Source organism: Lissotriton helveticus, chromosome 9 (assembly GCF_964261635.1).
Source record: "Lissotriton helveticus chromosome 9, aLisHel1.1, whole genome shotgun sequence".
Classification (NCBI taxonomy): Eukaryota; Metazoa; Chordata; class Amphibia; order Caudata; family Salamandridae; genus Lissotriton; species Lissotriton helveticus.
This window is the reverse complement of record NC_136070.1, coordinates 665382525-665454613: the sequence shown is the minus strand read 5'-3', so window position 1 is coordinate 665454613 and position 72089 is coordinate 665382525. Positions and strand designations below refer to the sequence as shown.

The following is a 72089-nucleotide window of genomic DNA, read 5'->3' as shown; positions in this document are numbered from 1 at the left end:
TATGTATCAAAAAGTCATTTTGCGATTCTCAAATAGCGATTTTTTGCGAATCGCTATTTGAGAATCGCAAAATGGGGAAACATCCTTTACAACCCAACTTTTACCACGCAGTGCCTTTACGACGCAACTTTTACAACGCAAACCATTACAACGCATTGCGCTGGGGGGCGCTCTAGGACAGGGAATAGGTTTAATTTACTATCCAACACCTTCCCTACTATCCACGGGGACTGTAGTTGGAATAGTAAATTAAACTATTCACTATCCAGCGCCCCACAGCACTATGCGTTGTAAAAACAGCGTTGTAAAGGCATGCGTGGTGTAAAAGCATGCGTTGTAATGTCATACATCCCGCAAAATGCTACGTATGTAGGATTTGCAATACATTTTGCGAATCCTACATATTCCTTAATTGTAAATCGCAAATTGTGATTCGCAATTAAGGAATACCTCCCCTAGAGGCCCATAGGAATGACTGGGAAGACATTCTAAATTTGCGATTAGCAATTAGCGAATCACAAATTGAGAATGCAATTTCAAGGGTGCAGGGGTGTCAAAAGGACACCCTGTTCACCCCTGAAATAAGCATGGGTGCACATATGGCGTACATACATGCCCTAAGGGCATGTATGTGCTTCACATTGCACTTTGAAAAATACAAAAAAGTGCATTTTTCAAAGAAATCGCAAATTACCACCAACTTGAAGTTGGTGGTAATGTGCGATTCCTTAAGGCCAAATGTCACTTTTTTTTTTTCTTCTTACATTGCATTTAAGGAATCGCAAAATTTGGAATTCCTTAAATGGAATCGCAAAATAAGGAATCGCAAATTTTGTGATTCCTTATTTTGCCTTAATACATACCATTTGGTAAAATTGCATTCGCAAACGCCGAAATTCTGCGGATTTCGGCGTTTGCGAATGCAATTTTGCTTGATACATATGGCCCTATGTCTTTAAGGATGCGTATTGCTAAAGGAATTTAACTGGTAGCAATAATCTTGTATGTACAGTGCGACATATTCAAAATCCTTGTCCCCAAGCAACATCTCAGTACGTATTTAAAATAATCCCTGTTTATATCCAATGCGCTCTACATAACTCTATCTCGTCCCCACGGGTACTATCGAGGTAGCGTGATAATTATGATCAAATATACCGCACTTAAATCTTATACCCCCAAATCCCGCTTACCTACTCGTTCTTTCAAACGCACTGCCGTGTCGGCCACCCCATGACACCACGATAAGGATGATACAAACGTGCAGTATGTCTGTTGACGGTTTAAATAGTCTTGGTGAACGCGGTCAGTAATGAAGCTCCAATCTCTTACGATAGGTAAATTGAGAGCTATTTCCAAGCTGCCAGTCTATGTAGAAAGTGGACTAGCTCCGGCCGCCATATTAAGTGTGTTAGTAATCATCGTCACTTATATATCTAGCTTCGTCCACCATATTAAACTATTTAACAATGTCCAACGATTTCAATGATATTAGTTTATCTTTGTGTATTGGAACATACACTATATCTTCATGAAATAATCCAGACACGAACCACTTCCAAATTGCTGATCTATATCAACCGCGGATCACCCGGCTACCATCTAGGTGTTTTAACAGTCGCCGTAAATTACCAACTTAACCATAGCCTCACTGCTAAACCATGTCAATCACGGATCACCCTACTACCAAAAAAAGTGTTGGCTGTCGCAGTCACTTGCCAACCTGACTCTGGCCGCACAGGGAAGTGTCCTAATTATCTGTCTTATATCCTACGTATAATGGAAATGTATAAGGTTTGATGATAGGAGATTGAAGAGGTGTCCCTATTTAATAGTCTATACTCTGTTTTAATCACTATTCGGCTATCTTATACTCTACATAGAGTAATACTGTGTACGATATGAGGTTCAGAAGGTCTAGAGGTATCTCATACTAAGTGCTTTGTAATCCCTGTTTATTCACATATCTCATACTAAGGGCTTTATGATCAGCACAGAATGTGCACTTAACAGATTTTAACACTAGTATATATTTCAACAAGTTAGTAGAATCCAGATGGATTCCTATGAACGACATCCTAATTTCATATACCAGTTAGGCTCTATCCAAAAGGGTATTACAACATAGGGGATAGATCCAATCAAGCTTTAGTGACATACCAAGCTATATCATCATTCATACCCTTACGTATACTATCCAAATGGAAAATCCAAAATGTTTTGTGTTTTTTACCCGTCATCTCTGTGGGTTGACCCAACTTCTGCTGTCTCTATTATGCACCATTTAAGATCTAATTCTGTGTGGTGTGCCTCTAGGAACTGTTGTACTATGGGCGCAGTAACCTTCTTTGTCCTAATAGCGGACTTATGTTCACTGAAGCGCATGCAAAACCTCCAGTTCTCCTCTCAATACAAAAAAAATATCATGAATGAAGAGTCTTCATAAAGACACATTCTCGAAGAAAGGAGCCGCTTCATTAAAAATGTTCTTAAGTACCCACTCCCCCATGTAGGTATTAGCCACACACGGCGCACAAGATGCTCCCATACTTGTGCTTTTTGTTTGTTTGTATAGGGACCCATTAAAATCAAAGAAGTTATTAAGAAGAACAACCTCCAGACATTGCAGTATGAAACCATCCGGTCTACTGTTGGGAAATCTTTGTAAGAGGGATGCTACTGAACGTAACGCTTGACATTGAGGAATGTTGGTGTACAATGCCTCAATGTCAAGCGTTACTAATATCTCTACCTCTGGATTAAAGGGCAACCCCTCAACCTTACTGATAATGTTTCCTGTGTCCTGTATGAATGAGGCGTACTTTTGTGTGAGTGGGCACAAGAATGAATCGACATATTTAGAGAGTAGCTCTGTGCTCGACCCTATTGTGGATATGATCGGACGCATGGGTGGGTTGGTCTCGTTTTTATGGGTCTTAGGGAGACCATATGAGGCTGGGGTTATGGGACATGTTTTATTAACAAATTTGTATTCTTCCTCACAGATGTAACCTTCAACTAGAGCCTTTTGTGTCATTTCTTGAATGTATGTATTTAATCTGGTCAGTTCTCTAGGTTGTGCCATTCTATAATGTTCTGTAACTGATAACATATCTAATTTTTTTTCATCATACTGGTCCTTATTAAAGATCGCAATCACCCCACCCTTATCACAGGGTTTTATCATCAGATCTTGGTCATTCTTAATTTTATCCAATGCCGTGTTTAACAGTTTGGATAGATTGTAACGTGGTTTATTCGGACATTTCACAATGCGTACGATGTCTTTCAACACATTTTATTCAAAGATATTGACCTCCGGTCCTACCATATCCAACGTAGGGGTGAATATTGAGGGAGGTTTACAGTGTGACAAATTATTACTTTCCTCTTCAACTGGTCTGTCCATGAAGATTTCTTTAAGTCTTACCTTTCTGAAAAAGGCAAAAAGGTCTTAGTGTAGTTAGAATTTATTTAATTGAGTAACGGGTACAAATGACAAACCATGACTCAACATAGACTTTTCTTCTGTCTTAATGGCCGTTGTTGATAGATTGTAGATAGGCAAAGTATCTTCATTATTTTGCTTAGTCATGGTGGTAGATATGGTGGTAGAACTATCTACCACCAATATTCTTGATTGCGAGTTCTTACATATTGTTGAGGTTGAGGGCTCATCTGATGTTGCCTGCCTCTGTCCTGTTGCCACCGGACATTCCTTCCTCTGTATTGGCCCCTGGGTAAAAAACCTCGACCATGAAAAGGTTGTTGTGTCAATCTCCCTCTATAGGGTCTAGAGTTATACTGGCCCCCTCCCAACTCTTGATGGTTCTCATTTTCAGAATCATATGATCCTGTATCTGAAAAGTTGGTAAATCGTCTGTTATAATTGTTGGTATAATTCGGGGTATAACGACTCTGGCCTCCATCTTGATAGTAATTGGGGTTAAGGTAAGGATAGGCCTTTTCCTTAGTGAACCACCTAATTCCTCCTCAATTTTTCAGATTTTTTGTTTGTCAGATATGTCTCAAAGTCTTTCATGTCAGCCTGAGTCTTCTCTAATCTGATCCTCGCCTCTTCTACTGCATTTGATGATTTTAGTTTATCTTCTAGTGCAAGAATTTCCTGATTGAGAACTGTCATTATCTCTGCTAGAAGGCCACACCATACATGACCCATGGCCAGTTCTCCTCCCACCACTGCCGACAGACCTTCACCACTGCCCCGGCCACCTACACCGCCAATGCCAACAACCTAGACGTCCTAAGATGCATCCTCCTCAATGTGGGCTCCATGCACCAACACGCCACAGAAATCTGGAACCTCCTGGACTCGCTCTCACCCGACATTGCCTTCTTCACAGAAACTTGGACCAATGCCTCCTCGGCCCCCGACATCGCCATCGCCATCCCAGATGGGTACTATATCCAGAGGAAGGACAACCCAAACCATCCGGGAGGAGGCATCGCCATCGCACACAAAAACTCCCTCCGCCTCACCACCTCCAGCGAAAATGTCCCTGCCGCTGAGCTCCTGCACTTCCAAGTCCAGACACTCCGCTGCACCCTCGCCTACAGACCACCTGGCCCCCAAACATGCTTCGCTGACACCGTCACCGACCTCATTGCACCCCACGCCATTGCTGCCACGGACTGCATACTCATCGGAGACCTGAACTTCCACCTCGACAACCTCAGCGACCCCAACTCTGCCACCCTCTGGGACAACCTCGCCAACATCGGAAACAACTCATCACCACACCGACCCACAAGGCAGGACAAACCCTCGACCCCATCTTCACTGGAGTTGGCAGCATTCACTTCAGCCACACCACGCAGCCCCCCTGTACCGACCACCACTGCGTACACTTCCTCATAAGCAAACCCAAGCCACCCGGACCTGCTCCGCTCCCATGTAGGAACTGGACCAGAGTCACAGAGGAACAACTAAACTCCACCCTCAACCGCAACACTCCCTCCGCTTTAACTGACACCAACATGGCGGCCATGAAATTCCACACTTGGATTGCCAACTGCGCAGACAAGCTCGACCCGCTACGCAATCGCGACAAGCAACGCTCCAGGAAAGCAGCCTGGTTCACTACCAATATCCAAGATGTCAGACGAACCTGCAGATGCTTGGAGACAAACTGGAGAAACAGTAAGACACCCGAAGACTACACCACCTACAAGGAAACTAAGATGGAATACCATCAACGCATCACAACCACCAAAAGGACATTCATCCACAACAGAATCCTTGCTATTGCCAGGAACTACAAGGAACTTTTCAGCGTCATCCAGGTATTCACCAAGCCCCGCAGTGAAGCCACAGACATCACCCCCTCCCAGGACCTCTGTGACAAACTCGGATCCTACTTCCAGCTGAAGATAAAGAACCTCTATGACAACTTCAATGACCACACGCCTGACCCCGCAGTCAGCCCACCCTGCGGCAATGCCAGCCAGACCACCATCTCCGCCTGGACACCGATCACGACCGAGGATACCACCGCGACCACGAAAGGCATCCACTATGGAGCCCCACAGATCCCTGCTCACCCCACATATTCCACAGAGCCGCCACCACCATCGCACCCGTGTTGCAATGCACCATCAACACCACCTTCAAGACCGGCTCCTTCCCCGACGACTGAAAACGCGTGGAAATTAGGCCCCTGCTCAAGAATCCCTCTGCAAACCCAATGAACCTCAAGAACTACCGGCCCATCTCGCTCCTCCCTTTTGCAGCAAAAGTCGCTGAGAAGACAGTCAACGCAGACCTGACAAGGTTAATCGAAGACAACGCCATCATCGACCCTTCTCAATCCGGATTCCGAAGCAACCACAGCACCGAGACTGCCCTACTCGCCGCTACCGACGCACCCTCCTCGACCAAAGCCACACTCCAACTCTGATATACTCGACCTGTCAGCAGCCTTCTACACCGTCTCCCACCGCACACTCGCAGCCAGACTACACGAAGCCGGCATACAAGGCACAGCCCTCGACTGGATCAGATCATTCATCACTGGCAGGAGCCAAAGGATCAGACTGCCAGCCTACCTCTCCAAACCCACAGAAATCAACGGCGGAGTCCCGCAGGGATCAACACACAGCCCAGTCCTCTTCAACATCTACATGGTTCCCCTCACCACCATCGTCCAACAGCACGGCCTCAGCATAGTCTCCTAAACTGAAGACACCCAGAACATTCTCTCCCTCATCGAGGACCCTACCACCACCAGACTCAACTTCCATGAAGGAATGCAGGACATCGCAGCCTGGATGAGCAACAGCTGCCTCACACTCACTCAGAGAAGACAGAAGTCCTCGTCCTTGGAACCACCCCTTTGGCATGGAACAACACCTGGTGGCCCACTACCCTCAGCAGCACCCGACCTCCTCAGACCACAACAAGAACCTAAGCATCGTACTCAACTCCTCCCTCTCCATGAATCCACAGGTCAACGCCGTCACCTCCAGCTGCTTCAACACCCTCCGCATCCTCTGTAAGACGTTCAAATGGATGCCCCCGAGGCAAGGAAGACAGTCACCCACGCATTCATTACCAGCAGGCTGGACTACAGAAATGCGATCTATGCCGGCATCAACAAGTCTCTACTCCGCAAGCTCCAGACAATACAGAACACCGCTGCCAGACTCGTCGTCAGGGTCCCTCAACATGAACACATCAGCCAACACCTACGCAAGCTCCACTGGCTCCCCATCAAAAAAAGAGTTGCCTTCAAGATACTCACCTACCCCTACAAATGCCTACACAACACCGGACCCCAATACCTCAATGACAGAATCACCCTCCACGTCGCCAAACCAAACCTCCCCTCCACCAATCTCCTCCTCGCTGAAACCCCGTGCATCTGCAGAGCCAGAGGAGGGGGAAGATCCTTCTCCTACATCACGGCCAAGACCTGGAACAAGCTCCCCACCGACATCAGACGTTCCCCCTCCCTGAACACCTTCAGGAAGACTCTGAAAACCTGGCTCTTTGACTGAAACAAAACTGCTGACCCCCCTTTCAGCGCCTTGAGACCCACGAGTGAGTAGTGTGCTTATAATTCCCCTGATTAATTTATTGGTTGAAGCCTTTCTAGGAAATTCACAGGCACGTCATCTTTATTCTGTTTGCAATTCGAGATCTTAGTCCAATCAGTCTTCATTGGACACACATCTGTCACAGCATTCAATAAAACATATTTCGCAATACGTAGTGCTCCATCATTTCTGGAGTCCACCCTCGACCATGCTTACTTTTCCACCAGTCGATCTCTCATTTCACTTGAGACTACCAACTACAACAATTGATTCAGATGCACCGAGTGGTACTGGTACACTTCAAACTAGTTTTGAAGTTAATCTCAGAACTTGGTAGAATATCTCAGACATTTAGGACTTGCTTCTTAATATTTATTAAAACAGATGGTGTCCAGGGAACACAGACCATAATTATACCCCCGGCCATGGGGTAGTCCCTAAAAGGAAGAAGGGAATTAGGGACGGATGGGGAAGGGCACTTGCTAGATTGGGGAGAGGGAAAGTGCCTCCTAACCAATTGGCCTGCTGTCCATCTCATACTCTCGCTAGTAATTGTGAGGACTGTACTTTGGTGGGTCCCTAGTTCCGCAATTACAGACCATACTTATATGCTAGATTGATCCACAGTACTGGAATCAGCACAATGTCTAGTCACCCGAACCCCACTACCAGGAGCTTTGCTATTGATCGGTTACATCAAAGTGATCTCCTTGTGCTCCAGTCTTTGGCGGTACAGCAGGTGCTGTTCCATTTCTAGGTGCATCTGCCACATCAACCCGGGCCACCTCGATCCACTTGGGGAACATGTCCAACAAGTCCACCTTCCAGGGGCCCTTACTTTCTATTTCCTTTTCTTGTGGTTCAGTAATCTAACCTAATTGATAGGGAGGAGGCACAGCATGTGGAACACAAGACTCCATCCATACTGTGACTGATTGGATACTTCAGCTTTTCCTAGGTATTTTTCATACCAGGGACTTGGGATTTGTGCTTTCGTTTATGTGCTTCCTCATTCGTTCATGGCCACTGTTCTGCAACTGTCTTATTTTCAGGATTGTTCAGTTTCTTTTGCAAATTTCATTTTTTTTCAAAACTAAAGTGCCATGTTTAGGAAAGGACTTCTTATCATGTTCGTTAGTGAGTCCTGCCCACTTTTTTTTATAAATAAATGCACGTTCCTGTAGCAGGGTGGTGATACATAAGGTGGGCATTCTAAATCAGCTAATTGTCTTACACAACAGATCGCGAGACTTGAGGTCAAACAACTGCTCTCTACTGGCTATCCCAAAGATTAGAAGAGGCACAGGTGGAGGACGGTCCTTTGCATACTTGGCATCCAATCTTTAAAACTTCCTCCTCATACATTTGAGAGCAAACCGCAATCCCCTGATCTTAAGAAAGTGATTGAAGACACATCTGTTCAGTTAGTCACTACATCACCTCATCATTACTACATTTTCTAGCAAGGGGAGGCCCATGTTTGGGTAGCCACACGCTCTACAAATCAAGGTAACAAGGAGTCCCTGTGTGCTTACATTTATCGGCCACCAACACTGTTTCCATCATTTAGGCGTACAGGCGTGGTAAAGAAAAGAGTCTGCCTACCTTATGAAGGAGGTGGAAAGGATACAGACATCAGGATTGGAGTGCCCTCAGTAAGATTTCCAACTGATCTCATGGAGTGGAGGAAAGGGCAGAAAATGTTTACTTGCACCCAATGATCCCCTTGTGTTGGAGTTCGACTTTGCCTCCGGCCAGATGTCCGGAGGGACTCGCAAAGGTGTCAGGGTAGCCAGAACAAGCAGCCTCTTTCTTGCACACATTCATCCTTCAAGGGTCTGTATTTTGGCTACTGGGATTCCAGTCTATCTTTCAAGTCTCTCCACTGCTCCTGGAATGCTTGTGCTCTAAAAACCATAGATTTTCATACACACACTTCATCAAAGCACTCCTCCCGATCCTACCTGCCCGACCAGTCAATTCATCTTTCTGGATCTTCCCAGATGAAACTTGTTTGTGCTTTCAAAACAAACTGTTGACATTCCCAAAGCAATATGGGCCTTCAAGCAAGTTAGATGTTACCTAAATGTCGATTAACTTGCTTATACTGTTCAGCCAATTTACCAAGTCCAGTTGTGATCCACCCCAGATTCCTGGAGAAACGTTTACCTTACCTCTGGTGCTTGTGTTAGTCATGTGGAGTCCGGTCCAGTGCTAGTATAGATGGTTTACCAGAATCCCCACAAACATTGATCCACTTGCAAAATAAAACACAAAGGGGCATATTTACAATAAGCTATCGCTGAAATAACAGCACTTTATCGCAGCCAAAGTTGTGATAAATTTACCACTCCATTCACAAGGTGATGCTAATAGCCCACAGCACCAGTTTACCCGCAATAGCAGCTGCCAAAAACATCGCCACAGAGGACCTTCACAACTATCGCTAATGAGATGCAGAGTAGCCATTCCCGTGCAAAAAGCAGCGAAAACACAACACCTCTACATTCACAACGACCAGCCAGATCTGCGATAAGAACACAAAACATGCAATAAGGCACGTTAGCAGCAGGAAATTAACACCTGCTCTGACCTGGTGTAAAGTCGGATGGCAGCTTTGGGAAACACACGGGCCGCTGAAAAAAGGATGAAACCCTATCAGCGAAAAACAACTATTTTGCAAAAAATGGAAGTACCGGGCTCAGTGCTGATTAGCAAAAGGGTAGTGCGCAAACTCTAGACACTTTACCACATAACAAACAATGCATCAACCGATTTACAAAAATATTCCTAATTTTATTGATCTTTTTGTATTTTTTGTTGGTAGAAAAATATATATATAGATACAATTTATACACAAGTTACTTCAACACATAAAGAATACACATTGCTACCTGCATTACACTGATAAATTCAACCGTAAAATCTTTAGGAGTTAACAGTTAAGTAGCACGTTGTTTATCACATTTTATGTTAAACACATAATATGCAGCAAAATTGACATCATATCAACAAAGACACTGGTAGTGATTTGCAGAATGCCACCAACGCGTTTCGGCAAATGCCTTCTTCAGGATTTTTCTTTTACCAGTGAGTACTGTATTTTTCTCTTTGGAGATGTGGTCCAAGCCGGCCCTTCCTTGCTTGAACGGTAATGTACTGAGATAGGTCAATTTATAGTCTTCTGATGGTTCCCTTTATAAGCCCTTGAAAATATGTTTTCACAAATTTTAATACACGAAACTCTGGCACAGCTCTTCTATTATGAGCGAAAGCTCATCAGCAATGCAATATTCCTGCTGTTGTGGCCCAACACAATTTGAGCAGGACTATTTAGTGAGGTTCAAGAGTCCTGTACACTGAATTTAACTCTGTGACCTTATTCTACTTCTTTAGTCGTTCCCTGGTTGAAATTTAGATACTTGATGGACCCTTGATGTTTCCTTGTTTTAACATGACGACCACAATATGTTGACAATCCTTGTCACAGCTCCAACCGTTTTTCTGAAGGCTGGCAACCTGCAACACAAAAGGGAGCACAGCCCAGGGCGTCATCTGAAGAGCAACAGATGTCATGGCGTCACTCATCATGCCGCCCAGACACCCAAGAGGGCCACAACACCCACACTTGATACCCCCCCTCCCCCGGATCACCACAGAGGCAGCGCAGACAAAGACAGCGGCCCCCAGGAAACACACATTCCTCACAGTCCCAACATCTGACAGCAGGTCACTGTCCACTACAGGCTGAAAGGAACACCATTCCTACGCACCCTGGCCATCATCGCCTAACAGGCATACGGCACCAACACAGCAGACAACCAGCATCCCACCCCACACCAAGCTGCTGGCTGTGCTGCACCTGTTGGCCCCTGGCACACACCAACCAACACCCACCAGAATCAGCGGAGTCACCCAGCCAGCCACATCCAAGTCTCCCACACCTGTCCTGGACATCACCATCACCATGGCACCCCAGTCCCCATACGTCCAACACAATGCCAGGAACCGCTGGAGACCAAGCAAGGACCATACGCTATAGCCAGATGCATGTACATGTTGGGGCAATCCACTGCACACATGTCCCAACTGTGCCCCCTTGTGACACCGCACACAATCAGCACAATAGGAAGCACAACCACACATCAATGTGCAGGCAACATCAGAATCCAGTAGGACCTTCACCAATGTCGCCTCCAAATACACCGCCAGTGTGCACGATCCCTTCACCCTCCAACAGTCCATCAGCAACCAGCGTTCCCTGGATGGCACCAAGGGAAATGCACAGCCCCTTGGCAGGGGCCAAATTAACACCCCACTCACCTCAACTCCACAACCATGCAATCCACAACTCTGGCAAGGTCCACGTCACAATATCACAACCAAAATGCACAACAACATGCTCACCCACCAGACACCATAGAACAATTGCAATGGTAACCTGGGCAAGCCGTGAACATGACCAATCAACAGCATGGCACCTCAGCCACACAATAGCCAAATGTGGGGAGAGGTGGCAACCAGGCATTTGTGAAGGATGCAGTAGAACCATGATTGTACACAATGCCAAGACTGGCGGCAATGTGCTGGACAGACCGCAGTATGTAGAACACTTCCGTATCCACGGCGACATACACCTCTGGTGTATGGAGTGTAGTGGACAGTGAATGCAAACATGTCACTCCAGCCAGTGGGGGCCTTTGTGGAAATATTGCCTGTTACACCCCCCGTAAGTGTGAGCAGAGTGGGTTGGCCCGGCGTACGCCAGGCCAACGTAGGGGTGTGAATAAAAAGCACGTAGCCCTGGGTGTGGTCCTCTTCTGGAAAGCCCAACGTCTCTGCCATGAGGCTGACACCGCCGTCGTTAGCGGAGTTACCTGTGATCCTGTGCGCCTACCGTACCCCAGCCCGCTGGACCACGAACCGATCAGGCCCGACCCTGCACAGCCAGGCCACACTGATCAGCAGGCGACACCGGCGTGTGTCAAGGAGGGCCCACCACATGGCTGTGTAAGCTCCAAGCCCCAGGCCCGCAATCCTGCCAGCTCAACATAATATCTACGTGTGTCCCTGTGGTCTTGTATGCATGAGGGTCCTGGGCCCTATGACATTACATTGTGCTGTGTACATCGGTTGCAGACATGTCATCGCAGGCAGCAGTTTGGAGCTTGGACATGTAGCTTTATCGGCACCCGCTCAATTTGTAAGGGGAGTGGCCAGGGCCATTGTGCGCATATCCAACATGGGTGTGTGACTGCTATTTGAGCGCCCCTAGCCATGGTTCTGTACAATGAATGTGCATCTGCATGTGTCTCTATGGCAGTTTGGGTCTCCTGAGAGGGGTGTGGGTGGCCCTGAAGAGTGATAGACACCTACGTATGTGTCCTGGTTCACATTCCATGAGTTCGGCCCCCACCCACACCTGTTGGGCCACCTCCTTTTGGCATGCTGACACATGGCATTGGGGTGCCATATGTGTCGGTGGGTGAAGTGTCGTGAGCCAGCTGTGCTTGCGGGTGCTTCCTGCTCTGTGGTCTGTTGCAGGCTCGATGTTCCCCCTTGAGTAGCTTGGCTGGCCGGGTCCTGGTGGGGGGTTGTGTGAAATATCCATGCGCTGTTGTAGTCATTCGGTGTCGACGGTGTGGTGGTCATCTTCGGCATCACTGATGTGTTGTACTCTGTGCTCTGCTGAAGGTGTTGTGTGCCCCTCTGCAATGTGAAGGGGAGGTGTTGACATGTATGTTGGTGAAATGTGCTGGTTTGCATGCAGACTGTATGGCAATGTACATTGTGACTTTTTGGGGGTGCAGGATTCTTCTGTGGGATAGTGTACATTTGGACTACATGACGTATGTGAGGTCGTACGCGTACATTTTCATTTCACAGTTTCCGCTTCTTCAGATGTAGGAGGCATGTTTCTGTGCATGTGCGGAGCCAGTTGTTTCCTCTGTTTTGCAGTGTCGGTTATGTGCATTGTTCCACGTTGTCATCAAAGTGGGTGTGCTGTTCGTGCTATGTGTGCGTGCTGCAGTGTGCCAAGGGGCTCTGGAACATGATCCTGGGTGCTTGTGGATGTGCAGTGTGCTACACCTTGTTGTGCATGTATGCCATTGTGCCCATCTCCCCCGTCACCCCAGTCCCTGTTTTTTGCACTCCATGTTGAGGTTGTGTCAGGTCCTCTCAAGCTGTGTCCGTACTCCCTACTCCTTGGACCATCTCCACACTGATGAATGTAGCTTGGGTTTGCTCCAGCTTCTCCGGTGGCGCTGGACTGCCACCTCCTGTCGCCGTTGCTGTCTTCCTGTTGGCAGTGGGTTAGTGCCTGATTTAGGTAGTCACGTCCAATCCAGGTGGTCTGCTAGTGGGTCAGTTGTTGGTAGTGTTCTGTCACCTCCGTGACGCTGGTCTTGGTTTCCTGCAGTCTGCACCCCGTCTTCCTCACCCTCTTATCCTTGGCCTTACCCGACCCCGTTGTTCATTGCTGATAGTCTGTGGGGGTTGTGGGGTTCGAGTTGGCCTCTGCGCTGAGTCAGGGTGCATCCATGTTGCTACGTGCTTTGGCTTGTTTCTGGTGTATTTTTTCTGTGGTTCTTATGGTGAAATGTCCCACCAGACGTGTGGGATTTGCAGGCCTGTGGCTGGTTTTCTCTACTTTTTGTACTGCGGTTGGCCTCATTGCATGTTTTTTTGCATTCGCGTATTCCATTTGTGTGGCGTGGAGTTGATTTTCACGCGGCCATGTGCCGCGTTATCTGGTGTCTATCGCATGCTACCGCTGCGTTTTGAATTCCACGTTGACACAGGGTTATTTTCCCGCGATAGGCTGCGATGTTGAAAGTTGCGTTACGCTACTCTTGCAGTAGTTATCACACGTTCTTGTGAATATACCCCAAGGTTTCGGGGGCATAAAAGTCTAACATGCATTTAATGCAAAAATGCCCATCATACACACAAAATCAGTAATCCACAACTACCATTTCAACTGACCAGAGCGTCACCTAAAATCATGTGGGAGCAAGTAATGCTAAAATCTATACACTTCAGTCACATTTTTACACACTTTTTCTCAATGCAAGTGAATAGAAGCAAAGACATTACTGATGCTGTTAATTTAAAGTGAAACTGACTAATGAGCAGATGGTAGGTGCTTCTCACAAGAAAGATTGTGAGAAGTCTTTACAAACAAGATACAACAATTCAAACATGTGCCGACTCCATCAATTTTCTCAAATTGAGGTTCTGCAGTTCCAAATTTAAAATCAAGGCTACGGGCCCTACAAAATACTGAAAATTTGCAAATTCATGACACTAAATACAATTGCTTCTAAGATTCAGAAATGCATAAATAAAACATTGCAGGCATGTTAGGATTAATTTACTCAAGTTAATATAAAAACAAGTTTCAAACTTAAATTTCATCACAACATTTGAAGGCACACTCAAATATTGGTATATTCATAATTAGGGATCTCGCTTTTATGATATTTATTTTTTTGCCATTCCGTCTGTTCTTATCCATATTTATTTTTTGAAAATTTTATCTGTATTTAACCATATTTATTTTGGGGTTTGTGGAATAAGTAAGCTGAAATTAGTATATTTCCACATTTATTTAACCCATAAATATGCACTCATGCTTCAGTGTCTGCCAGGTTTCAGTGCTGTGAACTCCCGCAGTAGATAAATCAGTGCACTTGTAAGAAAATATGCAAATCTCAGTAACAACTTTGTGCATATCTACTCCAGTTAAAGCCTCTTAACTAAAATTCCTTCATGTTTTAACCCCCTTATCTAGCAATCCACACATCTATTGGCTTAGCAGTCATGGCAGACAGCATTTAGATTTACTCAAATGCAACCCAATTTCCGTTTTTATACACAGTTAAAAATAAATACAGACAGGAAAATGAATGTTTTTCATATGTATTGATGTGTAAAAAGGTAAACAGTCAGAATATCGAGTTTTTAATGTCGACTTGCACTAATATCGAGTGCAAAATATTGTGATACAAAAATATCCACTGTCAGAATATCGCGGTCAAGAATATTGAGTCTAAGGTAAGTAATATTGTTTTTAACAATATTGAAGTAATTAATACCGTTTAAAAAAATATTGAAGTAATTAATATCGTATGCAAAATATAGTTATTAAAAATATCGGTTTTTTAGTTAGAGATGTATTTTAGTATGAATTTTAAATGTATGTGTTCTATTTTTTTGTCTAAGTATTGTATTTGTTTTTCAATATGTGTTAATTTTTGGGAAGTTATTAATCTTATTTTAAGTAAATTTTGTGTTTTGATTCAGTAATTAAAATAAATGTATTCATAATTTTTAGAACGTATAATTTTATTTCAATTAAATGTTGCGTTTTAGTTCCGTAGTGGGCTGTGGGTTTGTAGGGGAAAACGGTGGGAAGTAACTTAATTATAATTCATTAATTAATATTTTTATTAATTAATATTTATCTATTTAATATTGGTAATTGTGGTAATTAATTTATTAATAATATATTAATAGGTTGTTAATTATTATTAAATATTTGGTAATTATGTTAATTGTGCCATTTTTTTAGGAGCTGGTTTTGGGTTGAAGTAACTTAATTATAATTAATTAATTCATATGTTTTATTAATTAATACTTCTGTATTTAATACTTTATATTCTTACTTGTGGTAAATAATTTATTATTAATTCTGTATTAATAGGTTGTTAATTATTATTAATTAATTGATAATTATGTTAATTGATTCATTTTTTTAGGAGCTGGTTGTGGGTTCATAGGGGAGTAGGGTGGAAAATAATTTAATTGTAATACATTTTAAAATATTTTTCAGATAATATTTATTTCATGTTACTTTATAGTGTTAATTGTGTGAATCTATTTAATATTAATTATTTTTATTTTGCTTGTTAGTTGGTATTAATTAATTCATTGTTAATTACTTTTATTAATTGTGTCATAATTTACAACATTGGTGGTGTCATTTATAGGGGAATATGGTGGGAGGTAAATTATTTATAATTAATTAATCATTTGTTTATTAATGCAAATTGATGAATTAAATATTATATATGCTAATTGTGGAATCATTTTGATGTGTGAGTTGTGGGGTTTATAGTTGTAAATATTGGGAAGATTTTTTTTACATTAATTAATGATTTGTTGTTAATTATTATTCATTTATTAATGTAAAATTAGTTATGAAAATTGTGTAAATATGTTTAGGTGTGTGTTTAGTTGTTTATTGGGGCAGAGGATTGAAAGTAATTTAGTTTAAATAAATTAATCATTAGTTGATCATTAATATTAATTTATAAATATTTTTGGTAATTGTTTTGTTTTATATTTGTTTAGGGCTTTAGGTTCAATAGCTGTAATCTTTGGTTTCATCCCCTCCGCTATCCAACACTTTCCCTACTGTTGCACTCATTGGAGTGGGAATAGTAATTTATTCCCATCCGCTATCTAACATTTTCCGTACTGTTGCACTCGCTGGAGTGGGAATAGTAATTTTTACGCCTATGGTATCCAACACTTTCTCTAACGTTGCGTTATTTGGAGTGGGAATAGTAATTTTTACCCCTCCGCTCTCCAACACTTTCCCTACTGTTGCACTCCCTGGAGTGGGAATAGTAATTTTTAGTGGAAAAAACAGAGTAGCGCACTCCTTTAGGTTGTCGAGTTACGGTAGCAAGAATGGTAGCACGGTTGGTGGTGCAATCGGGTAAGTCCTTCTGAGTATGAGGATAATGTAAGACGTGTTTGTACTCTCTTGGACTAAGAGAGTGGTTCCCTCTTGCACTCAGTGCAAAGTTCCATAGTTAATCCTGAGGTAAAGATGACTCAATTTGTGGAGTGATTGGTATAATTAATTTTCTTCTTAGTTTGTCAAATAATCGATTATTTTTCTTTGGACTTCATTATGCTTTGAATTATCAAATCATTCAAAGTGCCCAATGCATTTCGGGCATGCGAGCCCTTCATCAGGGGATAATTTACTGTGGATCAAAGGAAACAGGGTGTCAGCATAAGACACGAGTGTAAACATGGCTACATAGTACAACGGTGTAGGGTAAATGCGGTACTAATCCCATGGTGTTGACAAATGAATTCAAGGAATAAAAAATTTTGAAAAATGTCCTGAGTCCAGTGATTTGCGCACTGAAAAGAAGGCGAAGGGGTAAACTGCGCTACGCATTGGCATGCTGGTGCATCGGTGTCTCATGTGTATATTAGTGTACGGTCTGAAACGCAATACAAACCGTGTCGTGCTGATCGGTAATAAAAGAATAATTCAGTACGAATGGGTGATACGGTGAAAACTGTTCCGTGCAAGTTGATAAAAAATGATGTGGTGAAAAATCAAAAGACAATGGTGGGGAGGTAACCAAAGCGCTGCGCATACATGCAAGTGCATCAGTGTCTCATGTGGACATAAATCTACGGTCCAAAACGTAATGCAAACCGTGCAGTGCTGATTGGTGATCGAAGAAACAACAGTTCAGTACAAATGGGTAATGCAGTCAAAACCGTTCCGTGCAAGTTCATAAAAAGAAAAATCACACGCGATTCACAAGAACCAGCAAAGGAAGGTCCATCCACATCTCACACTAATGGCAGTGTTGTGTATTGGTACATTGAGATTCATATAGAATTATTAGATGTCATGTTAGGAATGTTAGAAGTGTCATCTGTGACGTCACCAAGTTCCATGTGAGGATTTTTAGAAGTAAACTTGTTCAGTTGCTGTTGATTCCTGCTTCTGCATGGATGGGATCTATATGGAATAAACTTCAGATGAAACAGCCTTCCTATGTCCAGTTCTTATATAACAGCAATGCTTCACTGGCGTAGTCGGCAGGATGTCCAAGTAAGATCTCAACACTGATGACTGGTGAGAAACTCCAAGTCTTTTTCTAAAAGAGCTTTACTTCATATAAGTTGCTCTAAAAATAAGACATCCCATCTCAATATTCTTCTCAGAGGCTGTGAATATTAAGGGGAATATTAACAAGATTTGCTTGTTAATTATAATTTACTAAGGATTGGGAGCTTCGCCGCATATTTATTAACAACTTGGGTATATAGATTATCGATGCAGGCTCATCCTGATAAAATTGATGTAACTATCTCCTTGTTTACAATGTTTAACTTTAAACGACGTTTACTCAGAGAACCTTTTGTTCAGACGGACATTAAGTAAACTGAGGATCGTTATTTTAACCAGCAGGTACTGAGAATCGGAGTATTGAAACATATTGCACTCTGACAATTATTAATGAACAGAAAGAAGCACTAATAATATTGTTTATGAGCGCTCTGACTATTGTATGTAAAGAAGTTGGGCATCGGTTACAGTGTCACCCGTTTACCGTATCGTTCATGGTATTGCTAGTACAGTGCCTGAAGTTTCTTCTCACATTCGTCATTCATATCAGAAGAGTCGTCTATGTTTTGAAATATTGTGCTACTCTGTGAAACTTGCTTTAAAAGACTGTATACAATTCAAAGTTTGTTATGCTTCAAAAGTAAACATCAACGTTGCTGCTATACTCATTACCTTGCCTCGAGATCTGATAGGGAATTGAAATTTCTTCATGTGTTGTTCTTGGTAGAACATTAAGAGGCTTCCGCGGCGTCATCCCGCAGCGGTGACGCCCACGTTAGACGTCATCCCGCAGCGTGACCCTAAACATGGATGCCATTTTGAAAGCGGCAGCGTTTCAAGTATCCTAGCAACCTGAGATCGCGCATTAGTTGTATAGCAATATGCTTTGCATTTTATTTACGCTGATGTGCACAGCATTGATTATTTTTACGCTGATGCACACAACTTCTGTTTTGCTTTATTCATCGTGCGCTCAGCATTTTGTTCTATACGCTAATGCGCACAGCTTTGTGACTTTAATCTTGTACAGCAATACGCTTTGCATTTTACTTACACTGATGCGCACAGTATTAGTTATTTCTACGCTGATGCGCACAGCATCTGCTTTGCTTTATTCATTGTGCGCTCAGCATTTCTCTCTACACTGATGCGCACAGTTTTGAGACATTAATCTTCGTGTGTAATACATCTTTAATTACGCTGATACACACAGCAGGGTGATTGGTAATCTCTTCGCTGATTCGCACAGCTTTCACGTCGGTCAGTAAAGTTCAATCATTTCCTCGCTGATGCGCACAGCATTCACTACATGTAATAAGGTATACATCGTGACAATCGGAATTTAAGCTTTGAGGTTACATTATACATAAAAAAACACATTTTATTCATGTTGCAAATATGCTAAGATTAAATGATAATCTTATATAAGTGAGGCAAAGGTGTATAGTTTATTTTGTTTAACTCATATTCTTTCACTTTATTTAAAACATTTGTGATTATATATAAGAAGTTAAATATGCAAAATGTTACTGCAGCTCCATTTTTTGTAACTGATGCAGGAAATCCTCCTAAACAATGGAAAAAGTGGAAGGTTGTATTCGAAAGGTACACTAGAGTATGTGGCCTTCACTTAGCGCAGAGAGATAGCCTTCTTTACTTTTACATTGTTTAGGGTCAGAGGGTCAAGATGTTTTAGATCATCTACCAGATTTATCACCCGAAGAAGCTCATAGGCCTCAATGACTATGAAATATGCATAAAAAAACTAGATAAACATTATTTACCAAAGATAAGCACCATCTTAGAAAGATATACATTTGCAAAAAGGATGCAGGGTGATGATGAAATGGTGGAAAGTTAAGTTACCATTTTGAGAAAACTTGCATGTTCGTGTAAATTTGATAGCTTAACTGATGAACAGATACATGAACAATTTATGTTTTGATGCAATATGGAGAAAGTCAGGGAAGAATTATGGTTACGTGATGAACCTTCCTTGGATGAGGTTCTCGGTGTAGCCAAAAGGATTGAATATTCAATGAAATGCGTTGCTGTTTTGAAGAAAGATTCTATGAAAGAATACAAGGTTCAAGAAGTTAAAAACAAAGGTGAATCGAACTATGCAACTAAAGATAAAAGTTACAAAGGGGCCTCATCAAACAAAGAAAATCCTAATGAAAAATGGCTTGATTGTAGGTGTTTCAGGTGTGGTAAAATGGGACATTTGGCTAATAATACAAAATGTACAGCTTTAGGTATAACATGTCCAAAATGCAAAAAGAAAGGTCATTTTGCCTCAATGTGTAATAGCAAGCTGATACACAAGGTTAAAGAAGTTGAAATTAATGATTGTGAAAATGATGAATCAAATACTGAATTTTTTTTATGTGGTCAAATAGTGGTGCAGGTGGTAAGTGGGGAAAAGAAGAAGAATTGTCCCTGTGATTAAATTTAGTTGAAGGATCCAGCACTAGAGCTTTATTTGATTTAGGAGCAAAAATCACAATTGTTTCATGTGGATTTACCATTAACAATTTGGAAGGTAAAGTCAAGCTTTTGAAGCTTGACATAAAGCAGTTGGCTTATGGGGGGGAACTCATCAAACTCCATGGATATTTCATAGGTCCGATAGAGTACAGAAATACATTGATTTCAGGTAAAATGTATGTATCGGAGAAAGGTGATAGCATCATCAGTTGGATCCATCAGGGTGATCTCGGAATCTACCTTGACCCCAATGCTGATCCTCCCATCCAAGTTAGAAGTGACATAAATTACATTATGAAAAGAGAGGATGGTGATTTGGTTGCTCACCTTAAAAGAAATTACCCCAGTGTTTTCTGCAAAGAGCTAGGGTGCCTCAAAGGATGTAAGCTTACGATTATACTTTAAAAAGATGCTATTCCTGTTTGTTGCAAAGTGAGGAGTGTTTCACTTTCAGTAAGGGAGGGTATGCAAAAAGAAATTGATAAATTAAAAGATTGGGGACTCATGGAAGAGGTTGAAGGCACTGAATGGTTGGCCCCAGTATTGGCAGCATTCAAACCCAATGGGGATCTGAGACTTTGTATTGACTTGAGGAAATTAAACAAATGTGTATTGATCAATAAATATCCGTTGCTGAATATAAATGAGCTATTGTCTTTGTTGGGTGCAGCCAAAGTTTTTAGTACGATCGATCTTAGTTCGGCATACCACCAAATAGAATTAGAAGAGCCATGTAGGGACTACACCTCATTCATAACACCTTTTGGTACATACAGATTTATAAGCATGCCCTTTGGCTTAGTGTCAGCCTCTTCAGTGTTTCAAAGGGTAATGGAAAATATTCTTCATGGTCTAACAGGTGTATATGCTTACCAAGATGACATATTAATTTTTGGTAATGATGTCTGACAGCATGACTCTCGTTTGAAACTATCTTTAGAAAGACTGTCTGATCATAATCTAACAATTAAGGCTGAAAAATGCAAATTTAGGACTACCTCCATAGGTTACTTGGGGCACAACATTACTAGTGAAGGTGTAAAACCTAAAGCTGATCTGATTAACACTATTCAGGAGATGAGTTCACCGTCCAGCAAGAGTGAAGTTATGACTTTTTTAGGGGTAGTGGAATATTATTCCAAATTTGTAAAAAAAATGTGCAAATTGTGCAGCAAACATGAGATACTTGTTAAAGAAAGGTGTGGATTTTAAATGGACCGAATGCTGTGAAAAGGGGTTCGTTAATATCAAAGAAAAACTTAAAGCCTCACCTTCTCTTGGGAGTTTTAACCCTATGGTCAAACCCATACTCATCACTGATGCCAGTGAAAAGGGATTGGGAGCTGTCTTGCAACAGCAGGGTCCTAAAGGTATGCAAACCATTATGTGTTTGTCAAGCAGTCTTAAAGATCCTGAAACTAGATATTAGTAGAAGAGAGAGAATCTCTTGCAGTTTTTTGGGCCATTAAAAATTGAAAAAGTTCCTTTGGTGATTTCAAAGTGAGAATGGATCATAAGCCTTTGGTGGAGATATTTAGTAAGAAGGGTTTCAATTCTATATCCAGCAGAATAACCAAGTGGGTGATAGGGCTACAAGAATATAATTTCATGTTAAAATACATACCAGGTGTAGAACATAACGTAGCAGATGTACTTTCATGTCTTACACCCATTGGATTGTCTGATAAAGATGATTGGGAAGATTCTGATGAATGGGTTTGTGTCATTGATCAACAAATTATTTGTGAGAAAAGGTGGAGTGATGACATGGCAGGAGATACTGTTTTAAATGGAGTTTTATACCTTGTTAAGAAGGGTTAGATCAGTAGTAAGGAAGGATCTGAAAGCACAATTTTTTGGGGGGCTGTGCGGGATTAATTATCAGTAGACAGTGGTCTGTTATTTCGGGGAACGAGATTAGTTCCTCCCAGTATCTTAAGAAGGAACTAATAGATCTAGTTCATTCTTCACATGCTGGTCTTACTAAGTGTAAGGAGAGGTTGAGAGTGTTATATTGGTGGCCAGGTATGGATAGAGAGGTTGAACGTGTAATATGTGATTGTATCCCATGCACATTAAGTGATAAATCTAAGAGCACACGTGTTCAGCCGATGGTCTTAAGAAGATGTCCTTCTAATCCATGGCAAGAGATTGCTTTGGACATTCTTGGTCCAATTCATAGTAATGGTTCTCAAACTTTTGTACTGGTTGTAATTGATATGTTTTCACGATGGCCTGAAATGTTCTTTTTACCAATCATTGATACCAGTCATATAATTAAATGTTTAAAAAACTTGTTTTCGAAAGAAGGAATACCTGAATCCATTTTAATAGATAATGGAGTTCAGCTAATTTCGGAGGAAATGAGGAACTTTCTAGCATCTAACGGTATTGTACACAAGATGTGTTCTCTCTATCATCCCGAGGCCAATGGAATGGTAGAGAGATTTAACAGCGTGATTAAAGAGACAATTGCTTTAGCAAAGTCTATGTCTCTAAATTGGAAAGATGAAGTATTAAAGAAGATTGAGGAATACAGACTGTCTCCTCATTCCACCACTGGTAAAACACTTTTTCTATTGTTTCAAGGCAGAGTTTCCAATACAAATATAGAACCTACATGGGTTAAAAAGTATGAGTTAAGAAAAGGTAAGGAAAAAAATTTGATAATGAGATGATTCAAAAAAGAAGAAGAAAAAGCAAAGCAAAGGAAATGTTATTTTGATGCTAAGAAAGCTGTAAGAATGACTAAAGTGATGGTTGGTGATTTGGTAATGATTAAACGTCCAGGTTTAATGGGAAATTCTGTTTCAAAGATCATGAAACCTATAAGAGTCATCAAGGTGTTAAAAATGCAATAAAGACACAAGATCATCGAATTTGGAATTTGAATAGAGTAGTGGTGGTAAAAGGAAGGGTAAATAATAGTTATGTATTCATTGCAGAGAAACTGAAGATAATAAAAATCGTTGTTCAACCAGAATGAGTAAAAAAGCATCTTCTCTTTCTTACTATGTAAAAATAATGTTATTGTGTTACTTTGTTGTTTAAAGAAGGGAGGTGTTTAGTGTATTGGTACATTGAGATTCATATAGAATTATTAGATGTCATGTTTGGAATGTTAGCGGTGTCATCTGTGATGCCACCAAGTTCCATGTGAGGATTTTTATAAGTAAACTTGTTGAATTGCTGTTGATGCCTGCTTCTGCATGGATGGGATCTCTATGGAATAAACTTAAGATAAAACAGCCTTCCTGTGTCCAGTTCTTAGGTAACAGGAATGCTTCGAGCAGGCCACAAGACGAAGCAGGAGGAAATAAATTACCAACAAAACCCATGGCGAAGGGAACACACAGCCAGAGAACTTAGTAATCAACATCTACAGACACATACTAACAGAGTTCCAAATGAGAACCCTATAAAAAGTATCATTGTTCGTTCCAACATATCATTCCAACCCTCTTGACATAGAGTTTTGCTTTTTCAAATTCATGCGAACACTAAGGTTAAAACATTTTTTTCATAACATCATGGAACCTACACAAAGACCACATGAGAACACCTTAATGGGATTGCGCAACAAAAGCACATTTATAGCCCCTGTTAGCCATAAGGTGTTAGACGCATTCGAAACTATCACGTTAAAAGAATTGAGGAAAATGCCCAATCAGAAAAAACCTAAAAATACCAATATCACCCAAAAAGAACATCAGGCACTTATACAAATACCAGCTAAAACAGAAATAAAAATTTGCTAAGCTGACAAAGGAGGGGCAATGGTCATTATGGAATCTGATTTTTATGAGAAAAAAATGTCAATGAACACATTCAAGACACCATTTGATCCGACCAATGAGTTCATGAAAATTCTCCAAAACATCTTAAACGCCGCCATTGAAAAGGGTACGATCACTGCAGAAGACAAAAGATACCTCATCAAAACCAACCCTGCAATACCGTATATGTACATGATCCCCAAGATTCACAAACATGCAACCATACCCCCGTTCAGACCCATCGTTTCAACCATCAACTCGTTGCATGAACCAATTAGCAGATACGTGGACAAACACCTACAACCTTTGGTTCAATCCATGAGCACAAACATAAGCGATACCACCAACTTTTTAAACATCTTAGAAACCATCCAAGACCAAGTTACATCTGAAACTATCCTTTGTACCATAGATGTGAAAGCATTATACACATCGATACCTCATGGCAAAGGCATGGAGGCCATTGAATCTTTCCTCCTTACCAGTGATAAACCAGACAATCTCAAAATTATTTTAATGAAACTGATCCACTTCACGCTATACCATAGCTATTTCAAATGGTCTGAGAATTACTACATTCAATGCTCCGGAACATCCATGGGCAATTGTGCCGCTCCAACATACACTAATCTTTACATGTATCGATTTGAGCTAGATCACATTTTGAACCAAAGTGGGTGGAAACAGAATCTGGTTCTTTACAAGAGGTATATCGATGACATACTCATATTGTGGCAAGGATCTATTACAGACTTACAGACACTAATCAAAGATTCGAATAATGTTGACCACCGCATCAAGTTCACATCCGCCATCAGCAAAGATCAGATCACCTTCCTGGACACCAGAGTAAATAACAACGGAACCCTCATCACCCAAGTACACACTAAACCCACAGATCGTAACAATTTATTGCACTTCCACAGTTTACATCAGCCTTCTCTTAAAGAGCACCTACCATACTCCCAGCTACTCAGACTCAAAAGAATATCCAGCACGGAGCAGTTATACAAAGAAAGCCGAGATGTATGCATAGAGAAATTCAGGAAACGGAAATATCCAGAACACATTCTAGAAAGTGCAAGCAAGAAAGAAGATAACATTTCACGGTCAACCTCATTGAGTAACAAACTCACAGGCAGCACAGAATCCAGAAGTGTGTTCATATCCAAATACTCCACCCAAAGCTAGACAATTAAGAAGACTATTTTAAGATATTGGCCTATGTTTGGAACCGAAACAGATTTCAAACATATATTTGACACACCTCCTGGGTTTTGCATACCAACGGTAAAGACATCTCAAACAAATCCTCACCACAACTAAGAATCTCAATGAAGCACATTTCAAAGGAACCACATCATGTTTGAACTGTGGTAACTGTAACTCCATCATAAAGGGCAACACTCTTCGACATCCCAGTAAAGAAACCAACATTAAATTAAGGGTAACTGCCACCTGCAAATTCGCATAAGACTCAATGAACACAAGAGCAATATTCTAACACACAGCACCAAATCTCCCTTTGGCAACAATTTTCATCTCTTGAACCACAACATAAGCCAATTGCGCTTTTTAATTCTAGAACAAGTACCGATCTTGAAGGGACGCAACAATACACAGTTCATGCTACTAAAAGAAGTGTACTATATAGACAAAATGGATTCTATAAGTCCAAAGGGACTCAATGAACGTTGTGACCTCAGCTGTTTCGTGTAGAGTCATCTCCATCTGACTAATGTGTGGCACAGCCCCCGGCATCCTGTGCTTTAGTATTACCCATACAGACTTGTACCGCATAAGTGACCCAGGACACTGTTACATAACGCGTTGTACACCCATGCTATTTAGTGTATTTGAGTCTTGTTACCATCTCTGTGCAATCCCCAGATATGTCCATCTGTTGTTATGCCATTTTTTAACGTCATGTATTTTATTCCATCTGTTGCAGTTCTTGTCTATAACGTTGTAATTTCATTCCTATTGGGTTATTCTGAATATTCTTCTGGTACATAGGGACGAACACCTCACACCATGAGCACCCGTGAGTTTATTTGATTTACCCCCATCCCAGACCGATACGAGTACACACGCCACAGAACTACAAGTTTTTCTTCGTTGTAGTTGTTCTCACTCCGACACACCCGAATTCCACCCAGGTCACGCATATTACTTCCGGTTTACCATGATGTTTATAGTTTATTCCGAATACACGGCCCAGCCAGCATCTTTTCCGACACCGCTCGCAGGAATGCGCTGAACCCACCGGCTTCAGCCTTTAAGTAAGTACCCCATCCCGACCGTTTTAACACTCATTTTTCAATTGCATTTTGTTATCAACCGTATGTGATAACGTACAGCATTGTCTCCTTTACATAAATAAAACGAATTTCATTGCGCGCACTGCATCGCATTTGGTGATGCAGTGCACACAATGAAATTTATTTTATTTAATTAAATGTTTACTTACCTGTTAAAGTCTGTAATCCATACATTACTACCCCCCACCCTGCCCCTCCCCCTCCCCACGTCACCGCCCTGCAGTTACACCTACTACCGGCCATGGCTGCTTTACAGACATTGAAGACTTTGAAATCACGCAAACGCCAAGTGAGCATTCATTTGCCATTTCACCCGTTACTAGATTTTTCATCGCGTCACTTTTATTAACTTGCACTGAACGGTTTTCACCGTATTACCTATTTGTACTGAACTGTTGTTTCTTCGATCACCGATCAGCACTGCACGGTTTCCATTATGTTTCGGACCGTAGATTTATGTTCACATGAGACACTAATGCACTAGCATGCTATGCGCAGCGCATTGTTTACCTCCCCGCCATTGTCTTTAGATTTTTCACCACGTCATTTTTTACCAACTTGCACAAAACAGTTTTCACCGTATCACCCATTCGCACTGAATTATTCTTTGATTACCGATTAGCACGACACAGTTTGTATTGCGTTTCAGACCTTAAACTAATGTACACATGAGACACCGATGCACCAGCATGCCATGCGTATCGCCCTGTTTAAAACTTCGCCGTCTTTTCAGTGCACAAATCACTTGCCTCAGGACGTTTCTCAAAAGACTATTATTCCTTGAATTCATTTGTCAACACCAAGGGATTAGTTCTGCATTTATCCTACACCGTTGTACTATGTAGCCATGTTTACACTCAGTGTCTTACGCTGACAACCTGTTTCTTTTCATCCACAGTAAATTAGCCCCTGATGAAGGGCTCGCATGCCCGAAATGCATTGGGCACTTTGAATGATTTGACAATTCAAAGCATAATGAAGTCTAAAGGAAAATTATTGATTATTTGACAAACTACGAAGAAAATTAAAAAGTTAATGATACCAGTCACACCACGAATTGAGTGATCTTTACCTCAGGATTAACTATTGAACTTTACACTGAGTGCAAGAGGGAGACACTCTCTTAGTCCAAGATAGTGCAATCACGTAATAGTAATTTATACCCCTCCGCTATCCAATATTTACTCTACTGTTGCCCTTGCTGGAGTCGGAATAGTAAATTATTCCCCTCTGCTATCCAACACTTTCCCTACTGTTGCACTCCCTGGAGTGGGAATAGTAATTTTTACCCCTATGCTATCCAACAATTTCCCTACTGTTGCACTTGCTGCAGTGTTAATAGTAATTTTTATTAACCCTGGGCGAAGAACTACGCTCCGTTCGCGGAGCTTGCGGAGTTTCGGCAGCTCCGCGTTCCGCGGAGAACGCGTAGCTGTCGATAACTCCGCGATCCGGTGCGTAGCGTAGTTCTCGCGCGCTGAATAACATTATCGCGTGCGCGGCAATGGCTTACCTTCGTTCTGCGTTCGTTTTTTCCTGGTCGCTTGTGCCACCATGTTTGGAAACACTCTCGCACAGTCCCGTGCGACTGTGCGAACGCGATAACGTCATTTTGATGCGAGATAGCGTCATAAGGATGCGCGAGGATGCTTTTTGGTAAGATCGAGTTGCCGAACACGCAGAAACTGCATTCTTGCACAGAATAACTCGCGAGCATGTTAAAACCATAATAAATTACCATTTTGGTTAGGAAAAAAAAGCAAAAAACCTTAAAGTTGTACCTTTGGCTTTATTTTTAGGGGGGAAGGACCCCTCTTTTTGTTTCTACTCTTGTTTTGCAGAGTAAGGAGGAAGGGCTCTTGAGTTTACAACTTCCTGTTCCTGTCCACCAGGCTCCTCCCAGTGCTTTGTCCATGTGGTGCTCACTTTCCTTTGGATTTTGAGCTGGAAGGATCACTTTCTGTCTGTGTTGGCTGCATTACTGATTTACCTTGGATTTAATGAGGACTTTTTGAATTGGAATTCTCTTTTTCAAGTAAGTTTGTGTAATGTATGAGTGATGTAGACTTGTGCTTGTTTGATTTGATTTTTTTTTTAACAACAGTATTCAATCCTGGAATGAAATTATTGATGGAGGCCTGTACTTTCATGAGGTCCCAAATTGTAGTTTTTTTCTAACATTGCATTTTGTGGAATTTAAAATGTTTCTAATTTTTAAGCCAATATGTGACCCTAGTACCCCATGTAGTTAGTGTGTAGGCATGCATGAGTTCATTGTATTAACTTTCTGTGGTTGGCCTGGCCATGTGTTGGCGGCCATTTAATGTTTCCAGCCACTTTGCTCTTGCCATAGGCCTCCAACCTTGTGGCCTACTCTGGCAGTAGGCCATAGGTACTACTCATAGGGTCATGAAAGTTAATCAACTGTTTTTGTGGTGTACCCTTAATGTGAAAAACATGGATGGCTTGGATTGATATAGAAAATCTTATTTTTATGTGTGGGGTATTTCTGGTTTTGGGTGTGTTTAAACTTTAAATACTCTGTCAATTTCTGCCATTAGGTAACCCTAGGAATACAGCTTGGGTAGTTTTGGTAACTTCGCACCATGTGAGCACGTGAACTTACATTTTTTGTCTTGTTCGCGCACTCAATGTACTTGCTCGGGAACGCGAACACGACTTTTTATTCCGTTCGCGCTGCCGAACATGCCGATTTAGCATTCTCGCGGACAATATGTCCCGAGTTGCATAAAAGTTTCTCAAAAATGTTGCAGGTCTTTCTTGTGCACCTAAAAATTCCTCATTTATGTTATGTTCTCATTTTGGTAGTACTTTTCTCTTTTTGGAGCATGGACCACTTCCATTTTCTCTCCTCTGTTATTATTTTTTTTTTTTTTTGGGGTGGGGTGACCAATTTGGGCGGTGGTGTGGTGTGTCCATTTTCTGAAGCAAAGCATTGTCCCTTTGCCATAGGCATTATTGTCTGTCTTCTCTTTCTTGTCATGTTGTTGTTGGTGGCCAGGCCATGTGGTGGCGGCCATTTTGTGTATGCTTCCTTTGTGATTTATTTTGCCATGTTGTTGTTGGTGGCCAGGCCATGTGGTGGAGGCCATTTTGTAAAGTTGTCCATGTTGTTGTTGGTGGCCAGGCCCTATGGTGGTGATCTTTTTGTGTATGCTTCCTTTGTGATTTATTTTGCCATGTTGTTGTTGGTGGCCAGGCCATGTGGTGGAGGCCATTTTGTATATACATCCTTTGTGATTTTGCCATGTTGTTGTTGGTGGCCAGGCCATGTGGTGGCGGCCATTTTGTGTATGCTTCCTTTGTGATATATTTTGCCATGTTGTTGTTGGTGGCCAGGCCATGTGGTGGAGGCCATTTTGTATATACATCCTTTGTGATTTTGCCATGTTGTTGTTGGTGGCCAGGCCATGTGGTGGCGGCCATTTTGTGTATGCTTCCTTTGTGATATATTTTGCCATGTTGTTGTTGGTGGCCAGGCCATGTGGTGGAGGCCATTTTGTGTATACATCCTTTGTGATTTTGCCATGTTGTTGTTGGTGGCCAGGCCCTATGTCGGCGGCCATTTTGTGTGTCCTTCCTTTGTGCTTTTGCCATAGGCATAGGCCTCCAACCTTGTGGCCTACTCTGGCAGTAGGCCATAGGTACTACTCATAGGGTCATGAAAGTTAATCAACTGTTTTTGTGGTGTACCCTTAATGTGAAAATCATGGATGGCTTGGATTGATATAGAAAATCTTATTTTTATGTGTGGGGTATTTCTGGTTTTGGGTGTGTTTAAACTTTAAATACTCTGTCAATTTCTGCCATTAGGTAACCCTAGGAATACAGCTTGGGTAGTTTTGGTAACTTCGCACCATGTGAGCACGTGAACTTACATTTTTTGTCGTGTTCGCGCACTCAATGTACTTGCTCGGGAACGCGAACACAACTTTTTATTCCGTTCGCGCTGCCGAACATGCCGATTTAGCATTCTCGCGGACAATATGTCCCGAGTTGCATAAAAGTTTCTCAAAAATGTTGCAGGTCTTTCTTGTGCACCCAAAAAAACAGAATTTGTCATTTGGTTGTTGTTTTGGGAGCCTGGGCAGGGGTTTCTTTGTATGTGTTTTTGCGGTGTTATGTTTACAACCTCTGTCTTAGCCATGGGCTATTTATTCCTTGCACATTAACCTGTCATGTGCAGCAGGCATCCTCGTTTTTCTGTCCATATTGGTATCTATAGGCCTGCTTCACTTTATTGGTTCTTTCTGGACTTCATGTGGCCTTTGAGCTGTGGTGCTGCTGGACTGGTATTATTAGTCTTCTGTTTTGTCTTTTATACATTGACCTGTGTGTCTTTCAATTGTTCATGTTGCCTTACTGCTTGTTTGACTGATGTTGTTCTGCCTTCTTTACTTGTAGGTGCACAAAAAAGACTGAGGAGGTGCTGGTTGTTTTTTCATCCATCGCTCGTTCTACCGCCAGACGGACTTCCTTCAGTTGTACGCCACGTGTGGTGTGTGACTCATCTGACCAGACATCTCTGCAATTTGTGCTGCTGTGAGCTGACTGACATCAGAAGAAGATGGGCCCTAAGAAAGCTACCAGGTCCTCCACCACAAAGAAAGTTGCTGCGAAGAAGGAACAGCAGAAGGAAGTGTCACTTAAGTCTGGTATGGACCCCAAAACCTTTTTTGGCACCCCAAAAGGTACGCCTGCAGCAGCGGGGTCTGGGGTGCAAGCTGGGACCAGCACATCTGCATTAGTGGGGGCAAGCCAGCATCCCAGGGCCAAGCACATGATGAGGGTCGAAGAGGTAGCCAGCCTTCTGCTTGCGAGCAGTGATACTGAGCCAGAACTAAACTTATCGCTGTCTCAAAGTAGTACACAATCCACGCAAGATGGAAGTGCTCAACAACCACCGCCAGCAGTAGATGTTCAACAACCACAACCACCGCCCGCAATAGGAGTTGTTCACCCACAACCACAACCACTTCCCGCAACAGTTGTTGAACAACCACAACCACCGCCCGCAACAGTTGTTGTTGAAAAACCCCAGCCCGCAATAGTACTTCCTCAAGAACAACAACCACCATCTCCGCACCAAATAGTAGTAGTTGTTCCTCCCGAAGTCGGGGCAGTTCAGGAAGTAGAGCCTCCTTCCGAGCAAGAAGAAGAGGAAGCCACTTCTGTAGGTGATCTATTTCCTTCGAATTCACCAAGGGAAAGGAGGGTTAGTGCATCGAGTTCTTCGCAAAGCATCCCTTCCGATGACCTTGATACGGATTGGCAGCCACAACTATCTGCGCATTCAAAGGAGAGACATCCCAAGAAGACCATGCTAGGAAAAAGGAAGTTTCCAGGCAGGCTTGAACTTATGGAGGTCGATGTAGGTGAGCAGGATACTGCTGGTGATAAAGACGGGTCTGACACTGTCATCATCACAAGCGTTATTCCTGGTGCAGAGGATGTAGAGACAAACATTTTCACCCTATCCAGAAATGCTGCAATGACTGATGAGCAGGTACCACGCATAACTCCTACACACTCAACACCCACAGTAACACCAGCTCCAATTTTTTCAACAGCGAAGGCCCGGCAGCATCCGACATCCAGCAGAAGCGCCACTTCAACAGAAGGAGGTAGTGGCAGTACTAGGACTGAGCTGTCCCATAGTGAAATTCCACAATCCTCCAGTCCATCCGGCATTGGCAGTGGGTCCTCCTCTTCCTATGGCAGGAGACAAAAGTTTACCTCCCCAGTGTGGGACTTCTTTACGGTTCACCCAGTTCAGGAGAACATTGCTGTATGCACCATTTGTCATGCCAATGTTAGTCGTGGTAAGCTTGGTACAAACTATGGGACTGGAGGCCAAACGACCCATTTGAAAAAAACACACGTGATCAGGTGGGAGAACCACCTTGCAAGCTTAAAAAATGTTAGCACTCCTGTTGGTGGGGATACAGTGGTACAAGGTCCACTCATGGTTGATCAGGAGGTAGAAGAAGAGGGAGACGATGACCTTCTATCTAGGAGTGGTACACAATCGACCCCTGTCGCCAGCACTGGAGTGGTAAAGACCACATCCTCCGCATCTGCAACTTCTCAGTGGCACCAGAGTCAGCTGGAAACACCAAGGAGTGCAAAGTCTGCGATGCAAGGTGGTCCGTCTAGCACAACTCAAAGACATGCAAAGCAGCTTACCATTCCTAGCATGTTAAGGCAGGAGGGAAAGTACGAGCGGAACCACCCAGTAGCACGTTTATACAATGCCAAACTTGCGAAAATGTTAGCACTGGACCTTCTCCCATTTTCATTTGTCGAGGCTGTTGGATTTCTGGAATTAGTGGCAACCGTCTGCCCAAAATGGAACGTTCCCAGTCGCTACTATTTTGCCCGAGTGGCTGTTCCAGCACTACACCACGATGTGCTGGAATTGATTGGGAAAGCCTTACAACAGAGTGTTGTCCATTGTATCCACCTGACAACAGACATGTGGAGCAGTTGCGATGCTACAGATTTCATGTGCATCACCGCACACTGGATCTCTTTTGCAGGTGTTAAAGACAAGTTAACTTCAGGCCTCCGTGACGTTGCTGGAATTTTTAATGACACGCGCAGACATGCAACTATAGCCATGTTTGGTATGGACAAAAGTCATACTGCTGAAAACATTTTGTCTGACTTTAATGACAAGGTCTTTGAATGGCTGAAACCAAGAGGCCTTAAGATTGGTTTTGTTTCCACCGACAATGGCAGTAATGTAGTGAAGGCAATGAGAGAAGGACATTATTTCAGGGTACCCTGTTTGGCACACTGCATAAACTTAGTCGTGCAAGACTTTCTGAAAAATGAAGCCAAAGTCAGCAACATAATGGCCATCTGCAGAAGAATATGCACGCACTTTAACCATTCTTTCAAAGGACGGAAGCTGCTACGGGTCATTCAGCAAGAGCATAGGTTGCCAGTCAAAGCACTGATACAGGAGGTCCCAACACGTTGGAACTCAACTTATTTCATGCTTGAGCGTCTCTTTGAGCAGTACATCCCACTGAATGCTTATGTCATGTCAAGAAGATTAGGGGATCCTACTGTTAATCTTAAAGCCCTGACCATTGAGATGTGGCAGTGGGACCTCATTAAATGCATCACAGAGATGCTACAACCCTTTGAGGTCTTCACACGTGCAGTTAGCAGGGAGGACTGTACTATGGGCCAAGCCATCCCATTGTTGTACATGCTTGAGCAACAGGTGAAGGAGGTCTGTGAAACATACGAAGGTGACGAACAAAAAGTTGATGCATATACCTTAGCCAAGGGCTTAGTCAACCGCTTGTGTGAAAATGTAAGGCTCAACAATATTGTGTCAGGTGAACATTACATAACTGCAACAATCTTGGATCCACGGTACAAATTATTTGTCAGCAGTAACGAAGTAATTCCATTTTCAGATGAGGATGTTGACAAGTACAAAACTTCCATAGCTGCGGAAGCTAATGAGTTAGAAACTGAACGGCTGTTACTTAAAGGTCTGCCACTGCCAGCCCAGGCCAGTCCAAGTACTCCTGACGCAAGTTCTTCACAGCGTGAGAGCAGTGCGTCTGCTTTCCAGCAGGCACCAACAGTACCAAAAGCAGCACCTACACGATCTGATTCAGCAGACCCAACCAAAAGCATAACTGCTTTTTTTATACAGAAAGGGATGGGTAAGTCCGTTGCTGTTGCAAAGGGAAAAGAGGACCAGCAAAGCCGAGCACCAATGAACATTGAGCGGATGGTTCAGGCCTATCTGGATGACACAACAGAGGTGTTCATGGAGCAAAGCCCATTGGTCTATTGGTATGAAAGAAGGAGACAGTGGCCAGTGCTGAGCAGGCTGGCGATAAAGTATCTGGCTTGTCCTGTAGCCAGTGTCTCCTCTGAGCGGGTTTTCAGTGCTGCTGGTGCCATTGTCACATCGAAAAGGACTAGTCTCTCCCCCAAAAGCGTGGAGCGGCTGACAATGATAAAAATGAATCAACGCTTCATACCACCAGACTATCAAGTACGTGAATCACCGCCGGATGAAGAAAGCGAGTGTGAAGAAGACGTCCTCACTACTGGGTTACATGACCTACTTCTGTCTGAACGCACAGAGTTTGAGGACGAGCTCCTCTTCCCTGACAACTAGGACAGGTATGTTAAAGGAATGATGCAATGCATTGCATAGGATTGTTTAGCCGACTCTGAGCAAATGTGCATGGAATTAAAGTATACTAGTAGTAACTTCAGACTCACGTGATGGGCAATTTTCCCATGTTATTTAATAATATAAATTATTTATGCACTTGTGACCCTACTACTACAGGTGCAGTCAGTACTTAATTTATCGTTCGTAGTGCATGTTCATGTTGCACAACGTACATTATTTGGTGAAACAGTCCCCCCTCCACCCCCCCAACAAACACAAATGAACTTCAAATGTTTTCTTGTGAAAATAATATCTTTGTTTTATTTTTATATTTTAATAATGATAATAGAAAAATAAAATATATAACTAATGTAACCCCCTGACCCAGAGCTGTCCCTACCCTCCCCTAACCCCAACCAAATTTCAACCCAAATGTACACCCCAACTCCCACATCCCACCCACCAACAAAAGGATTAAAAAAGGGGCAAAAAACAGGGTCCATTTCAAAGCCGGCGGGCTTTCAGGTGTTTGTCCACCAGTATCTTGACACGCTCCTCTAGACCGTCCTCCTGCTTCTTCCGCTCCTCCTCCAACTTCGCTACCCGGCGGAGAATCTTTGCTTTGAAATCACGGCACCTACACTTGCATGCATGTTGTTGTTGTTGTTGTTGTGGGGGGGCCGCCGAAGATGTAACAATGCGGCGGCGGGCGGCTGCCTGACCACGGCGACGTAGTCCTGCAGGCTTGGGGCCCGGGGCATTGGAAGAGGCAGCAGCTGCTGCCGCCGCCTCCTCCTCCTCCTCCTCGGCCTGATCCACCAGCCGGCGGTAGGCCTCTACAATTGCCTGCAGTTTCCGCTGCCGGGCCCGGACTGCCAACTCCTTCCTGGTTGGTTTTTGGGAAGGAGTAACTATAAAGAAAGAAACAGAATTGTTAATCCAAACTCCCCGCAAATCAAGAACACAACATTGATTCAACACATAGTGGGCGGCACAGTAGCACTAGCAAGCAAGCTGAGTACCAGAAATTGTGTTGCGTCTATCTTGAACATTCTACAGCCTCTATTAATTTGTCGGACTTTTTGTCACGGCTTTATGCCTGCCCTATTAGCATGGGTGTACTTCAACGGTCACACACATTAGAACGAACACCTGTCTTTTACATATCTCCTTTTGTTCCGGGAAGGCGGGAACACTCTCAAAGTAACATTAATTAACAGGGGGCAGCTAGTAGCACATGTCTAGTAAAGACTATAATACTTTATACCGCGCAACAAACCTTATTTGGTTTGTGTTTCACCAGCAACGACCCATGCACCCAGTCGTCCCCTCCTTCCCTTGCCTTTGGGTTTGCCCAAAACACCGCAGCTGCTGAGACTATCCACTAACCACCGGTATTGGGTGTGTCTCCCAACCACGCTGGCAGCTGTGTTTTCCCCTTTACATGCTTTAACAACAACCCATGCATCCGACTGCTATCAGGCACTTGCATTACTGTAGTGGTAATGCTTAGCATGCTAATGACAAGTAAAGGTAACATCATATATTTTCCAGTAGAGTACAGTGAGAAAGTTTTCCCCTCCCACCAAGTAATGCAGATCACTATTGAATGTAACTTACCATCGCCCGCCGCTGTTGGCTCCCCCCCCACTGCTGCTGGTGTAGGTGCCTCTGTTCCTCCTGTCCCCGCCGGGAGCGCTGAAGCAGCGCCGCTGTCCCCGTCGGCACTGGTCGATGGTAAGGGTTCTGCACCTATAAAAAAAAGTACGCCTTTTTAGATGGATGCACAGCCCCCTTTGTACTTGTTCACCAAGAATGGAGTTCTTCAAAACAGTTAAGTCCAACGTACGTAATCAGTATGAGTCCACATTGCATAGTACAGCAGAGTCACTACACATATTATTAGCATTCATTGTTATGGTATGGTACCCAAGCTCATCTCATCTGTCCTGCTACTCTAGTCCTTGGAAATTGGAAGTGAACTATGTAACCTTTGTACATCAATGTATCCAGTTTTGCGCATGTGTTAACTCGCAGCTTGTTGCGCAGTACGAGAAGACGCTCTGGGGCAACACATCATTGTTCAATGCATACACCTGAAGAGGTGGGAAAGTAAAAGGGCCCGTATTTAAGTTTTCTATGTGGATTGTGGGATAGAGTTTGCTTACAGGTTACAACTTCTTTTTAGCATGGCTGCATAAAACTGGCATAAATGTATTTAATACTGTCTAACGTGCACCACTTTTGTCATTATTTTTCGGCAGGTGAGAAGATTGCCTTCTACGAAGCGGACATTTCCATAGCTTACAAAAAAAGAGGAATATCTGACCAGTATACGTTGGTGAGAGGTCTCCGATAGTTGCCACATTTCCCTATTGTGCACTAGTAGCTGTACAAATGTTGATTACTTTATTATGCCTGTTTTAACTCTGGATTTTTTCTGGTGGGCCCTTCAACGTATTGGACGGAAGCACTTAAAAACATTGATGTTACTTACTTACTTCTAACAAAATAAAGCTTTTGAATGACCACTTTGACTCTGAAGTTTATTTTCAGTGTCTGTTGTCTTAGAGACTCACACGAGTGAGTGAGCAAAAAGGGGTTTCTTAGGTAACGGTTTGTGTCCTAAAAGCATTCGGCATCTTGGTATTGGGGTTCAGGAGTGTGATTTGAACAATAGACCAATGACTCAGGCCATATAGGCTGACGTTCAGTGAATTGTGCGTTCCTCAGAGTTCTGTGACTGAGGTGTAAGTAAGGTCCAACCTGCCTATCAGTACCAACAACATCCAATTTTCGTGTGCATAGTTACATAGTTGTGTAATATGTATATAACTCCATAGGAGATAGAAGAATACCCACAAGACTAGTAGTGGTATACTAACGTTTACAAAAATACTAGACAAACATCATTCTGGATGCCTACTTGGTTGCTGTCAATTGACAAAGCACTGCAGACACATTACAGAGGAAAAAACAAGCACTGTTGGACTTACTGGGGACAGCAGCAGGATCCTCAGTAGAGGAGCTCTGTGTAACTGGTGGTTCACCCGCCGACTCGGTCCCTGTATTCTGCTTGCCCCTGGGTTCTGTGGTTCATGTAAAAATTAAAATAATAAACATAGATAAATACATTGAGTGATGTGAAACATAGACATAATTGCAAATCACACTGCTACAGTGGAACAGAGCCGGAGGCAACAAATCCATGCCAGGGGCCGCAACGCAAATATGTATCCATCCTTAGAGTATTATTAAATTAAGGATATCTATTGGTGCGGTGGCCCCTGAAGTTTGGTGCCCCTGTGCAGTTGCACAGCTTGCACATGCCCCCTAGAGCCGGCCCTGGCTGAGGTAAGAAGAACAAAGTAACGTTAGCATTCTTTGCAAGAAAAGGATTCCATTCATGCAGAAGAGAAGGCCGTGAAAAAAATGATAGAATATGCAAACAACGTACAATTATCCATCCACCGTTATTTCACTGACGGACAAAGGAAGGACAAGACTCTATTAATAGCATTAACTAACTTCAGTTCTCAGCAATAAAGAAAATCTCACATCAATAAACAGCAACAGCTAGCGCCAAGTTGAAACAACACGCAAGAGCCAGTGAAGAACAAGAACACTGTCATACAATGACAGTAGATATACCGGAATACATCGCAAATGTAACTAGGGGCAACAGTCATCGCGTTACTTATTCAGCCAATATTTACAAAGATACAATAACAATATTTATACAACTATATATATATATATATATGTATATATATATATATATATATATATATATATATATATATATATATATATATATATATATATATACACACTTTATTTTTGGGGTAGCCACTCACCAAGACCCACAACCTCCACACCAAGCAGGTCCAACAGGTCCTGCTCCCGGTCCAAAATGTCGGCCCAGCGGTGGGACAGCTGATGGTGGGTACGCCGGATACCGGAGCAGCGGAAGACTGCACGGCGCACCTTCGCCCACCGCCGGAGACGCTCTTCAATGTGCTGGTATCCGGAGCCGGGCCTGCCGCCTGCTGCCAAAGTCAAGGGGAGGTGACGTTGGATAAAAAAGACCAGGGCGGCCAACTCCTCCTCCCCAAAAAGTTGGCGGGGCGTCACTCCTGCCGGGCGCATTCTGCCGCAAGGCAGCCTGGTTTTTTTAGGCACAGCCGCCTTGCCCTTTGAGCCGCCGATTCTGCTGGCACCCTTCACCATGGTTCTGGGTGGAGGGGAGAAGGAAAGTTGAAGACAAAAAGGTTAGGGGAAGAAAGAAGAAAGATAAAAGAAGGAAGTAATATAAAACAAGAGAAAAGTTGCAAAAAAAGTGGTAAAAGTAAAAATAAAATGAGAAATATACACCTAGGCACAGACAGAAATAGGTAAGAAGTAAAGAAAGTTAGAAAAACTGAGGGAAAAGACCAGGATGGAAGAGATAGGAGTGAGATGCTGAAGTAGGCCCAAAACCATAGCCAGAGTGTGAAATCGAAGATGGCTCTGCCCGTCGCGACCGCCGCGGTAAGTTCGCGCGATATTTGACGCGATCACGCACTTTGGCAGTGCGAACGAGAAGATGAGTTCCCGAACATGTCTAACACAACGCGAACACGTTACTTGTGACCCGGAACCGGAAATAAGGGAACGCAAGCGGGCGGGACAAACCTCATTGAGTAACTTAGCGCGCTAGCTATTGCGAGCATGCAGGCAGCGCCCCGAACACGCGCACCGCGCTCCCGAAGACGAAAAACGGCGCGCGAACGGGTCTAGCAAGCTACTACGCATGTCCGCGGAGCTACACGTAGCTCGCGGAGTGCAAGTGCGGCTTCGCGTAGCTTCGCGGAGTGCGGCTACGCGAACTACGCCCAGGGTTAATTTTTATGTCTCTGCTGTCCAACACTTTCCCTACTGTTGCACTTGCTGGAGTGGGAATAGTAATTTTTTCCCCTTCGGTATCCAACACTTTCCCTTCTGTTGCACTCATTGGAGTGGGAATAGTAAATTATTCCTCTCCGCTATCCAAAACTTTCCCTACTGTTGCACATAGTGTAGTGTAAAATGTAGTTTTAAAAATTAATTATTATTTTAATATTGTACTTTATAATATATATATCATTTTTTTTAATGTTACAGGTGTATGTATATAGATATGTATTTTTAATTGTTAATATATTTCTAACATTTTATAATTTATTAAAATAATTATTTATTAATTATTATTATTAAGTAAATATATATATTACATTTTATATATGTATGTTTAATTTATTTGTACATTACATTTATCACATATAATCGTTAACATTTTCTAATAATTCTAAAAAAAATTAAGTAATGTGTATTATTTAATTTCTTTACATTATTTTTTATACATTTAAAAAAACGATATTTTGTACTTTGATATTTTTAACAACAAGTTTCCGATATTTTAGTACTTACCATTATGAAGATAGGATGTCGATATTTTTGACATCGATATTTATGTCCCGATATTTTGGAAAAACAATATTTTGTCACTCGATATTTTGTCAGTGATCCGTGTAAAAACCAGTTAAAATGGAAAACAGGGAGCCTTATCCATACTAATATTATAAAGAGAGAGCCCAAACCTTTGAGGCGGGTAATCTCAGTAACCACAGCACCAATCACAACACCGAGCACAACGTTGGAAAGGGCAGTTGCAGCAGAAGGACATAGGCTATGCAGACGGCCATCATTATTTGCAGAGTTTTATATAGCGTGAACTTGACCCAAACTGAATCAGGTATCAGAGCGCTTTACATAGACCAGTTACGTTATATGAGGACACACATTCATTTTTGTTAGGCACAGGGAGATTAAATGATTTGCCCAGAATCACAGGATGTTTGGTGTCGTTACCAAGATTCGAACCCAGATCCCCAGGTCCGAGGTCGAGCGCCTTAGCCGTTAGGCCAACTCCTCTATACATTTAAAAGGTAAAAGAGCCGGGTCAGCGAAGTAGTCCCTTGTGGGCGTGTCTGCGTTGTGCTGTGGACGTGGGCTGGGGGCGTGACTAACGCTGGGGGCGTGTGGTACAGCCATCACATCGTGGGCTGTGGGCGTGTGCTGGGGGTGTGACAAATGCTGGGGGGGTGTATCCGCCCTTCATGCCATGTGAGTCGTACATACAAGCGCCAATTACGTTGCTGCGCACCATCAAGGGGCATGCTGGGGGCATGACACGCTGGGGGCATGAGAAACGCTGGGGGCGTGTGTCCGGCCTTCATGCCATGTGAACGCAATTGCGCTGCATCAAGGGGCACGTGGGGGCGTCTGCTACGTTCCGCCCTTCATGCCATGTGGGTCGTACATTAATCAGAAGATCTTCTGCTTTGGCCATGTGCTGGGGGCGTGACAAATGCGTTCACCTGGAGGCCTGGTTAGTAACGTTACTGCAGCCTCTCCTGCGCGCTGTTACTGAACTCTCTCATTCAACGAAATTACACGCGCCTGCTACCATCAACCAGGGCTCTAGCCGGGCTCAGGCGGCGGATCAGTACACTAATTACACACGCCTGATAACTTCAACTAGGGCTGCAGCTGGGCCTCAAGCGGGGGAACACGCGCCTGCTAACATCAAACAGGCCTGCATCTGGGCCTCAAGCGGGGGAACACGCAAATGAGCGTGTCTGCGGGGACAATTACTGCAGCCTCTCCTACTCGCTGTCACTCAACTCTCTCATTAAACGTATTTACCCGCGGCTGATAACTCTCTCATTCAACGACATTACACGCGCCTGCTAACATCAACCAGGGCTATAGCGGGGCTCAGGCGGCGGATCACTACACCAATTACACGCGCCTGCCAACATCAACCAGGGCTGCAGCTGGGCCTTCTCCGTCCCTATTCTAATGAAACAAAAAATGTTGTCTACCGCGTGATTTTAAAATAAATTGCCCTTGCCAAATACACACATTACACACATTCTATTTCATACCGGGACAACGTCGGGATGGGCTGCTAGTTCCTAATACAGCATTAGTGCAAAGGCTTGAAGGTGAATGATTTTACTTTCTCTTGTATGCTTATGAACCTAAGAACAGTATTTTCTCTCAATTGTGAATGATTGTTGAAAATATGATCATAACTTACGTCTAAAAATCTGTTCATTGGCTCCCTTCTTGACTATTGCATTACATTTAAGCTGTACTAACTTGAAGCATTCCTCCTACCTATCTACCGTGAGAAAAAGGTACTCTTGGGGTTTTCTTCTAACAAGAAGTGTTAGGAAAATGGGTTCTAACCTATAAAAACTGCAGCTGCTTTGCTTTCTGATCTCTGGTATGGGGACTTCTGCGGTGGTTTGAACTCTCCCACTGGAGTCTTAATCACTGTATGTTCTCACTTGGATTATGAGCTGCAAACTATGGTGCCTGTCACTTAAAGTAAGGCCACCTACCTGTAGACAGCCATGGAGAGGAGCTCTCATTTATTTGTAGCATACACGTATAGAGACTACGTGCGCACTATACATGTTGCGTGTGTTGGTTAGGGTGAGTGTGGATTATGTCTGTTGTGCTTTACTGTTTGGGGAAATTGATCCATTTTGGTTCCCTCATGTGTGAATAGTTCACAATAAGGAGGATGGAGAGCCTGCCAGGTAGGGATGCAGATGTAGGAATATTTTTAACGCTATTTTTAGTGATCTCCAGGCGAATGGAAGGAGATAGACAGGTGGCCCTTTGAACTAGCCCGTCCTACTTCATTCTTCCCCACTATTGTTACTGCGGATAGTTGTGTGCAATAAATTAGCGTAAGAGCTTTTCTCAATCTCAGTAACCACACTGTCTCAGATTCTTCCCACAGGGAACACCCAACTCTACCCTTTCTTTCTGCTGGATCTGAGTGATAAAGACTTTAGCCTGGTATGCCGTGGTGAAGAAAATATCAGGAACTGCCTGAAACCAGGTCCATAGATGGTCTCTGTAATCCAGATTTGTATCTGTCTAAATCAGATAAATGCTAGGTAGAAACCAAAGTCAAGGTGCCAGTGTCCTCACTTGCCTGCAGGGGGAGCTGTAGACTGCATGGAAAAAGAGGGACAGATAGAAGGGGATGGAAAAAGAGGAACTGGCTGATGGTTAGAAGGGGATGCTAGCCTGCATCCAAATGGAGAGCTTAACTTGTGGATTAGTCATCCAAGCTGCCTAGTGACTAATGAGCTGTGCAGAGAATCAGGTCCTAACACTACTGGAGGAGCTGCGTCTGCCTTGAATGAATAGCCAAGTAGCTCTAAACAATGTGCTGGAGGAGTGCCCTGAAGGAGGATGCTGGCCGTAAGAGCAGACCACAGCTGTGCACAAGAAACTAAGAACTCAGATAAACCAAGCCCGTGGGTCAAGAGGCTCTGGAAGGTGGTGCTGGTGGCTGGAGCCCACAGCTGGTGCGAGGACACAAGTGACCAGGAGCAAGAGTGCAGCTACTGCAAACAAATCATCAAACTCTATCTTCTGTAAAGGCCAAGGGAGTGTCAGATACTGTGTGTTTGTTGCGCCTAGGAAATGCCTTGCAACCAGTGTCAGAAATGTAGGAACCAGCACTGTTTCATTTGTCAAACAAGTGATGGTCTTGTTTAATTTTTTTAAAAGCATGAGATCCACCTTAAGGTTGTTTTAGGTCTGGTTAGGCAGCAGCATTGGGGTAAAGTTTAAGTGTGCAAAAGGCTGTTGGTCTACTTTAGCAAATATGAATGCGTTATCAAATACAGTTGGCCTTTCTTATTGATTGTGATTAGTTTGACAAAGTATCTAGGCCTAACTGTGTTTACTGCTAACAATTAACGTTGCAATAGGTCTAGTTAGGGGTGTTGCTAGTTGATTATGTTAGGGCCTACAGGCAGGCAAATACCACATCTCATGGTGCCTTACAGATAACAGTAACAAGATAGGATTAGGGGGTTAACCCATTCTGTGAAGCACCCTTTTTTTTTTTCTTTCTCAAAACCTTTATTGAGAAATTCAAGTCAGACACATTACACTGTGCAACATAGCAGCTCAAATTGCCACATTAAAGATCAAGTCAAGCATTCGGACACAAGCAGACTACATCTCGCAGCAAGCAGGAATACGTTACGGTTGAACTCACAGCTCCACTACACAGGGGACCCTCCGCTCACGGGAGGTCACATACACAGCAAGAACATCAGTAGGAAGTGACGAAAGGCGGGGGAGCCAACAAGGAGGAAGGAGGCATTCACTGACCAACACCGGTGGAGGTCGCGGGCGCAAGGCCGGCGGGGAGCACGGAGAGGCAGTGCCACTGGGGTGAGATCGGGAATGTAGATAGGTCACAAGAGGGCCCCATATGTCAACAGGTCGGGACGTGGCGGGTAGTAAATCCCAGAACTCCGACAGTAGAGTCTGACACTAAGAGGCGTCTTCCAGCCAGCTCTCAACTTTAGGAGCAGGTCTACGACCCCAAAACATGGCCACCCTACGCCTATCCAGGACCAGCAGCATCACAATCAGGCGTCTGGAAGCATCAGGACAGAATTTCACGAACCCAAGGTGGCACAGGGGAGGGTCAGGATGCACTGTGGTACTAGTAATGTCGGAAATAGTTGAGCAAACCACCCTCCAGAATTCGGAGACCTTAGGGCATAACCACGCTATGTGTGCGAAGTCCGCAGCAGGGGCAGCGCAACGCATACAAGTGTCCCTTGAAATGAGTCCGAGAATGTGGAGCTGAGCAGGGGTGCGGTATAGACTGTGCAGATACTTAAAATGTATCAGACGGAGACGGTAATTGGGTGACAACTTCTTCGTCTGGTTACAACAGTATAGCCAGTCCGCCTGCGCAATGTCCATACCTAGATCAGCGCCCCACGCCTCCCGCGCCCAATCCGAAGGAATAGAGGTAGACGTCAGAGTAAAAGCATGCAATTTGGTAACGAATTTGTGCGGGGGACGGGGATGTGTACACAAAATCCAGAGCCGCATGGTGGGTGGGGGCTGAGGGAATGTAGAGTGTAGGTTCCGGCAAATAGCACGCAGCTGGTAGAATAATAGCGTGTCCAGCGAGCTAGAGGAGTCATGGAGAGAATAAAAAGTGTTCCCTGGATAAAGGTCCGCCACCATCCGCAAACCCAAACATGTTGCATGCCTAGACATTCCAGAAGGCTGGAGTGGGGGAAAATCTGGGTGGTTCACTATTGACACAGCTTTAGCGGAAAGTAGGGGGAGATTGGAGAGCCGACGAAGGCCGGACAAGGCCCAGCGCAATGTCTCAACTGTGTCACCGGCACAAACAAGGCCGTGGACAAAGGCCAAAGGCCACGGCCACGGTCTCAACAGCAACGTGAGGCTGATACGGAGTAGGATGGATCCAAAAGTGTAGGAAGCTGGCCTAGACGCACAAGGAATAGATCTTGAAATGAGGAGCGCCCATACCCCCAACAGACATGGGAAGAGTGAGGATGTCGTATGCGACTCTTGGCTGTCTACCCACCCAGATGAGCGAAATGATTAGGGAGCGTAATTTGCAAAAGAAATGGGAAGTGGGAGGAATAGGGACGTTCAAGAACACGTAGAGAAATTTAGGCAAAACCACCATCTTAGCGATCGCGATCCAACCGGCCAGTGAGAGCGGGAGCCGGCTCCAAGATGGAATCTTAGATTCCAGCCACTCAACTGCACAACCAAAGTTAGATCTCCACAGTTCATTCAGATTCCTACTCAGCCAGATGCCCAAGTAGCGCGTGGGGCCAGAGGCCCACACAAACGGGTAATCCGGTGTATTCGGCGTGGTGGCGTCCATCAAGGGAAACAACACGGACTTGCTCCAATTTACTTGAATGCCGGAAAGACCGCCAAAGCGTTTGATTTCCCGGACCAGGGGGCTGAGGTTTTCCTGTGGATGACGGACATAAAGGGTTACGTCATCCGCGTACATGGAGACGAGAAGTGAGCGGGCCAAAAACATATTCCCCTGTGGGTGTGGGCTGCCGGAGCCTGGCAGCCAAGGGCTCCATTGCAATGGCGAAGAGCATGGGCCATAAAGGGCACCCTTGCCGGGTGCCACGAGCAATACAAATGGGGTAGGAGATCTGACCATTGATGCGGAGACATGCCGAGGGATTGGTGTAGAGTAGCTTGATCTTACACATGAACATCTAGTTGAAGCCCATGCGTGGCAGGAGGTAGAATAAAAAGGGCCACTCAAGCATGTCCAGCAGAGCAGACACCGCCGGAAGATTAGGATTAATTGTGCGGAGGTTGTGCGATGTAGCCCTACCGGGAATAAAACCGGATTGGTCGGGAAGGGCAATAAGGGGCATGAGTAACAGAAGACGGGAGGCTATCAGTTTGGCAAAAAGTTTGTTATCAATGTTGATTAGGGAGAGGGGGCGGTAGGAATCGCGACGGTCAGCGGGTTTGTCAGGTTTAAGAAGCAGACTAAGCATTGCCTCACGAAGCGACAGCGGGAAGAGGCCAGTATCGAATGATTCATTATACATAGCCACCAAGTGTGGTTCTAGGAGATCAGCATACGTTTTGGAAAATGAGGCCGGTAAGCCTTCCATGCTCGGGGTCTTATCCCGGGTAAGCTACTAATGGCAGCGAGTATTTTCTTCCTAGAGAAGGGTTCATCCAGAAATTTCCGATGATAGTCCTCCTGTCAGACCAGCGCAATAGGCTCAAAGTGTTAATCAATGGCCTCCCGTGGCGGAGGAGTGCTGGCAGAATATAGCTGAGAATAAAAGGCAGAGAACCAGGTCTTGATTTCCTCCGGGGAGGAAGTCCTATATCAACCACTGTCGCTAAGGGCCGTTATATAGGAAACAACTTGTGGAGGGCAGAGGAGATTGGCGAGAGTACGTCCCGGGTGGTCGCCCTCACCGAAACGATGAGCCCGACCCTCCCTACCCAAGAAGGACAGCTCGCGGCCTGCCTCCTCAGAGAATTCTGTGCGTTTTTGATGATTTAATGCCAGCGTCTCAGGACAGGGGTGTGCAGCCTGAGCGGCATCCAGATCTTTGATTTACGCCTCGAGCTTAGCCAGAGTGGAGCGGACAGAGTGAAGGACACCGGCCTGTTTAGAAATACATTCACCACAAATGACGGTCTTAAACCCTTCCAATAAAACCGAAGCCAAGTCCACGGATCCCGTGTTTAAGTTGAAATAATTAGTTATAGCTGTTTGAATGTTCGCACAAAAGACAGTGTCCTGGAGAGCGTTTGCGGGAGACGCCAGATAAATGCACGTTGCGGGGAGTGGGGAAGACGGAGGCAGATCTGGACCAGTGCATGGTCAGAGAAGGTACGTGCCATGTGTCTTGCGTCAGGGCATCCGGGGAGGTCAGCCAAAAATCTATGCGTGACCAACAGCCCCTCGCACTGGTAACACAGGTGCCCTCATGGGCATCAGGCCGAAGGTGGCGCCAAGCATCGTAGAGAGAGTTATCAGTTAGAATGGAAGTTTAGGGCCGCGGTGGCGCGCAGGTGTGCCGTATAGGAGCCAGACCGATCAAGGGCCGCCGACAGGGTGACATTGAAATCCCCTCCCCAAACAACAGCTGCAGGGCCGTAAGTAGAGATGAGGTGCCAAACGTGATTTAAAAAGTCTGGTTCGTCTGAGTTGGGACCATATACCGTGGCAATCGTCACGGGCTGGGCTAACAGTGAGCTGTGGATGGTATGTCCACGGCTGACTGCCGTGGACATACCTTCCCTCAGGATCAGTAATTGTCTGGGCGGTGCACCAAGGGAGACCCCTGCGTAACATAATAGAAACCCCCCTAGCAAATGAAGAGTAGGTAGAGGAGTGGGATTGCCCCCAGTAGCGCACCTGGAGTCTGGAGTGGGATCCGGACATCAGATGCATCTCCTGTAAGAGGCATATATCTACCCTGTGTCACTGTAAGTGTGAGTGGACCAGTCTGGCCTTACGGTGGTCATTCAGACCACTGATATTCCAGGTCCAGCAGACAATGTCAGCCATGAGGAGGTGGCGCAAAGTGTAGTGCTAGCAGCGCAGGCGGGGAGCTCCAAAAGCAGGCGCATCGGTCATGAAAGGGTGACCAAAAATGCAGTGCAGGTGAGGGGCTCCGTAGACAGGAGTAAGCAGCACATCGGGGATGTCTACTAACAGGGCAGCACGGGGAGAGTACGCAGGCATCAAACAGGCAGAAGTGGCACTGAAGTGCAGAGCACACGGGCAAGAGGTGGTGCCCTGTGCACTCAGACCCAGCGAGTGCAGCAAGTAAGGATGGGGGGGTCCAGAGGAGCAACAAGACCACTGATAGTGAATAACCCTTGACGTGAGGCAAGACGAGGCAGGAAGCACAGAACAGTGTCGCAGTCAAGACCTGAAAGAACAGTGCACAACCAACATATGGTGGCTAACTGAAGCCACCACCCCAATAGAGGAGCTAAGAACCTCAAAAGAGAACCCCCCACTTCTCCCCAACTCAACCCCTAACCCGGCACCACCACCCTGAGCAAAGAAGAACCCACCAACCCCACACCCACTCCAACCCACCAATTAGGCTGAGAAACCCGCCATCCCCACCCTAGGGACCCACAACTGGGAGCGGAAAGAACAGTAGTATCATTAGGAATCATCCTGTGGGGGCAGGGCAGGGCTCGGCATACACCCCTGCAAAGAAGCACGGTGGCCAAGCTTGGGTATTATTAGGCTTCATGCAACACAAGATATTAAAGAGAAACAATGTCCGCACAATCAATCATTGTCACTTATCCGATCAGCGCAATCCTGTTGAGACTTGGAAGGGAAGGATCGGGCCCCTTTTTCGAGTTTCTTAGCAAACGCCAGGGCTTCCCTAGGATCAGGAAAAACAAGTGTCTTGGCGCCCTGATGGACCCTCAGCTTTGCAGAGTATGCCAAGGAGTACGAGACGTCGTGCTTTTGAAGAATACACTTGGCAGGCAGGAATTCTCGCCGGGCTGCCTGGACAGTTAGGGGTAGTCCGGGTAAAAAGAGAGAGTATTTCCCTGATGGTTGATGGTGCCCCTGTCTTGCGCCGCGTGAAGGATAGCATCTCGATCCTGGTAATTCAAGATTTTAGCTACGATGGGACGGGCCAGCAGACCAGGACTGGGGCGCGAACCAAGGGAGCGATGGGTACGCTCCACGATGAACACGGGGGAAAGGACATCCCCGAAAAGTTCTTTGATTAGTTGCTCGATGAAGTCCTCCATTTTCTAAATGTTGGTGGATTCCTGAAGGCCCGTGATGGGAGGTTGCTCCGGGGGGAGCGGGCTTCCAAATCCTCATTCTTCTCACGAATGACCGCCAAGATTTTGCTATCTGGACAAGGTTCTGACGGTCTTGGGTAGCAGCATCCTCAGCGTCAGACACCCGGGACTCGACGTGGAGCAAGCGATTGTCATGGGAGTCCACAAGGACCTTCACTGAGTCCAGGCGAGATGAGAGTTGGTCAAGCTGAGTTGTGATTCCGGTCACGGTCGACTTGACATCCAACATGATTGCCTTGAGGGCGTCATCCCGGCCAGGGAGGGCGCCCGTTGAGGCAGCAGAGTCGGCGCTGTCAGAGCTAGCACCGTCCTGTCGGGAAGATCTTCGCAGATCAAAGGCTATTTTGGGCTGTTTCGGATCCGTTTCCCCATGATGAAAAGCGCAGCCGGCAGAGCCGAAGCCCGCGCAAGGCAGAGGGCAGCAAGCGAGGACAGGGGCTTGCTGTCCTCCAACAGCCGGTGACGAGAGGTAAGTGAAGGAGAAGTCAGAGCCCCCACAGTGACGGCTGCTGTGGTCCGGAGGCAGCACCCCCAGGGCAGCAGAGGAGGCGGTTGACAGCCAAAGGAGGAGGATGTATTATGCCAGCGGTGTCACTTGAGCAGCAGCCTCCCGCTGAAACTACAGGCAACTTAGGAAAGATGAGCTGGGGACCAAGCCACTATTACAGTTCACAGAGAGCAGGCAGCAAGAAAGTGATGGTGAGGCACCAGCAGAGTCCAGCCCCGCCAAGGCGGCAATGCCAGCAGGGAAGCAGCGAAGCACCAGAGGGCCCAAGAGGAGGGGGGAGCACATCCCTATAAGAAGGACACCATCCCAAGGCAGACACAGAGGAGGGAGATCCAGCACCAGCAGGTTGGCCTCATAAAAGCAGGGGCTCAAGATGTCAGCAGCCAAGCCCAGCCAATGCGCGGGAGGAGTGAGGACACAGGGGACCCCCCAAGGTCACAGGAGTCTGTATAGCACAGGGGGGGGGGCAGGCCCTACCAACAGGGGCTGTTGGACCAGCTGAGAAGGCTTCAATTGGGCGGGGGCACATCACGAGGGCCCAGGAATCAAAGAGGGTCTGGGCTCTCCGGAGCCTACCAGGCCTGCGCAGGCAGCAGTCCCAGTTGTTCACCCCCAGCAGGCCACAGCGGCGACCCTACTGCGCCTGGGTGGTCAGGTCTCCGCGGCAAGCAGCGGGGGCCCAAGGCCAGCAGCAGTGAGATGCTGGTGCGGGCGGGCCACCCGGAGGTGCAGGAGTGAGGGCAGCTGGTGCACAAGGCATTATCACAGCTGGGCAATGGTAAGGGCGGGCAGAGGACGTGCACCAAACGGGGACAGCGCCGGCAGGGAGACAAGCACCAGCGACCGCAGTCACAGACGGCTGGAGGAGATTCAGTAGAGAAAGCGGTGACTAGGCCGCGGCGCCCCGGACCAGGCTGTATAGCAAACGGTCCCCAACCCCGCCAGCGGGAACTCCCGGGACAGCGCCACTCAGCAGGCACAGCAGCCAGGAGACTCAGGACCAGCAACCGACAGCGCGGGGCGCCCAGAGACCGCGCGGTCCCGGAGGGAGTAGGAGCGGCCCTCCCGGGAGCCGACGCGTGAGCCCAGCGCCGACCACGAGCAGCACTTCTCAGTCAATGAGCCAGGTAGGAAGGCAGGAGATGGTGCAGGCGATTCCCCCAGTTGCACGGAGTCAGGAAAGCACATTAGGGTGCAGAAGATGTGCAGATACCTGGCAGATATTTTCGGATTTAGAAGCTTAGCCAGCAGAGCCCACTCAGAGTGCGGCCATCTTGCAGCCGGCCAAGCCATGCCCCGCACCCTCTGTGAAGCACCCTTAACCCCTTCGATGCTGATGACGGAGCGGTTCCGTCATCAGCATCGGTTGGGCTGTGCTGATGACGGAACCGCTCCGTCATCAGTACAGCCCTGGGGGAGAGCGCTGGCGCTCCCCCCCCTGTGCGGCGATCTTTTTTTTTTTTGCAGGGGTGGCAGCGGAAGACTTTCCGCTGCCACCCCCTGGCCCCCCCACGCTTCCTGGTGATGTCAGCGCGCACAGCGCACGCCGACGTCATCAGGAAGCGCTGGACGCGCTGGAAGCCATTTGCTTCCAGCGCGTCCAGGAACAAGGTCGGTGTTTGCTGCTGCGGTGGGGCGGGGGGGGCGTTTTTCGGTGCCTTGAGGCATCGGGGGGGAGGAAACTGTGTTTCCTCTCCCCTGATGTCCCAATGCACGGCATTCCTGGTGCACGATCGCGCACAGCGTCGCGATCGTGCACCAGGAATGCCCCACTAGACACCAGGGATTCATTTTGGGGCATATTTTACTGTGCAGGAAGCGACCCCTTGGGCAAGGGTCGCTTCCTTAGGGGGCCACATAATTTTTTAGACTTTTCTGCCCCCCCTGGGGCAGATCGGCCGTTTTGTTTGGCCGATCTGCACCCAGGGGGGGCAGAAAAGCCCACTAGACACCAGGGATTGCTTGTGTTTGGTTTTTTTGTGTAAAGGAAGCGACCCCTTGGGCAAGGGTCGCTTCCTTAGGGGGCCTAATAATGTTTTAGACTTTTCTGCCCCCCCTGGGGCAGATCGGCCGTTTTGTTTGGCCGATCTGCACCCAGGGGGGGCAGAAAAGCCCACTAGACACCAGGGATTGTTTGTTATTTATAAAGGAAGCGACCCCTTGGGCAAGGGTCGCTTCCTTAGGGGGCCTAATAATGTTTTAGACGTTTCTGCCCCCCCTGGGGCAGATCGGCCGTTTTGTTTGGCCGATCTGCACCCAGGGGGGGCAGAAAAGCCCACTAGACACCAGGGATTGCTTGTGTTTGTTTTTTTTGTGTAAAGGAAGCGACCCCTTGGGCAAGGGTCGCTTCCTTAGGGGGCCTAATAATGTTTTAGACTTTTCTGCCCCCCCTGGGGCAGATCGGCCATTTTGTTTGGCCGATCTGCACCCAGGGGGGGCAGAAAAGCCCACTAGACACCAGGGATTGTTTGTTATTTATAAAGGAAGCGACCCCTTGGGCAAGGGTCGCTTCCTTAGGGGGTCAAATAATGTTTTAGAATTTTCTGCCCCCCCTGGGGCAGATCAGCCGTTTTGTTTGGCCGATCTGCACCCAGGGGGGGGCAGAAAAGCCCACTAGACACCAGCGATTGTTTGTTATTTATAAAGGAAGCGACCCCTTGGGCAAGGGTCGCTTCCTTAGGGGGATAAAATATTTTTCAGACTTTTCTGCCCCCCCCCTGGGGCAGATCGGCCGTTTTTTCAGCCGATCTGCACCCAGGGGGAGCATAAAAGCCCACTAGTCACCCGGGATTTGTTTTTTATTTGAAAAGGAAGCGACCCCTTGGGGAAGGGTCACTTCCTAGTGGCCCTAATATTTTTTTAGATGTTTCTGGGGGGGAATAGAAAAGCCCACTAGACTCCAGGGTTATTTTTTTTTATAGGGAGCGACCCCTTGGCCAAGGGTTGCTTCCTTGGGCCCATTTGTTTTCAGTATGTTCTGCCGTGTCTTTATTTGGCCTCTCTGCCCTCAGTAGGGTTGCTTCCAGGGGGCCCACGTTTATAATGATTTATAATCTTCCCCCCTTGGGGACAGACACCCCATTTGTGACATACCCTGTGACATAGCCTGTTGTAATGTGTGTTGTTTTTGTTTCTTCTAATGTGCATTCTTTTTTTTTCTCTTTAGATTGTTGCAGTGTGCGGTTCTGTTACTGGTGGTTCTGTTGTTCTGCTGTTTCTGTAGTTGCATGTGTTTGGTAAGAGACCTTTTTTTTGTTCAATTGTAATGTAATTGTTTATTTTGCAAAGTGTGTAGTAATACGAGTATGTGTTGTTGCTGTTTGTTGTGATTGTAAAACATGTTTTGCATTTGTTTTTGATGTGTCCTGTAGATGTAAGTTTTTTTTTTCTTCTTTCTAGTGGGATATCGTTGCCTATTTGCTGTGTCTTTGCAGAGTAGGTGCTGGTGAGTGTAGTTGTGTCTTGTAAGTGAATTGTATATTTTTTCTAAATCTATTTTTTGGTGAAAAAGTCTTACATTTTTATCTTACTTTGCGCAGTGTTGGGGTTGTTGAGTTGTTTGTGCAGACTCCTTTATTTGTAAGGATAATGGCTAGCCGCCGGATTACTGCTCAGCAAGTTGTTGGAATGCTTTTTGATTCTTCCTCTGACCATGGTCCAGAGTCTGACTCTGATTCTGAGCCAGAGGTGGGAGGTGAAGATTCAGGTAGTGAGTTTTCTCTACACATGGCTTCATCTGATGATGAAGACACTTTGAGTGCTAATGAAGCTACTTTTGGTGTGGATGATGTGCCTGTGGTTGGGGAGGACATTGCTGTGTTTACGGTTTTGGAGGACATGGTTGTGCCTGTGGTTGCGGAGGACAGTGATGTGCCAATTGTGCGGCAAGAGACATCTGGGCTGCAGCCTGGGGCTGCTTGACTTCCAGTTGGTGTTGTGAGACAAGAGTTAGCTGGGCGGCGGCCTGCGGCTGCAAGACTTGACGATGAAAGTTCTGACCTCTGGGTTGCACCAGGCATGGTGCAGCCGGCATTGCCTGAATTTACTGGTGTTCCAGGGTGTAGGGTGAACACTGAAAACTTTTTGCCTATTGATTGTTTCAAGTTGTTTATGGATGATGTGTTTTTGGCAGAGATTGTAGAGCAAACTAATTTGTATGCTGAAAATTTTTTGAGGGTGAACAGTGCCAGCCTTAAGCCCCACGCTAGAGCTACCCAGTGGACTCCCACCAATTTGGAGGAGATGAAAAAGTTTTTGGGTTTAACTCTTTTGATGGGCTTGCTTAGGAAACCATCAATGGCTTCATATTGGTCTACTAGTCCCTTGATGGCAACAGCTATATTTCCGGCAGTCATGACTCGTGATAGGTATTTGCTTCTGCTGCGGATGATGCATTTTGTTGACAATAGTCTTGCTTTGCCACGAGATCACCCTGATTGTGACCGTCTTTTCAAGATTCGGCCTGTCATTGATCATTTGGTTGATCGATTTTCTGAGATCTTTTATCCTGGGAAAGAAATTGCAGTGGATGAGTCTTTGCTATTGTTCAAGGGCCGCTTGGTATTTCGGCAATACATTCCTAGTAAGAGGGCACGCTATGGAATCAAACTGTATATGCTGTGTGACAGTGAGACTGGATATGTCTCTAATTTCAGGGTGTACACTGGTAAGGAATCCAGGATTAACCCCCCTGGTTGTCCGTCGACTTTTGGAGTGACTGAGAAAATTGTGTGGGAACTTGGTCGTGGATTTTTTAACAAAGGCCATCATTTGTATGTCGATAACTTCTACACTGGTGTGCGGTTGTTCAGGGAATTGGCCAAAGTGGACACTGTTGCTTGTGGCACAATCCGCTCAAACCTTAAAGGTTTCCCAAAAGAACTTGTTTGTCGAAAGCTTGCTCGGGGACAGTGCAGTGCTTTGCGTTGTGAGGAGCTTCTAGCTGTGAAGTTTACAGACAGGAGAGATGTCTACATGTTGACTACAATACATGATGAAAGCACTGAACCGCGGAATGTTTGGGGTCAGGTTGCAGAAGTGCGCAAACCTGTGTGCATACTGGACTACAATAAGTACATGGGTGGTGTTGACAGAGTTGATCAGAGGTTGGAACCGTATGCTGCTCTTCGTAAGGCTTACATTTGGTACAAGAAGTTGGCTATCCATCTTTTCCACTTGGCAACCTTTAATGCTTTTATTGTGTTCCAGAAATCTTGTCCCCAGTCAAAGTTGACTTTTGTAAAGTTTCAGGAGTCTGTAATAGGCAGCCTTGTTTTAGTGGAACAGGCAAGTGTTCCTAGAGTTGGAGTGGTGGAGGATGTTGCCAGATTGAAAGATCGCCACTTTCCTGATACAATTCCTCCTACAACCTCAAAAGACTTTCCCAGTCGGACATGTAGAGTCTGTTGGCGAAGAGGTTTGCGGAAGGAGGTTCGCATGTACTGCCCCGACTGCCCTTCAAACCCCGGGCTGTGTGTACCTGCTTGTTTTAGATTGTACCACACGCAAAATAATTTTTGGGAGTATCAATGAGTGGTAAAGTGAACTGGTTGGTCTTTATTCCGTAATAGTTATTGTTCAGTTTCAAAGTTTGTATTTGTGTAGTCTTTTTAGATTTAGTTGTCGAGTTAGTAGATTTGTATCAATTTGTTTTTGTTTCTCTTTTATTTAAAAAAAAACCTAAAGTATGATGTTGGTTTGTGTGTAGTGTCCATTGTCTGACTGTGTGCATGGTTTGGCGCTTGACTGCCGGTGTCTGTGGACTGGTGCTTGTCTGGCGGTGTCTACGGACTGGTGCTTGACTGGCGGTGTGCGTGGTCTGGTGTTTGGTTGGCGGTGTGCGTGCTCTTGCGCTTGCCTGGTGTTGTGTTTGGATTTGTCTTTGGCTGGTGGTGTTCGTGGAGTGGTGCTTGACTGGTGGTGTGTGTGGAGGGGCGCTTGGCTGGTGGTGTGCATGGAGTGGTACTTGCCTGTCTGTGCACGGAGTGGTGCTTGGCTGGCGGTGTGTGTGGAGTGGTGCTTGGCTGGCTGTGTGTGTGGAGTGGCGCTTGGCTGGACGGTGTGCGTGGAGTGATACTTGGCTGTCTGTGCACGGAGTGGTGCTTGGCTGGTGTTGTGTTTGTGGAGTGGCGCTTGGCTGGTGGTGTGTGTGGAGGGGCGCTTGGCTGGTGGTGTGCATGGAGTGGTACTTGGCTGTCTGTGCACGGAGTGGTGCTTGGCTGGCGGTGTGTGTGGAGTGGCGCTTGGCTGGTGGTGTGCGTGGAGTGATGCTTGGCTGGTGGTGTGTGTGGAGTGGTACTTGGCTGTCTGTGTGCGCTGAGTGGTGTTTGGCTGGCGGTGTGCATGGTCTGGTGCTTGGATGGTGGTGTGGGTGGACTGGCGCTCGGCAGGCGGTGTGTGAGTAGTTACTTTCTGTTGGTCACTACACACACTGCTAGTTGAGTGACACTCCACATAGTCCATCATTTTGTGTAGTTGCAGTGTCCGAAATGTGGGCGTGTGAAAGTGATGGGCCCTTGAATGGCGCTGTTTGCTGGTGTGAGTGTTGGAATGTGATGGGTCCGCGGCTGGCGGTGTGAATGTTTTGTATGTGTCACGCGTACGAAAGGTGTATGAATGGCCTGTAAAGAGGTTGGTGCCTTGACGTGGCTTTACAGCTCACGAGCTGTGAGTCAGTGGTTCAGTTTATCATACTTTCAATTATACACAGTGTATTTCATTTTTGTGAAATTACTTGCGTATACAATTGTATGTACTGAATCATCACTCACCCTCGTGCCAAATCCAACCAGTATGTGTGTGTGCTTGTGGATTAGATGGGTGTGCAGTAATAATTGTTTTTTTTCTCTTTCTGCAGTAGGGTGTACCTTGCCCCTTATTGTGATTGTTGTTATGTGTTGCTTTTCCATTCGGATGGTGTCAATGGTCTGGTTTGTATCAGGTATGAAAGGTGCGTGAATGGCCTGTAAAACGGTTGGTGCCTTGTCGTGGCTTTACAGCTCACGAGTTGCGAGTCACTGGTTCAGTTTTTATGCATTTATTTATTGACAGAGCATTTCATTTTTTTGAAATATCTTGTTAATAAAATTTTATGTACTGAACCGTCACTCGCCCTCGTGCCAAATCCAACCTGTATGTGTGTGTCTTTGAGGAATAGATAGCCGTGCTTGAATGTGTGACTTTTGAGTAACTCTGTTAAGGTGTGGTATCCTTTTACTCAGGAGAACAAGGGGAACGCAGGGTGGTAGGACATTTTTGCCGGCACGGCGATCCCACGCCAAAAAGTTTGGAAAAGTGCTATTTTTACCTAATTTTAAGGTTTGCAAGGAGTTCTGGGTAGGAAAACATTGGGGGACCCACGCATGCCATACCTCCCTGGACTCCCCCGGGTGTCTAGTTTTCAGAACTGTTTGGGTTTGCTACTTTCCAAAGAATACCACCCAGCCCCGGGCCAAAAACTCAGGTGCCCCCCCCAAAATCAAAGTTATATTGCTTCAGGTTATTTTATATTCACCACCGTACGATTTGGACCTTTTCCTGTTGCAGCCACTATGGCTACCCACGCAAGTGAGGTACCATTTTTATCGGGAGACCTGGGGGAACGCTGGGTGGGAGGTAATTTGTGTGAGCCCAGTGATGCCACGCTTTCCCAGACTACAACGTGTGAAAAAATTGATTTTTTTCTGCTAAAATTGAGGTTTGCAAGGGATTCTGGGTAAAGGAACGTTGGAGGATCCACGCAAGCCATACCTACTTGGAAGCCCCCGGGTGTCTACTTTTCAGAAATGTGTGAGTTTGGTAGGTTTCAATAGATGGCTGTCTCGCACGGGGCCAGAAACCCAGGTAACCCCTCTTGCAAAAGCTGGTGAATTTAACAATGGTGAAAATGTTAAGTCCACCAGCTTTTGCAAGAGGGGTTACCTGGGTTTTTGGCCCCGTGCGAGACAGCCATCTAGGGAAACCTACCAATCCCACACATTTCTGAAAAGTAGACACCCGGGGGCTTCCAAGGAGGTATGGCTTGCGTGGATCCTCCAACGTTCCTTTACCCAGAATCCCTTGCAAACCTCATTTTTTGTTTGGAAAAAATCCGTTTTTTCACACGTTTTAGTGTGGGAAAGCGTGGCATCACTGGGCTCACACAAATTACCTCCCACCCAGCGTTTCCCAAGGTCTCCCGATAAAAATGGTACCTCACTTGCGTGGGTAGGCATAGCGGCTGCTTTAGGAAAAGGCCCAAATCATACTGTGGAGACCAAAACATTACCTTTAGCCAAATAATCTTAATTTTTGAGGGGGTCACCTGAGCTTTTGGCCCCGGGCTTGGCAGGCATCTTTGGAAACTACCAAACCCAAACAGTTCTGAGAACTAGACACCCGGGGGAGTCCAGGGAGGTATGGCATGCGTGGGTCCCCCAATGTTTTCCTACCCAGAAACCCCTGCAAACCTGAAATTTTGGTCAAAAAACCCACTTTTCCATACTTTTTTGGGTGGGATCTCGCTGCCGGAACAAATGTCCTACCACCCAGCGTTTCCCTTGTTCTCCCGAGTAAAATCATACCTCACTTGTGTGGGTGGGCCAAAGGCATGTGACTCAGGCTGGGGTGCTTAATTTGTAAAACTTAAATATGACTAAAAACTACTTATTTCAAAATTCATTTTTGGCTTGTTCTGCTTTGGGGCACCCACACAAGTGAGGTATCCTTTTACTCGGGAGAACAAGGGGAACGCATGGTGGTAGGACATTTTTGTCGGCACGGCGATCCCACGCCAAAAAGTTTGGAAAAGTGCTATTTTTACCTAATTTTAAGGTTTGCAAGGAGTTCTGGGTAGGAAAACATTGGGGGACCCACGCATGCCATACCTCCCTGGACTCCCCCGGGTGTCTAGTTTTCAGAACTGTTTGGGTTTGCTACTTTCCAAAGAATACCACCCAGCCCCGGGCCAAAAACTCAGGTGCCCCCCCCCAAATCAAAGTTATATTGCTTCAGGTTATTTTATATTCACCACCGTACGATTTGGACCTTTTCCTGTTGCAGCCACTATGGCTACCCACGCAAGTGAGGTACCGTTTTTATCGGGAGACCTGGGGGAACGCTGGGTGGGAGGTAATTTGTGTGAGCCCAGTGATGCCACGCTTTCCCAGACTACAACGTGTGAAAAAATTGATTTTTTTCTGCTAAAATTGAGGTTTGCAAGGGATTCTGGGTAAAGGAACGTTGGAGGATCCACGCAAGCCATACCTCCTTGGAAGCCCCCGGGTGTCTACTTTTCAGAAATGTGTGGGTTTGGTAGGTTTCCATAGATGGCTGTCTTGCACGGGGCCAGAAACCCAGGTAACCCCTCTTGCAAAAGCTGGTGAATTTAACAATGGTGAAAATGTTAAGTCCACCAGTTTTTGCAAGAGGGGTTACCTGGGTTTTTGGCCCCGTGCGAGACAGCCATCTAGGGAAACCTACCAATCCCACACATTTCTGAAAAGTAGACACCCGGGGGCTTCCAAGGAGGTATGGCTTGCGTGGATCCTCCAACGTTCCTTTACCCAGAATCCCTTGCAAACCTCATTTTTTGTTAAAAAAAAAATCCGTTTTTTCACACGTTTTAGTGTGGGAAAGCGTGGCATCACTGGGCTCACACAAATTACCTCCCACCCAGCGTTCCCCAAGGTCTCCCGATAAAAATGGTACCTCACTTGCGTGGGTAGGCATAGCGGCTGCTTTAGGAAAAGGCCCAAATCATACTGTGGAGACCAAAACATTACCTTTAGCCAAATAATCTTATTTTTTGAGGGGGTCACCTGAGCTTTTGGCCCGGGGCTTGGCAGGCATCTTTGGAAACTACCAAACCCAAACAGTTCTGAGAACTAGACACCCGGGGGAGTCCAGGGAGGTATGGCATGCATGGGTCCCCCAATGTTTTCCTACCCAGAAACCCCTGCAAACCTGAAATTTTGGTCAAAAAACCCACTTTTCCATAGTTTTTTGGGTGGGATCTCGCTGCTGGAACAAATGTCCTACCACCCAGCGTTTCCCTTGTTCTCCCGAGTAAAATGATACCTCACTTGTGTGGGTGGGCCAAAGGCATGTGACTCAGGCTGGGGTGCTTAATTTGTAAAACTTAAATATGACTAAAAACTACTTTTTTCAAAATTCATTTTTGGCGTGTTCTGCTTTGGGGCACCCACACAAGTGAGGTATCGTTTTACTCGGGAGAACAAGGGGAACGCAGGGTGGTAGGACATTTTTGCCGGCACGGCGATCCCACGCCAAAAAGTTTGGAAAAGTGCTATTTTTACCTACTTTTAAGGTTTGCAAGGAGTTCTGGGTAGGAAAACATTGGGGGACCCACGCATGCCATACCTCCCTGGACTCCCCCGGGTGTCTAGTTTTCAGAACTGTTTGGGTTTGCTACTTTGCAAAGAATACCACCGAGCCCCGGGCCACAAACTCAGATGCCCCCCCCCCAAATCAAGGTAGTTTTGCAATAAGGTAATGTAAATTCACCACCGTACGATTTGAACCGTTTCCTGTTGCAGCCACTATGCCTACCCACGCAAGTGAGGTACCATTTTTTTCGGGAGACCTGGGGGCATGCTGGGTGGGTGGAAATCTGTTGATCCACGCAGATTCCAGAACTTTCCACCACAGAAATGTGAGGAAAATGTGTTTTTTGGTCAAATTTTTATGTTTGCAAGGGATTCTGGGTAACAAAACCTGGGGGTAGGCAGACGAGTCACCCCATCCTGAATTGCCCTGGGTGTCTAGTTTTCAAAAATGTATAGGGCTGCTAGATTTCCCTAGGTGCTGGCAGAGCTACGGCGCAAAAACAAAAGGTAGTCTTTTTGTCCGAATCGTGCTAAATTTCACGGGGAATTTGAGGTGCGACCATGCTGCGTTTTGCGCTGTTTCATGTCGCAGCCACTATGCCTACCCACGCAAGTGAGGTACCATTTTTTTTGGGAGACCTGGGGGCACACTGGGTGGGTGGAAATTTGTTGATACACGCAGATTCCAGAACTTTCCACCACAGAAATGTGAGGAAAATGTGTTTTTTTGGTCAAATTTTTATGTTTGCAAGGGATTCTGGGTACCAAAACCTGGGGGTAGGCAGACGAGTCACCCCATCCTGAATTGCCCTGGGTATCTAGTTTTCAAAAATGTATAGGGCTGCTAGATTTCCCTAGGTGCTGGCAGAGCTACGGCGCAAAAACAAAAGGTAGTCTTTTTGTCCGAATCGTGCTAAATTTCACTGGGAATTTGAGGTGCGACTATGCTGCGTTTTGCGCTGTTTCATGTCGCAGCCACTATGCCTACCCACGCAAGTGAGGTACCATTTTTTTCGGGAGACCTGGGGGCACGCTGGGTGGGTGGAAATTTGTTGATCCACGCAGATTCCAGAACTTTCCACCACAGAAATGTGAGGAAAATGTGTTTTTTGGTCAAATTTTTATGTTTGCAAGGGATTCTGGGTAACAAAACCTGGGGGTAGGCAGACGAGTCACCCCATCCTGAATTGCCCTGGGTGTCTAGTGTTCAAAAATGTATAGGGATGCTAGATTTCCCTAGGTGCTGGCAGAGCTACGGCGCAAAAACAAAAGGTAGTCTTTTTGTCCGAATCGTGCTAAATTTCACTGGGAATTTGAGGTGCGACCATGCTGCGGTTTGCGCTTTTTTATGTCGCAGCCACTATGCCTACCCACGCAAGTGAGGTACCATTTTTTTTGGGAGACCTGGGGGCACGCTGGGTGGGTAGAAATTTGTTGATCCACGCAGATTCCAGAACTTTCCACCACAGAAATGTGAGGAAAATGTGTTTTTTTGGTCAAATTTTTATGTTTGGAAGGGGCTTCTGGGTAACAAAACCTGGGGGTAGGCAGACGAGTCACCCCATCCTGAATTGCCCTGGGTGTCTAGTTTTCAAAAATGTATAGGGTTGCTAGATTTCCCTAGGTGCTGGCAGAGCTACGGCGCAAAAACAAAAGGTAGTCTTTTTGTCCGAATCGTGCTAAATTTCACTGGGAATTTGAGGTGCGACCATGCTGCGTTTTGCGCTGTTTCATGTCGCAGCCACTATGCCTACCCACGCAAGTGAGGTACCATTTTTTTTTGGGAGACCTGGGGGCACGCTGGGTGGGTGGAAATTTGTTGATCCACGCAGATTCCAGAACTTTCCACCACAGAAATGTGAGGAAAATGTGTTTTTTTGGTCAAATTTTTATGTTTGCAAGGGATTCTGGGTAACAAAACCTGGGGGTAGGCAGACGAGTCACCCCATCCTGAATTGCCCTGGGTGTCTACTTTTCAAAAATGTATAGGGTTGCTAGATTTCCCTATGTGCAGGCAGAGCTACGGCGCAAAAACAAAAGGTAGCCTTTTTGTCCGAATCGTGCTAAATTTCACTGGGAAATTGAGGTGCGACCATGCTGCGTTTTGCGCTGTTTCATGTCACAGCCACTATGCCTACCCACGCAAGTGAGGTACCATTTTGTTCGGGAGACCTGGGGGCACGCTGGGTGGGTGGAAATTTTTTGATCCACGCAGATTCCAGAACTTTCCACCACAGAAATGTGAGGAAAATGTGTTTTTTTGGTCAAATGTTTATGTTTGCAAGGGATTCTGGGTAACAAAACCTGGGGGTAGGCAGACGAGTCACCCCATCATGAATTCCCCTGGGTGTCTAGTTTTCAAAAATGTATAGGTTTGCTAGGTTTCCCTAGGTGCTGGCTGAGCTACGGCTCAAAAACAAAAGGTAGTCTCTTTGTCCAAAGAACGTAAAATTTCACTGGGAAATTGAGGTGCGACCACGTTGCATTTTGTGCCGTTTCCTGTCGTAGGCACAAGGCCGACCCACACAAGTGAGGTACCGTTTTTATCGGGAGACCTGGGGGAACGCTGGGTTGGTGGAAATTTGTTGATCCACGCAGATTCCAGAACTTTCCACCACAGAAATATGAGGAAAATGTGTTTATTTTGTCAAAATCTTAGCTTTGCAAGGGATTCTGGGTAACAAAACCTGGTGGTAGGCAGTCGAGTCACCCCATCCTAAATTCCCCTGGGTGTCTACTTTTCAAAAATGTATAGGTTTGCTAGGTTTCCCTAGGTGCCGGCAGAGCTAGGGTGCAAAAACTACAGGTAGGCACTTTGCCAAATAAGGGTCAATTTGTAACTGCAAAATTTAGGTGTGACCACGTTGAATTTTGCGCCGTTTCCTGTCGCAGGCACAAGGCCGACCCACACAAGTGAGGTTCCGTTTTTATCGGGACACTTGGGGTAATTCAGATTTGTAAATCAACTGTTATTACCAATTGACCTTTCATGCATTTCTCCCTTTCAATGAAAGACATTGTGTAAAAAAAAAATCTTTATGAAAAATGACCAATAATTCTCATGCTAGTATGAGTATTCCCAACTTTGAAAATGAGCAATTTTATACTGTTTCTGAATTCTATAATTTGTACCCAATTCAGAAATACATAGGTGTTTTTCATACAGATTATTCCATGTATACATTTCCCAAGACAAAGTGCACTATACCCAGTAAATGAAAAAATACCATTGCAAGTTGCTGCTCAGTTTTTGGATCTGGGTTCGTCGGGTTCTTGGTGAAACTACAAGTCTTATATATCCCCACAACCAGGAAGGTCTAAAGAATGTAACGGTATATTGCTTTCCAAGAGCTGTCAAAATTAGAAAAAGTTATAGGTGAAAACGTTGAGACAAAAGGCTGTTTTTTTCAACAAAATTTCAAATATTCCAATATCTAACTGTTAGTTTCTATAACGAAACCTTCATGGATTTAGCCAAATGACCCCTTTCTGAATTCAGAATTTTGTCTACGTTTCGAAAATGTAAAGCTTTTCAGGATCCATTATTGCTTTCAAACTCATTTCTACCATTAACTGGAAGGAGGTGGAAAGCTCTAAAAATAGCAAAAATAGGCTATGTCCCAGAAAAATGCCAAAACTGAGTGAAAAATGTCGGTTCTCTGACAAAAGTCTGTCATTCCCTGAAAGCTGAGAAAATGGAGATTTCAGCCACACAAACTCTTTTGTGATACCATTTTCAGGGAAAAACCCAGAGGCTTTCATTTGCAGCCCGTTTTTCCCATTTTTCTGAAAAAAACAAAAAAATCACTATATTTTGGTTAATTTCTGGGACCCCTCCAAGGGAATCCACAAACCCTGGGCGCCTTTAGAATCCACATGATGTTGGAAGAAAAGGACGCAAATTTGGCGCGGATACCTTATGTGGTCAAAAAGTTACAAGGGCCTAAGCGCGCACTACTCCAAAACGCCAAACAAAGGCTTAGCACAGGAGGGGAAAAGGCCTAGCAGCGAAGGGGTTAATGTATGTGATATGCACTCTCCCTTTAGGAGAGGTAGGAGTTTTTATTCTCACCAAGATCTTACTCACTATTTGGTAAATTATTTTGTCAATTGTCTATTCAGTACATAGTAGTAATAGTATGCCTTGTTTTTAGCTATGTGTGCATTAAAGTACTGTTTCCTTTTAAAAGTCAAATCGCTGACTCCACAATGACCCACTGAGTGGTACTATGAGTGGTAGTTAGCTCTGAGCCTACACAAGCTCACTGAGGGATCCTTGGACTCGTGTGGCTTTAAAGCCATGATTTATAAACGTCAGAATTAGAGTCTGGCAGACGGTTACTCTTCCAAAAGAGCGATGTATTCCACTTCCTCCTTCATTCAAATGTATTTTATCTTAATTCACTTGTAATAGGACAAACATTTATGTACCTGCCCGCCAAACTCTAAATCAGGTCCCAAGTGCGAAAAGGGTGTGCTTGGCTTTGAATTTGGACTAACACTAGTATGGGGGGGTCCCACAACACCTGTGGTAAACAACCTCAGCTGACAGAACTGAAGGCCAGGCATCCCTGGATGACTTTGGGTCTCCGTTATCACCAGCATCCATAGAGTTCAGCCTCATGCTAAACCTTTTTTTTGTGTGGCTCTGACATTTTGAAATACCTTACCACTCTCATTCTGTTTGGCACTGTTCCTATTACAGAGAAGAAAACACATTTTCTTTACTGGGGTTTCTATTCAATGCTTTCCTTTTTGCGTGCTGTTGACGGGTTTTCTTTTTGCCAATTATGTTAACGATTTAAATTATTTTCAGTAATGTTGTTTTACAGTTTTATTGCTGCCTATTTAATAAGCTACTTTTTGCGTGGCTGAAACTATATAAAAAATGGAGGCAGCACGGTGTTAAGCCAAGCACACATGCAGTCAATGGCTCAGGAGAGTCATGTTAGGGAATTTGCTGTAAAGGGCTGGTTCTAGGCACATGCACAGGGCCCCCTGTCAGGACACCACTATCAGTGACCTCATTCAAGCATCCAGCTAATGAAATCTGTCTGGCTGAGAGTCAAATTACACGAAAGAACCTTATAGTGCGAAGGTTGAAGGAATCAAACATTGGCAAAGTCAATAGGTCTAGCATATGTAAGAGCTATTGGCTTTGCCAATGTGTTTTAGCCATGTGGTACACAACCGCACAGTTGGGTGCAGCATAGTCTAAGAGGCAGGAAGAAAATGCCATGATGGGGCAAGTGCTGGCTGCCTCATCGTGCTTTTTTCTTTTAGGCAGGAAGGCAGAGTGGTGTACTGGCAAGCAACAACATGTGGGGGGGGGGGGTCAGGCTGTTTGGGCAAGTAACAACAGGGTGGAAGGGGAAGAGTGCCAGGGGTATAGGGCAAGCAATAAAGAGGGTGAGGGCGGGGCAGAGCCACAAACAAAAGTGGGGCGGTGTGGGGGATAGAGAAAGCAACGAGAGAGATAGAGTGAAGGGGGAATGGATTAAGCAACAACAGGGAAGGGGGATAGGGCAAGCAGAAACAATGGGGGCAACAATGCCGAAGAGGGAAGGGGGACAGGGTAAGCAACAATGCAAGAGAGTATGGAGGAATCAACAACAGGGAAGGGGAGGTGGCAACTGGTTAAGCAACAATGTGGGATGGGGAGGGATAAAGGGTAAACAACGACAGAGCAACAACGCAATAGGTGGACAGGATAAGCAATGACATGGAACGGGATAAGTTGGGAGGAGGAGAGACAGCCTGCAAACACATGCACTCTTAGTGAATGCTGCAAGTAAAACAAAAAAGTAACCCTGGCCTGAAAGTGCGAGTAGCAAACAATACCCACAAAGAAATTAATCAGTACTTGGGACATACTCAATGGGAGGATGAAACATACGAAGAGGAAGTGAAGCTGGCACAAGCTGACCAAACAAGAGCTAGCAAAATCATGGCCATCAATTTCCCTAAATACCACGGGTAGTGGAAGTGACATCATACACCATGTGACCTTAATGACAACACAGGACGTGACACAATCAAGAATTCAGGTCGCCTGTGATGGAGCGCAAGCTGGCTACAGGACTCACACAAAACCCGCTGAGCAAAAGTACTGTAATCCTTGTCGCAGCACGAGATGCTTTGATGATCCCCATGCAGTTGGCGTGTTGCGCCAGATTTCTCCAAGATAATGCGGCAATGCGTCAGTTCTGCAGAGCGAAGCGCTAGTCCTGAGTACGGCAATTCAGTTTGCGATGCACCGGGTTAGTCCATGCTGGAGGGCCGGGGCTGTGATCTTTTCCACGCAATGACGATGATGCGTATGTTGCGTGCAGTGGTTCCGGAGTCGATGCTGCAGGTCCGAGTGAGATGCACTGATCTGTTCCCTGCAACAGCTGTGATGCATCAATCCCAATCTTGCAGCAGTAGAGGCATCAGTTCTGATCGGCACAACGGCGTTGATGCTAAGGTTCTGGCAGATCTAGCTCTTTAAACTCACTGCTAAGGGCCCTGGAATAGATGGGCACCACTTGGCAAAGCAAGACGTACAGCAAATAAAGTCCAGGTGCTGAGTTGAAGAAGAAAGTGAATTCTATGATATCCATGAGACTTCAGAAACAGGAGACAAGCCAACAAACCCTTAAAGAGTAATTAGGTTCTGGGATGTAGGGATGCAGGTCTTATCCTTCATCTCCCCGGCCACCAAGCAAAGCAGTTCAGCAAAGTGTTAGGCCTTCCTGGCAGCACAGCAGTCCTTCTTCCTGGTAAAATTTCCTCAATTCCAGAAGTGCTCTGATCTGGTGGTGTCAGAGGTCCAGTACTTAAACCCAGTTGGGCCTTTGAAGTAGGGAGATTTCAAAGAGATGCTTCGAAGTGCACAAGACCCTGCATTTCCTGCCCTGGCTCCAGACCTACACCAGGACGGTATGCAATCTTTTGTGTGGAGACAGGACACAGCTCTTTCAGGTGTAAAGTGTCAACTCCTATCTCCCCTCATGCTCAGGGTGACCCATCAACATGCAGATGGCTACTAAGTCACACCTACCCTTCCTTTGTGTGTGGCTGTCTGGAGGGAATGCAGGAAGCCACATGTCACCCACCATAGACATGTATTCCAGAGACAGGCAGAAGGCACCAAATTGTTCAAGTAAGAAAATGCCAACTTTCCAAAAGTGGCATTTCCATAAGTGTATTTTAAAAACCAACTTCACCATCAGTTGTGTTTTTAAATTGTGAGTCCAAAGACACCACATTTCGGGCTCCCATCTCTTCCCATTGGAAATTACACTTATAAAATGTAGTAAGGCAATCCCAGTTTTATCCTAGGAGATAAGCCCTGCAGTAGTAAAAATCTAATTTAAGAATTTCACTACCAGGACATGAAAAAGTTAAAAGTACATGTCCTATATTTTTAATACACTGCACTCTGCCCATAGGCTGTCTAGGGCCTTTCTTAGAGGTGACCTATATATAGTAAAAAAGACGGTTTGGGCCTGGCAATTAGGTTAACTTGCCAGGTCGACATGGCTGTTTAAAATTGCACATACAGGTTCTGCTTTGGCAGACCTGAGACAAGTAAAGGGCCACTTCAGTAGGTGGCACACTCAGTGCTGCAGGCTCACTAGTAGCTTTGGATTTACAGGCCCTAGGCGCATGTAGTGTACTTTACTATGGACTGATAAGTAAATCAAGTATGCCAATTGTGGATAAAACAATGTAACCATGTTTTAAGTAAAGAGAACATATACTTGAGCATTGGTTAGCAGTGGTAAATTGCCCAGATTCCTAGGGCCAGCAAAAACGAAGTCAGCAAAAACAGGGCGGAAGGCAAAACATCAGGGAAAAGTTAACCATGCCAAGGATGCCAGGTCTCACAGCCATAATGAATCTGGGCCATGACGATTAGGTGCTTTGGCCCCTCTGACAAGTTTTAAAGCAGATCCTGTCCAAAGAGGATATTACCTGGTAAATGCAACCCTGGGGTGTGGTATAGCAGGTAGACTACAGTGTTACAGCAGAACCCAAGAGCAGAGATCACAGCTGACTTTGGTGAAACAGTTGCAGGCGACTCCCGTCCTCAGGACTGTAGTGTCTGAAGATTGGAGAATGAGTCAGAATCAGAAAAATGCTTTATTCGATTTTAGCAAATGTATAAAACCATAAAAACAACAGTTAAAAAACAAACAAATTCATGCAGAGTCACAATTAAAATTATTCCATGCAAAAGGTAGTGCTTTTCCCTTTCAATAATATGGCTAACAAGTTATAGTGTTCCGTTTCTTCAGAATACTCTTTAAAAGACCGGTCATAATTACAGTACAATATTCATTATCCAGTTGTTGCACGGATAAATAAGCTGGGCGGAATTGCCGCCAAGCACCCTGCTTCAGATACTGCTTAATCCACCTTACACGTTCTTTAACTTAATATTTACAAAATAAAACCACGTGAATGGTAGATTGCAAGGAAAGATTATCACATGGGCAGAGCACCAGATCCTCGACCAGTCATTTTTAGTTGGAAAAGTTACCAGGAGATGGAATGTTTCAAATCTAAACCTGGTCAAAATGTATCTATCAAAACCCCTTAAACAGTAAAGCAAATAGGGTTGGATCGTATAACAGGCCATGGTCATCTGGTGTTAATTGACGGATTTTTTGTTGATTTCCCCTGATAATCTAAGCAGTTCAAAGTGATTCATGCATAATATTTTCAATTCCTTTCTGGATATTGAGCAAATCAACTCAGGCTTATCGTAGAATTCTGGTCTATTTAAGTCATTTAACAAGTTTCTGACATAGTTTAGCCATGGAATATTTCTGGCATGGTCCAGGGCCATTTTATCCTTGATAATTTCTCCATTTAAGCCCAATGTAGATGAGGACCAAACTCTGTGCCATAGTAAAATGGGTTGTAGTTTAATAAGATCTGCAATAAACTCAATTCCCAATTCAGCGTGGCAATTAAAAATTGGTGTACTCTGCGGGACAGCTAAAATGTACCTTAAAAATGCATTTTCTACAATTTGTAAAGATGCCACATTATAAAAAAAACAAAAATACCCGACCTGTAGATTGCTATGCTTCTGCATTTTGCTATGTATATTTTTAATAGGATATCCGGTGGTCTTTTTCCCAATGTTTGTGCAAAATTCATTAGTGTCGCGGTAGATCGTTTCCACAAGAGTCCTGCTCTTAACCGCTGGGCCCCAAGAGCCTGAACCCTCAAGGAGTATACCTAGATAGGGAAATGTTCTGGTGTATTCAATTCTAATGCCACCCACTTCTAGGTTTTTACATTTGTTTTGTCCTTTCCCGCACGACATCACAAAGGATTTCTTTGCATTGAGTTTTAGGCCCCTACTGGTCATAAACTCAATGTAAGTGGAAAGTGCTCTCAGTATACCTATCTTGGTTCTGGCAATTAACACCGCGTCATCCGCGTAGAGAAGGGAGGCACTCTGCTTGTTATTATATCTCAGCGAGTCTATTACATTGGCCCTCAATTCCTCCTCCAAAGTGTTGGTATAATGGAAAAGAGGAATGGGGCCAAGACGCAGACTTGCCTAACTCCCCTCTCTACGCAGAATGACTTGGTGCACTGTCCCTTTAGGCCATGTCTCACCTTTGCGGTGGCGCCTGAATACAATTGTCTTAAAAATTGCACAATAGATGGCTCTACCCTTATGTCCTCTAAGATACTCCATAGCTTATTGTGGTCTACGCAGTCAAAGGCGGCTGTGAGGTCGACAAATATTGCATACAGACGCCCAGTCTTTGCTTGGGTATATTTCCCTTGAAGTAGAATGACATTTAAAACCTGTTCTACCGTGCCCATCCCCTCCCTAAAACCATATTGAACTGGGCTCAGAATGTTATTGTCTTCAGCCCAGATTTGAAGTTTATTTACCACCACCCTTCCTGAAACTTTCATTAGAGAATCCAAAAGCGATATTGGTCTACTACTAGAAGGGTTCTCCCGGTCCCCTGTTTTATAAATGGACTAGCAGTCCGTCCCGACGTTGTCCGGGTATGAATTGCTGCCTGCCAGTAGTATATTGTTTTGTAGGATATTGTTTTGTAGGATTTTGTTTTGGTAGCATTTCTTGTCTGTGACAGGCCTGTGAAACGCTCCGATTCACAGTGCACTGCTGATGCACTTAAGAGTGCGCGTTCAGTAGTGTGTGAACTCCAGTTTTCCTACTTTATTTTTCCTTGCAATATTATATAGCGCGAACTCGACAACATGGCATTGTCATATAGCTCCTGTATATCCTTATATCGTGTTAAGTTAGCATAGGTACATTTGAGGTTTAAACGCCATTTTTCTTTCTTGCAACTTCTGCACACGACACTTAATTGTTGACTTAGCTTTCAACCTAGTAGTTTGCCGTGGTTTATGTGAGAATAATATGTTATTGCTCTGATATCAGCTTTGCTTAATAAACTATGTCTGCACGAAGAGTGCTGAAGTTTCAGGAACAACACGATATGGAATTGTTATGAGGTCTGATCTCCACGCCTTCATAGTCATAACACAAGTGCAGCCTTTGCCAACTCTGGCTTCAGGCGGGATTGATATTGCTTTGCACGAGGCACATAGAACACACTTGATGCGGTGCACATGCAGAGAGAGCTGGTGTATGCTGATGTGATTCCTTCATGCTAGGACACTAAGGTATGGGCCCGCCCTAAAACAACCCAAAGAGACCTTCTTAGCTAATAATATAATATATGTGTTAGGGAGGGTGAGATATAAGTGTTGTTAACTCTTATACATTACAGCATGTTAACATGCTGTCACCATTCGCTTTTTATGTCTTAGTAACTATGCTGATAATTTTGATACTGATAATAAGTATACTTGTATTATCTAAGATACTGCGCCTGAGAAGACGGCATTAGTAAATAAACATTTCAAATGCACATGTGTCTTCTTTACTCCATGTTCTGGTTTGTAATGATAATATAACAAAAGAGTGTTCATGAGTTCCACGTACCCTGAGGTACTGTAAGTTCATGTTCTGGTTTGTCTAAACATTGGGAGTTTGATATGTCCAATGAGACACTGTAGCTAGCTCGGTAAGGGGTGAGTTGGTTGCTAAGGTAAGTTTTGGGACACCCTAATTTGCCGAGGTTCCACTCCTCTGTGCACAGTTCTGTGTGAGAACAGAAACCCTGCGACATGGCGCCCAACGGTTTCGGTGGTCTTATATCATGACACTCGAGTGGTTTATGGTTCATACCTTAACCCCTTCACCTCCGTTTCCGGAAAGCGGGGTGTCGGTGAAACCTACCTATTTTTTGGAATAGGTTTTATTCAAGCTTGATATTTTCTTAAACGGTTTCTTTGAATTACTACCCAGTTGTGCTACAAAGTATTCTTTGTGTTTTCTTGTTTCCAGTGTTGTCATGGCGGCGGTGGCTATTGCGCAGCATAGTCGCGTAGCGGTACGCAACCATCTTCAGACGTACCAGGTCCCAGTAGATGGGATGGCTGTGATTTTCGTGGTATGTGCAGATCCGGCGTTTCCTTACGAGTTGTTTTACTCTTGGGTTACGTTTCCGGCTGTGGACGCTAATTCTGGTTTGTTCCACTCCTACACCGCCTCGGATGTCCCGGCTGAGTATACGCCGTACAGGGCATTGGAAATACCTATTGATCATTGGCAGCATCGAGTTTGGTTTGATGGCGCCCTCCCCCACTCTTTGTCCGCAGCGAGGTTAGGTCCACTCTCAATTCCAGGTACAAATTGGCCTGCGTTGGGTGGCTTTACCCCGCACCCGAATCACGGCGCTTGTACCCTGCAGGAACTTCGTAGGCTGCATGTTGTTTCCATTTCCGTGATTCGTGCATTAGTGCAATACATCGGTCGCCACCTGCCTGGTGGTCCCCAGGGGGGTGCGGCCGTTCCCATCGATCGAGGCGGAATGCGTCTCAATCCAGTGATGGTTAATTCGGTTTTTGGTGCTCGTCCGGTTGACAACGATGACTTCCCGTTCTGGCTAGCAGAGAAGTTTGATCAACTGGAGGCGGTTTTTCCGAATTCTACTCCTGCTGATAAACATAGAATGTTAACGATTACTCTACCGAAGGATTTAACTCCTGAACTTGTTGACTGTGAAAGCTGGGGAAAAACATTTGCGGCAGTTTATACAAGGTGCTTCGGCACCCCGTCTATGACTGCCCTGCCTGACATCATTAGACGTGTTCAGAATGATCACGGTCCAGAGGCAGCGGTTGAATTGGGTATGCGCCTGTGTGGTTCTTTTGAGATTGTATGTGATCTCATTCTCTCCAATGTTAAA

General features: G+C 45.1%; 2 long non-coding RNA genes across 2 annotated transcripts; one reads left to right on the top strand and one right to left on the bottom strand.

The window, feature by feature from the left end:
• Positions 1 to 34079: 34079 nt before the first annotated feature.
• On the top strand, positions 34080 to 37233 carry LOC144782914 (uncharacterized). Its single transcript, XR_013601312.1, has 2 exons — positions 34080 to 34709; positions 36969 to 37233. It is a non-coding gene; the product is annotated as an uncharacterized LOC144782914 (long non-coding RNA).
• Positions 34952 to 37767, bottom strand: LOC144782915 (uncharacterized). Its single transcript, XR_013601313.1, has 3 exons — positions 37701 to 37767; positions 36325 to 36456; positions 34952 to 35615 (listed from the first exon to the last, which is right to left on the bottom strand). It is a non-coding gene; the product is annotated as an uncharacterized LOC144782915 (long non-coding RNA).
• Positions 37768 to 72089: the final 34322 nt, after the last annotated feature.